A 68481-nucleotide genomic window follows, 5' to 3' on the forward strand; every position below is an offset into this window, starting at 1 on the left:
TTGACATGGTTTCAGTCTCTCCCAAAATAACATCATTTTTCCGATTCTATAAGTCAGTTCATTGAGCTCATTGACTGGTAACCAGCACTATTGAAAGTTTTGCATCTTGGAGCGAAGGGAGTGGACGCGACAAGAGGTGTAGCAAAGCAGTAACCTTTATTCAAAGCATAGTAACTACGATTCAACATGGCGTGGTTCGCGCCAAACATTTATACCCCCTAGTTTGAACAATGAGCCAATAGGGCGTCGAGTAGCTCAACCAATCGAAGAGAGGATTAAACCGGCTCCGCCCAAGAACCAATCAGAAAGGGAGACCTTACTTCCCGCGCTAGTATTCAACACCCCTCCCCCCCTAGTCAAGGTACCCTTAAGAAGGGCAAACATAGTCTTGTAGATAGGTGGGGCGGTGGCGCTCTCGTCCCGACCTTCGTAATTCCCCAGTGATTTTCGTCGGGGGGGAAACCGCCGGCGGAGGCATGTCCGTAGCGGGGCGGTGCGTCTGCGGTGCGGCCCCAAGAGATGGTGCTGGCCCGGGGCCCCGTGCCCAGTGTCCATTTGTCCTAGGTGGCGTCTCCATGGCAACAAAAGTGTCCGACAGTGGCCCCCTGCAATCTGGTTGGAATGTAGATTCAGAGTCTCGATGAGGGCTTCGCGGGAAGGAATAACCGGATGAGGCACGTCTGTCCGAGAAGTCGGCTTGTCCCCCGTTCCCCGAATGGAGACTGTCCGTTGGGGAAAAGGTCATCAAGGGTAGCTCACGCTGAGAACGAGTGTCCGAGGAGCTCGGGCCGTCTGCTTCCGCGGGGAGGCGTCGCCTTAACTGGTCCAGGTGGCGCCTCCATTGTGTTCCGTCGGCCAGACCGGCCCTAAAGGAGCAGGGGCCAGTCAGAGCTGTGATGGTCGCGGGAACCCACCGTGGATCCCCAGAAAAGGAACGGGCCCATACGGGATCCCCTAACTTAAACGTATGGGAAGGGAGGGCCCCTAGGTTGCTCGGCAGATCCCCTGCGTAAAGTGGATGTAGCCTATCTAGGGGGGTTCGCAATCTCCTTCCCATCAAGAGCTCCGCAGGAGTTTTATTAGTCGTTGGGCAGGGCGTAGAGTGCTGACTCAGGAGATACGCCGCCACTCTTTCCTGCCAGTCGCCCTGGTCCATGCGGCCCAAGGCTTCTTTGGCTGAGCGAACTGCACGCTCCGCCCGGCCGTTACTAGCTGGATGATAAGGGGCTGTGGCTGCGTGTCTGATTCCTTGTTCGGCCAGGAATTCTTGGAACGTGGTGGAGGTAAACTGGGGCCCATTATCTGAGACTATCACATCCGGTAGCCCATGTGTGGCGAACATCTTACGAAGGGCCCTCACTGTACTCTCTGCTGTAGTGGAGGTCATGGTTACCAGCTCCACCCACTTTGAGTAAGCATCAACGACTATCATAAAAGTTCGGCCATGGAAAGGGCCAGCGAAGTCAATGTGTAAACGGGACCATGGGCCTCTAGGAATTTCCCACTCCCGGGGGGCGGCTGTGGGAGGATTCGGCCTAGAGTTTTGACATATCCTGCATCGACCTACATAATCTGCAATTTCCGAATCTAGCAAGGGCCACCACACATAGCTGCGGGCTAAAGCTTTCATTCGCGCTATGCCGGGATGGTTTTTATGAAGTGCAGGCAGGATTCGTGCCCGCAGGGCTGTGGGGATCACTACCCTATCCCCCCAGACAAGACAACCCCCATGAAGGGCAAGTTCGGCTTGTCGTGCTTTAAACGGTCGAAATCCTTCCGCTACCTTTTCCGCGGGCCAACCCCTCAAAACCCATGAAGCTACTTGGGATAAGACCGGGTCAGCCTTTGTACAAGCTGCGACATCCGCAGCAGAGACGGGGAGGTCAGATTCAGCAATGGACAAAATAGAGAGAGAAGGCACGTGGGCTGTGTCCGTCTGTGGCAAGGGGCAACGGCTCAGGGCGTCTGCGTGCCCTAGCTGCTTACCCGGACGGTATAACAGCGTATACGAATATGCCGTTAAAAACTCAGTCCAGCGTGTCATACGGGGAGACAAAATGGGGGGAGTTGGCTTGTCGCCTGCTAGTAGCCCCAGGAGCGGCTTGTGATCCGTGACAAGGGTGAAATTCCTACCATAAAGGTAGTCATGGAATCGCTTAATGCCGGACACTGCAGCCAAGGCTTCTTTATCGATTTGGCTGTAGTTCCGCTCCGTTGAAGAAAGTGTCCGGGAGTAGAACGCTATGGGGGCCTCTGAGCCATTCGGGAGAGCATGGCTCAGAACCGCCCCTATACCATAGGGAGAGGCGTCGCATGTCAAGACTAGGGGCATCTTATCGCTGTATTGAATCAGGACTGCCGACGAAGTTAAAATGTCTTTTATAGCCGCGAATGCGTGCGCTTCACGGCTACCCCATTTCCAGGCCGCTGACCGGTCAAGCAGTCGATGTAACGGTTCAGCTAACGAGGCCTTGTGGGGAATAAAAGGGGCATAAAAATTTAACAGCCCCAGGAACGCCTGCAATTCCGACCTAGAGGTGGGTGCAGGTGCGTTTTTAATGGCAGCAACTTTGGAGGGAGTGGGGTGAATGCCTTGTGCATCGATGAGAAATCCCAAAAATTCTACTTGGGGAACAGCAATTTCGCATTTGCTGCGCTTTAGTTTCAGTCCTGCCTCCCTAAAACGTGTAAGAACCTCCCGCAGTATTTTCAGGAGTTCCGAGTGGCTGGGGGCTGCGACCAGGACGTCGTCAAAGTAGGGAACGACGCCGGGGAGCCCGTGGAGCAGCCGCTCCATAAGGCTCTGAAAAATCCCTGGGGCAACCGAAACGCCGAATTGGAGACGGCGGCAACGGAAGGCCCCGCGGTGGGTGACGATGGTCTGGGCTGTAGCCGCGTCATCGTCTACGGGGAGCTGCTGGTAGGCCTGTGCCATATCTAGCTTGGCGAAAATACGGCCTTGCCCTAAGGAGTGGAGTAGATGTTGCACTACGGGAACGGGATATGGATTTGCCTGCAGGGCCAAATTGATGGTCGACTTATAGTCGGCACATATCCTCACCGATCCATCAGGTTTGACCGGAAGTACTATGGGAGTTTCCCAACGGGCATGATCTACGGGCTCGATTACCCCCTGCTCTATAAGCTTATCAAGTTCAGCATCTACCTTTGCTCTCAATGCGAGGGGGACCCTGCGTGCCTTCAGCCTAATGGGCGCGACCTGGGGATCGAGGCAAAGGGAAATGGGGGTGCCCTTATAACAGCCCAATCTCCCATCGAACACATCTGCAAACTCGTCTAACACACTATCTACGGTGCGGGGAACTACCCTGTGCACCCCTTCTATAGTGAGACCCAAAGCGGGGAACCAATCCAACCCAAGGAGAGCGGGCAGGTCATTCCTAACAATTAAAACTGGAAGTTTTCCTTTAAAATCTCCGTATTCCACCCGGATGTGGAATATTCCTGCCGTGGGAATCCCATTTCCCTGGTAATCTAGAAGGGAAACCCCAGCGGGGTGCAATTTACTCTGGGGAACCCTGGGGCAAAGGCGGGAAAACAAAGCCCAAGATAGAAGGGAACGGGAAGACCCAGAGTCCACCTCCATTCGGCAAGGCTGACCTTCGAGACGGACGACGGTACTAATTTTACAATGGCCGGCGGGAACGTTAGAAGCCTGATAGACCACGCAGTCGGCGCTAGAGGGCTGATAGGTTGAATGGCAGTCCTCAGCTCGCCTCGCAGAACGTGGTTGTTGGCGGCCTTTCGGTGGCTGGCGCTGGTCGCTGGGCTGCATAAACGAGGGAGCTGGCACAAGAGCCCGGCAGACCCTGGCGAGGTGTCCTTCTCCTCGGCAATGGCGGCAGACGGCAGAACGAAACGGGCAGGATGCGCGGCTATGGCGACCGCCGCATCCGCGGCAAGGAGCGTTTGATGCTGGCTGAGCGGGCGTCGGTGGTTGCTGGTGTGGCCTCCGCTTTAGTTGAGTCCTCATTTGTCCGACGGTTTCCTCCTCCTCATCTTCCGAAGGAGAGGGGTCGTCGACGAGGTTCGTCTGGGTGGAAGGCGCTGCAGCAGTTTGCGCGGGGGTTTTCAGCTGGAGACGTTCGATGTCGGCCGTGGATTGTTCGGAGAGCTCTGCTGCTCGTGCGGTCTCCACGGCTTGCAGCAAGGTAATTTTGTGGTTCCGGAGCATACGGCTGCGCAATTGCACGTCGCGGACCCCGCACACAAACTGCTCCACGAGGTTCTCCTCCAGGTCTGCAAAATCGCACTGAGCGGCCACTGTGCGCAAAGCCTCTAGAAACTGGCTGATGGATTCGTTGGGCTTCTGCACTCGGCGGCGAAAGGTAAAACGACGTGCGATCAGAGAAGGTGAGGGGGCGTAATGATCCCTCAGCCTGGACATCAGCTCGTCCCACCCAAGTTTGTAGGCTGGCCTCGGGGCGGCCAGAGCTCTCGCAGAGGCAAACATGGAAGGCTCACAGCAGGACAAGAAAAAGCTGCATTTCTCCTCGTCAGTCTGTGCCTGGTTCTTCGATGCAATTAGATAACATTCAAACCGCTCCATGAAACCGTCCCATGATTCTCCGGCAGATCCAAAAGGCGCAAAAGGAGGAAGCGATGATGCCATTGTGGTATGAAGCCAGAGAGGGAAAAAGACGGCAAGAAAAAAAAAAACCCTTACGTTCGCTGCCGGAGTTCTCCACCTAAGGAGCGAATTCGTGTTGCTTCAAACGCGGTGGCAAGCTGGCTTGTTCTCCTCCATGGTCGTGGGGATCTCATCCCATCCTCGTCGCCAGTTTTGCATCTTGGAGCGAAGGGAGTGGACGCGACAAGAGGTGTAGCAAAGCAGTAACCTTTATTCAAAGCATAGTAACTACGATTCAACATGGCGTGGTTCGCGCCAAACATTTATACCCCCTAGTTTGAACAATGAGCCAATAGGGCGTCGAGTAGCTCAACCAATCGAAGAGAGGATTAAACCGGCTCCGCCCAAGAACCAATCAGAAAGGGAGACCTTACTTCCCGCGCTAGTATTCAACAGAAAGGATGCTAGATTGCGGAAAAAGTGCATCTTACTCACTGAATACTATGCAAACCAACTCTTGGCATTTAAGACCCCATGCCCAAGAGGCCCCAACTTTTGTTGTATTAACATGTGAGCCAAGGACAGCATTCATATGAGCATTCAATCCTCTCCTTTTGGCTTTTGCTTTGAGTGATGCCATCAAAGAAGCTTTCCAGATGTCATTGTTGGAGTGACAAGCACTAAGCCAGTTGGAAAACTGTCCTCCTGTCATATTCTTACAAGTCTGAATTTGGGCAAATCCTTTAGCAAACACCTTCACATATAAGGGCACGAATGAAGCTGAAGAACATGCTTCTCACAGTCAACAGGAGAAGAGCTCAGGTTGGCTTGGAAGCAGAAGGAGATTTCCTCTCTGCCAGCCCATCCAGACTTAAAAATGATCCAATCTCTCTTGGTAACTATATGCTTAGCAGTTTTTCCATATCAAGGTAAGATGTTTTCTTTGGTTTCCTTCTTCAAATTCTTACTGCTAAAAGTCTGTGGCACCCAACAAGTTTCTATGGTTTTACTTTTGATACTTAACCAAAATTTGCTCCACTTCAGTTTCAACAGACTGAACAAAAGAGTTCTTGCTCTCAAAGATCACATTTGTTGTAAAGTTATATCGATGGTTTTTTGATATTTGTTAAATTTTGTCAAGATAATAGATCCTAAGAAAGAAAAGACCTAATATCCTCAGGAGAAAATAATATTCAATGTGAAGAAAAAGTTTTCCAATAATGTGAGTAAAAGAATTAGAAGATGAAGACGAGAGACAGAGTTTGTGACAAGAAAAATTATTGAAGCAAAATGTTAATAATGTAGTATGATTTACACTATTGTAATTATCATACAGTGCACAAACTTGCACATTCAGTGAGATTTGTTTATTTATTTTTCTGATTATTCACGCTCCAAATTCTTTCTTTTGTACATGCCCAAATAATGCTTCTAGATAGTCTCCCAGCTGTCAAACACATTCAGCAAATTGCATACCCAAAGAAAACCTGGATTTGTGTGGTCTCTTCCACTAGAAAAAGATTCCATTCTTCACTGATAATTGAAGAAAAAACTGAGTTGTGAATGTGAGAATGGTAGAATAGCATCCCAAAGTAATACAAAGCTTTCTTCTTCTTCTCTCCTCCCCCCTTACAAAGGGACCTCTATAATCCTGGAATCTGGGAATGTTAATGATTATGAAGTAGTGTATCCACAAAAAGTCCATGCATTGCCCAAAGGAGAAGTTCAGAACGCTGAGCCAGAGGTAAGAAAAGGATCACGGCAAATTACTTCTTGCCAGCCAACAGAGTTTTTTGTATTCCTTTGTTGCCATGGAATGATTACCTGGATTTTTGCATTACAACCTATGTGCCTGATTAATTAATTCATTCATTTTCAACCTATTTATATGGCTGCCCAATTCACATAAATTTGAGGAGGCTCCTGGTAATTTAGCACAGAATTTTCCTTATATTAATAGGCTACTATAACTAATAAAGTATTGGGAAACACACAGACATATAGGGAAGTGGGATCTAGCAGGGAATTAGCCTGAGAATGAAATCTTGAACTTATACTTAAGTTTAATTTAACGTAAGATTTTATAGTGCTCTTCAATCACCTTTTTTTTACAAGATTAAATACTCTAAATTTAATAAATAATTTGGCTACAGCTCTCCATTTGACACAGATGTGGAGTTGTTAAGAAGGTACACATTTTATTTGTCTATTTTTAAAAATAAACTCTGAACTCTTTGCATTTCAGACAAAGTATGAAGATACAATGCAATATGAATTTAAAGTGAATGGAGAGCCAGTGGTCCTTCACCTAGAAAGAAATAAGTAAGTTAACTCAGAAGTTCTCTTAACTTTACTTCAACTATATGGATAATGTATATTCTCAGACATAATCCAAGAGAAATAATAACTGTATTGCTTTGTTTGGGAAACTAAAACTAAATTACATTTTATAATTTAATTTATATAGGACAGTGGTGCCTGCGAACCCCCAGCAGCCCACTCCTGGTTGAAAGGGACCTTAAATGCCTTCTAGTCCAACCCCATGCTTAAGTAGGAGACTATACCATTCCATAGCTTTTGAATCATTCCTGGAAAGTCTCCAGTAATAGAACACTCACAATTTCTCAAGGCAAGCCATTACACCAATTAATTGTTCTCATTGTCAGGAAATTTCTCTTAATTCTAGTTTGGATTTCTCATATGTAAATAAACTATTAACATTGCTAAAAGAAAGTATATCATTTTCATTACCCCAAAACATCACCATTGAAAATAGTATGGCTGTCACTGTACTGTAAACATTGGAAGTCTCTGAAGTCCTAGTGCAATTTAATATTAGTATTAAGTCCGAGATACATAGCTGGTGCATTGAGAGTGACTGCCTGGCTTTGATTTTACAATGCATTTTACTTTTGAACATGCTATATCGATAAGATTTTATTTTGCCTCTGGATGACTGAGAATCTCCATAGACCATGCTATATGTGCCTCTAAATGTATAATTCCTTTATTGTTAAGTACAGGCTATTAAAAAAAATCCCCTATATATGGGCATTTCTGTGTCACTTTATATTGTACCACTGGAGAGATTTCATACTAAATTCTAACATGTGCTTTAGAAATTCTTGTGCCCCCTTTTGTTTTATTTAAATATGAAGGCTATCCAGATTTCAAGAGCAGCATCTGAATGATCACGTTTTGGCATGGAAGCCAAGCAGGGATAGAAGTGGAAGACTAGCAAGGAACATGTAGATTGGAAAAAGAGAAGGCAATGCCAGAAGGCATAATTGTGACACTAGGAATGGCAAATGACTCCATATATTGGTTTAAAACTCCAAGACAGATGCTTCTGTATGAAGCTTCAAGGCATCCATTTATTTGAGGTTGCTTCATTTTATTCTTAAGTAAATAGAGCTATGCGGCTCTCCTTTATAGACCAAGGAGTTTCATCAAATTGTTTCATAGATCAGAAGAATAAAAAGAAGAGGCAATACAAAATGTCTTCTGGTCAATCATACCACCTCTGAGTCTCAGTGAAGAGAATTGTACAGCTTTCTTGGTGCAAATCTATTTCTTTTGGCAAATCTAGTATGTTCAGCACTCCTCTTAAATAGGTATCCTCTTGAGATTGAAATTCCTGCTCCTTTCCTTTGATACCAAACAATATAAGGTTAAAATACCATACTTGTAGACTTACTATAAAATTATGTCTGTCCTACTTAATTCCTGACATAGATATTCTCTTTTTTCATTCTTTCCAGAGGACTTTTTTCCAAAGATTACACCGAGACTCATTATTCCCCTGATGGCAGAGAAATTACAACAAGCCCTCCAGTTGAGGTAATATCCAGAGTGTCTTAGTTTTAGGAAATAAATTGAGAGGAATATTTAAGCACTAATATTCCAAATATGTAAGTTCCAGACCAGGCTACTCAATCAAAGACAGTACATTTATAAAATATCTTATACTGAAATATTCATATACAGATGTATGGATTGTTAAACAAAGTTTGTTTTATTCATTGAATTAGTAGGGCAAGATTTCAATCAACCAGTTCTTTCCTACTGGTTAAAAGCAAACATTCTGGGGAGTGAGTTTCACAAATAAATTGATTATGAGAACATCAGGTTCATAAGATCTACATTTTGATTTTTAAAGCAGATTACTGTGATAAATTCAGAATCATTTGTTTGTAATACTAAAAATGAGAGAAATTCACTTTGATCCTTATTACAGGTGTAGTAAGTTATAATACTCTCTATGGTGCAGTGGCAGAAGGTCACCAGCAGTTTTTCATTCAGTTGTTGTTTCCTGAGAAGTATCAAGTACTATAATCTCTGCTAGGCCCCTTTGACCAGTGCTTCATTACGTCCTTGGCTTCTTTCCCCCAGATTGATATAAAAGTGCATCCTCTGTCTTCAAAAATAATCTACTTCTGGTTTAGCATCTTCTGAGTTCATACAAATTATTCCTACTGAGCGTGTAACAGAAATCTCCTGACTTTAATGACTACATGGATCCTGCTTCCCAGATGATGCTAGGAATTACATACCTGTAAATTTCTGAAAGCTTTCATTATGCAGGCTCAAGGGAATGACAATTAATTGGTATCATTAGTAAATGTGGAATTTTTAATGCATTATGTTGTGATTTCAGAATGTAGGACAATCATCAAGTCTGAAAATTTGTTCAGCAAATCCTTGGTTCATCAATAGAGTTGATCTCCAAGAAGGCAAGGTTGATCGAGAAAAGGGATTGTAATTTCAACAACACACTTTCTATTTGTGTGTTGGTTGTCTGCCCAAAAGTTCTTAGCATTTTACCATCAATGGGGCTCCCCCTGCAGAGTGACTTGCTTTTATGGAGAGTTGTGTTTAGCCTATGTTCATTTTGGAACAATCAATATTAAGCAGGTCTTCTGTCCCCCTGAATCAAAATTAAGAACCGAGGTGACACAGTGGTTAAATGCAGCACTGCAGGCTACTTCAGCTGACTGCTAGTTCAGCAGTTCGGCTGTTCAAATCCCACTGGCTCAAGGTTGACTCAGCCTTCCATCCTTCCGAGGTGGGTAAAATGAGGACCTAGATTGTTAGGGGTGATATGCTGACTCTGTAAACCGCTTAGAGAGGGCTGAAAGCCCTATGAAGCGGTATATAAGTCTAACTGCTATTGCTATTGCTATTGCTATAAAATGTTCTGAATAATTGCTTTCTTAATATTTCATTCATGTGGTGAAATACATTGGAAATGCATTTCTGTTCATCAAATCACACTACAAACAAGCTTTAACCAATGCAGTCCTCTTGCCTCCATACAGGATCACTGCTATTATCATGGACACCTCCATAATGAAGCTGACTCAACTGCAGTCGTCAGTGCATGCAATGGCTTGAAGTAAGATAGTCTCTTATCTTTTATTTATTTTATTAAGTGTAAAACACTGCTTTTGGAGTTGCCATAGTTAAAATGAAGTTCTAAAATGAACATCAGTTATTCATGCAAACTAGTTGGGTGTGATCCAAGACCTCTGCAGAATTTAGAAAGACTTTGGTTGGGTACCAAGAGCAGCTGCTGCCAGCCAATAGACACTAGGGAGCTAAATCAGCTCTGTCTGAAGAAGCTTCCAAGCCCATTTATCCTTTGTATATAGGAGCTGATGTTACAGGTAGAGAAGATAAATAAGCTTCAGATTGCAAACCTTGCTAGAATGTGTACTGGGAGAGGCAAGCAGTTCCCCTTTGTACAGAGACTGTGTCCATGTTGTGGAGGGATAAATGAAGTGATGGAAGATAACAGAATAACAACAGAATAATAACGGAAGAACAGAATGATACTATAACAGACCTGGAAGGGGCCTTGTTGGTCTTCTAGTCCAACGTCCTCCTCAAGTAGGAAAACTATATCATTTTGGACAAATGGCTGTCAATCTCCTTTTAAAAATCAGTAGTGATGAAACATCCACAATGTCTGAAGGTCAACCTTTCCACTGGTTAATTGTTCCAACTGTCAAGAAATTTCTGCTTAGTTCTAGGTTGCTTCTTTCCATGACTAGTTTCCATCCATTTTTTCTTGTCCTGTATTCAGGTACTTTGGAGAATAGATTGTCCCTCTTAGCCCCTTAACGATTGGGAAATGTTATCATGTCCCTTTTAGTCCTTCTCTTAGGCTAGATGTACCCGGTTCCTGCAACCATTCATCATGTTTTAGCCTCCAGCTCCTTGTTATTCTGCATTGTTATTCATATTATTCTACATTGCCTTCTCTCCTATTACCTATCTCCTTTTCTATTTATGACTTTAACTTTGTTCCTTGTATCTTTATGATCTATATTGTTTTATTTAGTTTATTACTACAATTTGCCTTGATTGCTTATTTAGCATCTTACTGTCACTAAGTGTTGCATTTTATGATTTATGATGAATTTATTTTTATGGTGACTATCAGAGGTGGGATTCAGCTGGTTCAGGTGAACCAGTTGTTAAGATTTTGCAGTTTGGAGAACCACTGGCTAGCCCCGTCCATCATGCCCCTCTCAGTCACCCCTTATCTCACCTCACCCGCATTAGCTACAGTATAGTAGCTCCTTCTCTCTGTCTCCTCACTTGCTAGCTCACTAGTCAACCACATGGTCCCCACAGCTCAGCCCACTTGCCTTCCTTTGCCCTTGCCTTCCACATGGCCCAGTTGCTTGCCGAGCCTTTCTTCGCCATTCTCCACTGCCTCCCACCCAGCCCATCTACCTGCCTGTCTGGTGAGCCTTCCTTCACCTCTTTGCTGATGCAAGCATGAGTGGCCCTCGCTGGCATGAGTGGCCTGTAATAGCTGCTGCCTCTTGGCCAGTGTGAGCAGCCTCCAGCTGCTGCCTCTTTGCTGGCAGGAGGGTGGCTGCAGGCTTCTTGCACTGACCAAGAGTGGTGACTGCAGGGTTCTCATACCAAAAAAAAGACTGGGGCTGGAGGCTTCTTCCGCCAGCAGTAGCTGTAGGCCAGCTTGTTAAAGAGGACCACTCCTCTGCCCTACCCATGCATTTTCCAGCCCAGGCTGCTTGGAATGAAAAGCCTGTAATATGCAGCCGCTAAGCTCCCTGGGTTCCTTGAACTAGTGCTGGAAGAAAGAGAGTCCGATTAAGAGGGTGGGCTTTTCCAAGGCCAGTCATAGAGGGAAAAAGTGGGTGCGCCTTGCCTCCATGTGGCTCCAATTATTTTTTAAAAAATGGCGGGGGGGGGGTTGCGCACATGGGGCACTGTCAGAATCAGTGACTGGAGCAAGAGGTGTGCATGGGCTGACTGGGCAGGGAAGGACTTCCAGAGCTCATGCAGGGAACCCAGGCTTGGAGCAGCAGCAATTGTTGGAGCTTGTTAAGTAGAACCACTCTTCCGCCCCAGCCTGGATTGCTTGGAGTGAACAGCATGCAATATGTTGTTGCTAAGCTCCCTGGGTTCCTCGCATTAGTACTGGAAGAAAATTGGCTGATGGTCGGCTGTAGCCAGAGCCGGGCTTGGAGCAGCAGCAGATGGACTTCTTGGCTTATAATCTGCTCCTCAAGCTCCAAATACCCGAACCGGTGAGCTGGAAGAAATATTCTGTGCCATGCTGGTGAGTATGTATGGATCAAGTGCTCCCCCCCACCTCCCCATCCCAAACTGGGTTGGGCCAAAGAGCTCAATGGGGTGGAAAATGGGGCATTTCTATCAGCCCTTCTCTTTTTTTCCCCTAGCCTCCTTTTTCCATCATGCACCAGTAAGGCTTGGCAGACATCCGTGATCTTTAAATGGGCTTTTATTTTGTCAGCCCAAGAGCGGGTGGGAATGGTATGTAGGAAATTACCATCCCACCTTGCCGTGAGTAACATTGAGTTGGCTATGCCCACACAGTCACATGACGCTCCTAAGCCACGCCTACCCAACCAGTCACTAGGAGAAACAGTTGTTAAATTACTTAAATCCCATCACTGACTATGATCATGATTTATCACTCATAGCTTTTTATGTACAATGAGAGCTTATGAACCAAAGATAAATTCCTTGTGCACCCAATCACACTTCGGCAATAAAGATTTCTGCTCTGCTCTGCTCTACTCCACTGTTATTTTCTGTGCTGTTCTGTTCTATTGTATTCTATTTCTATTCATATATATCTATATGTGTATGTGTGTGTATGTTTTGCATTTGTGTAGCTAGAAACTTTATTTTTTTAAAAAAAAAAAAACCCTAGGAAATATACAATATCGGATTCCATGCCAAACTTTCTCCATACAAATACTGTACAGATATTTCCTAGCTGTATTGAGTATGTGCAATGTCTTGTATTTTTCTGATGATAGTTGTATCATTGGGAAGCATGAGAAAGTGACATGAGTTCTGAGGATAGAAAATAAAAAAAATCAGTTAGTTTTAAAAAGGGATTGAAAAACACAGGGAATGTTGACTTGGTCAGTTAAAAATGGCTCTCAGAGGTTAGTTGTTTCCTTGCAGACATTTCATCACCCAATTAGGTAACATCATCAGTGCAGGTCATCCCTGAACTAACAATATTCTCTTCTATTAGTTATGCATCTGTGACCACTCTTTCATATATTGTTTTACAGAGGACATTTCAAGCATCAAGGGGAGACATACCTTATTGAACCCTTGAAGCTTTCTGACAGTGAAGCCCATGCAGTCTACAAATATGAAAATATAGAAAAGGAAGATGAGAGCCCCAAAATCTGTGGGGTAACCCAGACTACTTGGGAATCAGATGAGCCCATCAAAATGGCTTCCCAGTTAAGTGTTACTCCTGAAGTAAGTCTTATATTAAACTTTCATGTATATAATATGGTTAGAGAACAGGGATTCATTCACTTGTTTCCAAAATATAAAGCATATATTTATATGCTTTGTAGCACACATGGGTGTGTTTGTGATTAGATAGAATTCATAAGGGAGAACCCTCAATTTCTAAATTCTTTATGCTCAGCAAGTTGTGGTTATATACATTATGTTTAAATGGTCCTTAATTGGTCCTTTACCTTGAATGTTCTAGTCTCAATATCTGCTCATAATCACTTCATTCAAACTGGATCTTCTGCAGCAGAGTTAAGAAAGTGACTGTCAGACAGCAAGGAGAGAAAGTGCATTATAGAATTGGCAAATTGGCCTTGCAGTTCTGTATGCTGAAAAACATGAATACTTTTTCCTAGGGAAAGAAGCGAGTAATATGCCTTCACACATGCAGATCTTAGCAAAAGTGTACTTCCTGTGTAATTTGGGAATTCTAGTGATGAGCTCTAACAGTAGAATGCTGGAGGGAAGGACTCTTTCCCAGGAAAATAAGCGGCAGTTTAGCAATGAGTCCTTGGATTGCAGAAAGAAGCTTAGAAGGGATTCTTTCCCTAAAACTTTCACAGGATGTATCCAATGGTTACACAGAGTGTACTTTAGTCTGGCAAGATTCCTGTCTACAGGAGAGCAGCAATAAAGAAACTACTCTGAGCTATTAACCGTGTTGTTCTTGTTCCTTGTGTCCAAGAAGTCTGAAACAATACTTCAGTAATCATTTTTAAATTACATCAAAAAAAGATGTAAATCTTTAAACATTTAGAGTGAATCCAGTGGGTCAGAATGTCAGATTTTCTCCCCTTATCTTGTCATTGATGCATAGTGTGATATCATTGCAGGCACGGTCTAATTAGTTCCATAGCAGGACCACATCACCATATTTCTCATATGATTGGTTGAGATCCTTTGTTTGAGAAAGGGGAGGAAAAGTGAGAAAGTCATTGGAGCATCAGGCTGAAAAATAGGTCAAAGAAAGCAATTCCTTCACATGCTTGTTTTCGTTCCTATTAAATTCTGTTCAGAACTAGGTATTCATGTATAAATTTATCTTTAAATGTTGGCATCATAAATCCCAAAAAGAAATTAATTGGAATCAAGTGCCACACCATATTAATACAAAGAAAGGGATTCGTGTCGTGACAATTTTTTTTAAGGTGACAACTTTTGTTTCTGTTTCACAATCCATGGCATAATTTTTCCTCAAAAATTTATCAACACATTCACTAAGTCAGAGTTGCCCAATCTTTCCAGCTTTGCCGACTGGTAGGGGGAGAAAGGGGATGGTTCTATGTGAGCAATGGGGGTCATGTACATGCAACTCACTTGGGCAAATGGAGCATGTCCATCCATGCTTTTTTGCTGGCCATGCAAGTGGAGATGCACATGCTCGTGCCAATGCTCGCCCACCACTTCCAAGGCCTGGCAGTGGGCTGTGGCCCAAGGGTTGGGGACCCTCACTCTAAGTGCTAAAATTTAAACAATCTGTCTCCCTATAAATGTCTTCTTCAAAGAGCCAATATTTCTGAAAGGCCCAGTACTTTGACCAGGAAGTATAACAAGCAGTTTTCTGATTATCTGATGATGACCAAGATTCTTGTTGGCTGCTGGGAGCAACATGTCTGAACAGACTTTTGTTTATTGTTCTGTTTAGCAACGAAGATACTTGCTGGCCCCAAAATACATTGAGGTTTTCATAGTTGTGGACAACGTAATGGTAAGTATCCTGGATATCATTCCATTTACTTTCTGCATTGAGTACAGCATTTTGTTTCTGCTTTTTTTTAATGTGGGCATTTTTGAAGACATTAACAAACATCCAAACTGGGTTTCTCTTGACATGTGATTTATCATAAACTTTGATATTTCTTTGTTATTGGACCCAACCAATATTTACAAAGTTAGAAGATATTTGTAAATATACTCTAATTTGCACACTTGTTCTTCCTGGATTCTATCTAAATTTATTTTTTATCACAAGCTAGTTAAACAGTTCAACAGGTTTCTTTGAAACATTCCTGCACAATTTATATATCCGTGTTGGCAACACATTAAGAATAAGATGTCTAGTGGATAATGCTTAGTATGTTACACTTCTCTAAATGTGGAAATATGGCATCCAATTTAAGAAAGAATCTCAGTAAGCTGACCAAAATTTTCTCCAACCAGGAGGAGAGCACATGTATGCTGTTGAAAAATTAATAATGTTAATATATTAATAGCACAGATGTAGATTAAAAATCAGCACAAAAGAATTCTTTGGACTGCTTGGGAAAAAGTAATATTGTGTCTAAATCAACAAATTCAATGATCCTTTCACTGAAATGTTCTTTGTCTTCGTCCTTCTCTCCCTTCTTCCGATAATTATGATCTCATCTTAACTTTTTGTCTTTTCTGTAGTTCAGGAAAAACAAGAGCAATGTAACTGCTATAAACACAAGAGTATATGAACTTGTCAACACTTTAAATATGGTAAGAGGACATGGCAAAAATGATTTCACTTGTTGGATTTAAACTTCTCTCAGGCCCATCCCAGATTTTCACATAACACGTTTAACCAGATAAAGTTAAGTGTGTTATGTATTTACCTTATGTAAGGTAAAGAGAGCTAGGAGTTGGACTTCTATAAGAATGCTAGCCTTTGTGGCTTTGAGTGAGGCAAAAAGAGATCATTTGGGCAGCATGGTGATTTCAGCATATAAGGCCATCCCATAAAATGGGTTAATTCAGTAACTAGGTTAATAAGCCTCTTATGTGAATACAGCCACTGTGTTGAGAGGTTGCAAATCCAAAAGTGTTGCAAGAATTCAGTCAGAACAACGCCTATAGCTAGATTCTTTGAGGGCTGTGGTTAATGGTTCTGAACTTGGACAGTAGAAAGAGATGGACAGACTCAGCCAATTGTTTGTGAAAGTGATCCCTGAGAAGCAACCTGCAGAGAGGAACTTAATTTGAGTTGGATTGTGGTACCTAGAGGAGATACATTCATATTGTAGTGTCCTATTAGCCTTTTTTACATTTTCACTGTTGATGATCTGTTGGAATCAGGGAGACAGCAGAAAAATCAATAAGCCAAATATCCCTTTAGTCCCCCTCCTCTTCTATGCCTGATTACAGAGAATAATTACCTGCTTCTTTTTGTCATTTTATTTATTTATTCTACTTAATGTACATTATTCTTATTCCCCAATATATAGAGTCCATAATGCTGTCAGAGCTTGCAGATTTCATTATCTCACTAAAGAACTTACTTCTGTAACCAAAATAGCAAACTCAGAGAGCACCAAGGACTCTACAATTCAATCTTGAGCTACAGAGATTTCTCTTCTTTTCATTCCTAGATCTATTTTGTTCACCTGTCCATAGAAGCCAATGTTAGTTGCTTTTTAATCTTGAAAGGTTTCTTAAAGTTTAATTGTACTTCAGTTTCTGATTGCTTTCATGCCCACCTGACAGATTTTCAGAATTCTGAATATTCATCTAGCACTGATTGGCATAGAAATTTGGTCCAACGAAGATCAGATTGATGTGCAGCCAGCGGCAAGTGTCACTTTGGACTTATTTGCAAGATGGAGAGAAACAGATTTGCTGCCACGCAGAAGGAATGATAATGCTCAGTTACTCACGTACGTCTCATTGTGGGGGAGGTTGGGAGTGGAGGATTATGGGAAGGTTAGTGCTTGCACAGAGTTTCCGCTCTATGATGTATTCTTAAACCATATGTGAACCATATCTCTGGATCAAAGTCAGCCACTTTTTTTTTTTTTTTTTGTAGATGAGAGCTGGTTTTGAGAAGTCCTTGAATGGATTGTAGGTCAAAAACTCAGCTTGATTTCATTTCACCTGGATTTAAAATTGAAACTCAAATGATTATCCTGCTATGCTTTGGCTGTACTTACACATGATTTTTTTAAATTTAATTAAGTAATGTTTTAGTTCACATTCTGCATCAATTAAAAGAATACTTGTATTACACAACAGATAAACCAAGAATAAACTAAAATAATAAAATACCCAATCTATTTATAGTGCTTAGGAATAGCACAGCTGAAGAACCAACTTTGTCCAAAGAAAATTCCATAGTCACATGGCCAGCATTATTAAATGCCAAAAGCAACAGAATGCTATACCTTCCCACCGAAATGGTGCCTATTTATCTATTTATGTTTGTGTGCTTTTGAACTGCTAGGTTGGCAGGAACTGGAGCAAGTAACATGAGCTCACTGCATCAAGAAGTACTAAGGTCACAAACTATCCACCTACCACTCTTAACCGCTCAGTTCTGCACCCCATCAGCCTATATATTGTCACACAATTTCATGAGTGGGAAATTGACACATTTGTTGTCTTATATCTATAAGACATTGGACAAATAATAATTGTTTCCTGAGAAATCCTATAGGATATGTGCATAATAAGTTGGTCTTATGAAATATGTTAGTGGCTAAGTGGAGGGAAGATCTAGGTGCAAGGGAGAATATTAAAATAAAAAATTTTTTCCACAGATGTTGATTTGACTTATCATCCAATCTCCTTTTCCAATCCTATCTAGTCTTTAATAACCACACAGCTAAATTGATAGACAAAATATGTATAAATACGTATTTGGGGTTTTCATAGATAATGAAATTTAAATTAAGCTAATGGGCTGGATTCAGACAACCTCTTTCCTAATTAATTAATGCTAACACCAGCCAAATCACCATATAGTGAAAATGCATCATGAATATGTTTAAAAGATCTGCTTAGTTAAATGGCATCTGAGACTAGAGCCTAAAATGAATTCTAACATTCTGAAAACTGATAGTAACTGAGGATGAGATGAGAGGTTTGCAAAAAGCCATGGAGAGTTATGTATGTCCTAAGACTACATAATGTGCTTTTATTTTCTATAAATTTTATCCCCCTCCTCTTCTTTTTTATAGGGGCATTAACTTCGATGGACAAACTATAGGATTGGCTTATATGGGCGCCATCTGCCAGCCATATAATTCTGTAGCAATTGTTCAGGTTAGTAGAAAGTATACCCATTACCTATTTGTATTCAAGTGAAAACTTATATACAGGCATAACATCTTTACAAATAAAGGGTCTTCTGATTTTTGATCCATGTCATTTTCATCCATATTTGTTTGTGCATTTCACATCTCCAAATCCTGCCTCAATTGATAACATTTTGGCACAATGCATTTTAGACATGTTGTAGATTGAACTTTTTGTATGTAATGCACTATATATCAGAAGGTGACAATATATTATAATGTTTCTGGATCAGGAGGAGTCAAATTGTGCTCTGAATGGTAAATGAGCAGGTCAAATCAAGTTACAATACTCCCAAATAATGCTTCTGAACAATATTCTTAGCAATCATAATGACAAATATGAATCACTCTTCTTTTCTTCCAAGAAATTTAGAATCTAGATCGCATATGATTGAATTAAGGTACATTGACGATTGAGAGAATACTAAATCTACTTTTTAAAAAAGTGCAGTATTTTAAGATCCTGCAAGAAAACCATATTAGTTAAGGTGATGCTATGCATTTATTGAAAAGCAGTAAACTTAGTTTATTATTCACATAGAAATAATGTAGAAGTTTTGTTTTTTAATAAGCAGAGTTATGATATGGATAGTATGAGGTAATCCTAAACCTGTTTGCTCAAGAAAGACATTTTTTTTTATTCAGAAACAGCAACTCATCCTTAAATCTGTTTAGGGCTTCAGCCTTTAATATTCTGAAAACGCTAACTTGTACAAAAAATGCTGAATATTTTTGGACTGAAGTTGCTTGTAACTAAATAAATGCAGACAGCAAATGGATGCATAGGTTTGGATCTTCTTCTGTGCTGTAGCTTCTGGGCTTTAAAGTTTTTTTCTGGATGTATTAATGTTCTGGAGTCTTGGTGGGCATATATGCATTCAGAAGAGCTAGCTAGAGAAATTCTGAGATGTCACTTAGTCACTTTTTTAGCCACTCAGTGCTAATAATAATTTGATTCACTTTCAGTTTCTTGATAGACTAACAATAAATAAAATATTCTCTTTTCTTCAGGATTACAACAAATTCACAGGTAGTGTTGCATCTGCAATGGGCCATGAGATGGGTCATAATCTAGGCATTGATCATGACACAGCCTCCTGTATTTGCCAACCTAACGCATGCATTATGTCTCCAGTGCTACAGTAAGGATTGAGGAAAACTTTTGATGCCTTTCCAATCAAGCCACTTTTAAATAATTGCAATTAATTGTTAACTTAAATATACTAAGGACTTGAACAAATGAAATAGTCAGGGAGTTAAAAACAATTAGTGTCCTTCCTGCCTCGCCCCTTGTAACATAGAAGATATGTTACATTTCTGCCATATATTGCAGTCTTCTGACATCAACAGATAGCAACGTATAGGTCATTATTTAGCAACCATGCAAAGTAACAATCGCACTGAAATCAGTGACTTATGTCTGGTCCTCACAGTTACAGCCTTCACAGCCTCCCTTCAGTCACAGATTCAAAATTTGAGCAGTTGGTGACACCAGTACGCATTTATGGAGGGTTGTAGCATCCTGCATTCATGTAATTGTCATTTGTGATTTTCCAATCTGTCTTCCCATATGCAAAGCCAATGGAGCAAGCTGGAGCCCTTAATGACTTTGTGATTCACTTAACGAAGTGGCAAAACTGGCTGTAATACTGAGCATGACTCATTTAACAACTGGCTTGCTTGACAATGGAAATTCTGTGGTACTAAGTCAAGGACTAGAAATATTTTGTCCCAGGTGCATGTTTAGTCTTTGCTTCATCAAGAGGGAAAAGGAAAAGGGGAAAGGAAGCAAAACAAATTGAAGGAATCTTCTCAGCAATTGTCTATTGCAAAACTCCCCATAACTTTTGTGTAAGAGTTTTGTATAGCCTTGGTGAGCATGCCCCCTATTGATCAATTTCTGGTTTTTTCTGCTAAAACACGTCAGTTTCATTGTCTCATATTTCACGCAATGGCAATGAGGTCAGGAAGTATGGAGAATGCTATGTAGCCTTTCCTCTATCTACTGAAAGATTTCTGGGCATCATGATTACTTTTTAAAATTTCTAGACACTTCATGGTGTTTTGTATAGAAGACCTTGCTTAGAACAATGTTGCTTCAATGAATGCCACAAAATGTGTCTAGTGCAACTTTGAACTTGAAAGAAGACCATCTTGTCTATTTAATTACCACCTGCAGATTGTCTTGCTTGGGTGGACTTATGATACTATGTTTGCATCTATTTAAGTGTGCAGTTTCAGAGGTCACTGTGACATCACATATTATTACATTTTCAACAAAAGGAATCAACAATGAATACGGTAGTTCAAGGCAAATAGAGTGTTAGTATAGTTAGCTCTCCATTTGCCTCAAAGATTTTATTGTAATAAAAACTACTATCCCTCCAAAGAAGAAAAGAAAAACAAAACTCCACCTGTTTTCCCCTCAATTATATAACTGTCCTTCCACAGAGAGGCTGACTAACAATGAAAATGAAAGGCAGCCCATTCACACACAAGTAACTCAATCAACTACATAATATCTCATTGAAAATTTATTTGGTTAAAAAAGAAAAGAAAATTGGTGGAATTAAAACTGAGGTAGCATAATGTGGGAGTAAGATCAAGTGGTACAAAGAGTTCTCTTTGTACCCCTTAGCAATATTTCTTCATTAGCCATTCCTTTTCCAACTTATATGTTTTTGCAATGAATTTGTTCCTAGTCCAAATATGGATATGTCCTGATCTTACTTCATTTCATCTCTACAGATTTGTACCTTCCTATCAGTTCAGCTCCTGTAGTCGGACCGAACATTTTAGTTATCTTATTAATAACAGACCACAATGCATTCTCAACCAACCCTTGAGCACAGATATTGTTGCACCTGCAGTTTGTGGAAATTACTTTGTGGAGACCGGAGAAGAATGTGATTGTGGCTCTCCTCAGGTAAGTTTTTTTTTTTAATCAACAAGAGTGATGTGAAAAAAAAAATCAAAAATGGGAATCCTTGAAAAATCATCTGGCTTTCTAAGTGGTTTGAGCCATCCAAGAGGTTGGTTAGTAAATGGCATATGTTTGTGCCCTTTATATACATGCATATATGCTGTGTTTTTTGGATTTGGGGAACCAGTTGTGGAGGAATAAAGAATTGGTATCTCACTACCAGTTGGGGAAGACATTATATTTTTAAACATGGGTGATTTACCTCTCCAACAAAATCCTTCCCTACTGAAAACCCCTATTTTGTTGACATGGCCACATTATCTGTCTCACTATTTTCTTGAGCTGCTTCCTCCTAAAACATATGACCTTTAATATACGCTCTGATCCCTAATAATATTTTTATAAGAACAGTTAATTTAGTGAAGTGTTCTCTTTGTATTGTTAAATACAAATGTAAAAATGTCCTTGAGAGACAAGGAGGAAAAATCTACTCAATGGTCATATAAGTATATAAGATTAGCCTACAGGGCATGGCAAACATCTGAAGAGGAACACTTCCCACCTACTTTCTTGGTCAATAAGATTTGGGGGGGGGGGGAGGTTTTAGAAATATACTTTCAGTATTTAAAGATTCTGCTACTGTAATCTTACAGTAAAGGTAGTGTTAATATTCATGGTTGGTGCTTCTTCTCTGGACTACCTGAAGGCTGGCATGAAGATTACAAAATCCCTCATGAATAGGAAATAGGAAATATCAGATAAGTCTTTTTCATGTAGATATGCCATCATCGGTTTGCAATAATAGACCATTTGTGCATTTGCTAGCTTGAACCTATAAGAAGAAGCCGATCGCAGAAATATCTTTTTCCTTGGCAGTTTCCCTCTTCAAAATAGACCAATTAAAAAAGACCAGGCCAAACAGTCTATGACATCATTTGATATGGTTTGGTTTTCAGAATTGTCGAAGTACCTGCTGCGATGCTGCAACTTGTAAGCTGAAACCTGGGGCACAGTGTGAAGTTGGAGAGTGTTGTGAACAATGCAGAGTAAGATTTCTTTATTTTTAACACCAGAGAGATTCTCTTGGCTATTTACTATGATCAAAACGTTTTACCTATTCCTTTCTCCTCTTCCAGCTTATTTCATCCTTATGAACATATCCATAAGGAGGATAATTTAACAAAATTTCATCCATGTCTCAAAAATGCACTCTTTGTGCATGTTAAACCATGTCTTTGAAAATAATACATTTGTTCTTTGATTGAGTTTGCATGCAAATCCAATTTAAATAAGGGTAGGCAGATGCCCTAGATGCCCTAACTTAGTTCCTGACTATCTGGAAGGTTCTAAGGGGTCTCTGGTAATGCTGTGACATTTTCTCTTTGAGACTTTGTGGATGGGAATTGTTCCCCACCCCCGAGTTCTCTACCTGTTCTCTAAAGCTCTAAATTCAGTTATTTTGGTGGCATGTTCTGGAGGTGCTGCAGGACCATGAAGAGAGAGGTGCACGTTCCTTCTATATGGGATCCAAGTTGACTCTGCAATGAAGCTTCTGAGCAGAAGAGCCCAAACCATTTTGTTCTTTCCATATTTTCATCACAAGCCTAGATTCACAGCAAAAGAAAGCAGCCACATTTTTTTCCCAGCACATGTCAGAAGATTCTATGGATGTTTTTTTTTTTTTTACAATACAGTACAATAGCAGAGTTGGAAGGGACCTTGGAGGTCTTTTAGTCCAACCCCCTGCCTAGGCAGAAAACCCTACAACATCTCAGACAAATAGCTATCCAACATCTTCTTAAAGACTTCCAGTGTTGGGGCATTCACAACTTCTGGAGGCAAGCTGTTGCTCTGATTAATTGTTCTAACTGTCAGGAAATTTCTCCTCAGTTCTAAGTTGCTTCTCTCCTTGATTAGTTTCCACCCATTGCTTCTTGTTCTACCCTCAGCTCCCTTGGAAAATACTTTGACTCCCTCTTCTTTGTGGCAATCCCTGAGATATTGGAACACTGCTATCATTTTTTTCCATCTAAGGAAATAAAAATATATCATGAGAAGTTCAGCAATTAGCATTTGGCTGCTTTTTCATGGCATTCCTATTGATTTTCACTTTATGGACAGCCAATGTAGAATTTTTGTTTCAGGAATTGAGCTTTTCATGGCAACCATTTTCTCATAACAAATAAGACAGAGTAGTACGTCTAGGCACTACCCAAAATTGTAACAGAGCAAGGATGCCTTGCTTGGTAATCCTCAAGACAGCTGAAGAGGAGGTTATGAAATGTGTTGTTAATCATGGTTTGGCTCTTTGATCCCTAAAGACTCAAAGCTGGGAGTATTTTTCATTCTCAACCACAGTTTAAGCGAGCAAGAACAGTGTGCCGGGCAGCAAGGGATGACTGTGACTTTCCTGAACTCTGCACTGGCCGATCTGCTGAGTGTCCTACAGATCGCTTCCAAAGGAATGGACAACCATGCCAAAACAACTTGGGTTACTGCTACAATGGGAAATGTCCCATCATGACAAATCAATGTATTGATGTTGTGGGGCCAGGTAAGTCAACCTGAGGATTTCAGAATGGTGGTATTATAAAAGACTGAGAGTCACTGCATTATTGAAAGATTTTCTCCTTTGTATCCATAGTAAATTGTCATTATCTTTCTGTTCTATAACAGCATTAGAAGAAGCCTTGTTGGTCTTCTAGTTCAATTCTCTGCTCAAGCAGGAAACTGTATACCATTTCCCATCTTTAAAAATTTCCAGTATTGGAGCACCTACAACTTCTGAGGGTTTTGTACAGATGGAATAATTTTTCAAGACAAAAGTTCTTTCTTTGGAGGCTTTAGAGCCCAGCTCTCCAAATCTTTTGGTTTAAAGCTCCAGTCATCCCTAGAGGACATGACCAATGGTCCAAGATGATGGCAGTTGTAGTCAAGAAATCTGGAAAGACTGACTTTGGGGAAAGGATCTTTTGTGGGTTATGGAAACATTCCCAAATTGGACAAAGATATGAGCCAATCTCAATGAGAGATAAAGTAAATTGATTATGGGACTGTGTGCTAAGAATATTCAAACCCCAGGATCAAAATTTTCTTTACATTTGGTACAATCATTTAAGAAACAGATCTTGGGGGATGTGATTCTTGTCACTCATCACTCCTGACTTTCAGACTATTCACAATTTTTTCAGCATGGTTTTATGTTGAAAAAGGAAACTGGAAATAAGTTTCCTTTTTCATATAAGGTAGATAGTTTTCAGTAAGCATGGAGATTTATCTTGGCCATAGATCAGTAGTGCAGTGAGGCTTTGCATATAGAAAGCCCAAATACAAGTTTTGGGGACATTAATATAGTCAGAATTAACAGAATAACTGAGTTACCACTATACCACCAACGCATTGGTGGTTCAGTGGTAGAATTCTCGCCTGCCACGCGGGAGGCCCGGGTTCGTTTCCCGGCCAATGCACCAAGAAATGTAATGGCAAAATCAGGGTCTGCCTTTCTACTTACGTAAGAATAGGAGACGACACCTTTTCCAGAGAAGAAAGGTTTATTATTATTGAATGCATTCAAGAGACAAGTAGATTTCCACCTAACTGATCTGACTTAGGTACATTTTGACAGAGGTTTTATACCTTTGAAATGGTTATTACAAATCATATAGACGTCATATAGGCGTGCACTAGTCCAGGTCATAACTTCTCACCTAAGTCAGCACAAGGTTATTTTGGGTAAATTACAAATATTTAAGGAAAATTACAATACATGATTCCCAAACCACAATAGGGAAGTAAAGTGAAACTAAAAGAGAAGTGAATCTTGGTTACTCATGCAGAAAAAGGAAAAGTCAGAACGCCACTCAGATATATTGCTAAAAATATGGTTAACCTATAGCTTGTTTACAAGTTGAACTTTGATTATCCTAAACTGCGCTCTATGACTAAGATAATGTGGTTAAACTGCCCACCCAGTTGTCCTACTTGCGAAAAAACTAGCTTCCTGTGTTTCAAGCAGAAAGAAATATGTTCCTTATGTCTGTTCTTTAGGTGAAAGAGCATAAGCAGAGTTTTTAATTTTGAAGTTTTGAGTTAGAAGAAGACAATTAGCCTGATTAAGTATTGAGGGGTTCAATGGTGGACCCCATGCTGTTTCATTCCCCCCTGTTGAAACTTCACCCAATCCTAAGATTATTGTGGAGTTTCATAAGTATCAGGCTCCCTATTGCCTATGAGCCCCACATACTCATGTTCCTCTCCTGTGTGTCCCATAAGTGTCAGGACCTTGGCAGTGGCCCGTTTTTCCACCAGGAGAGATAAAGAACTGCTGATAGCACGGACAAAAAGTGGCATAATGCAGGGAATGATTATACATCCTGCTGCAATCAGGCCAATAAAAGTAATGATAGCCTGCCATCCGGGCAATTTTGACAACCAAGAGCTAAAATATGAGGCGAGATTCAATCCTTTCCATTCTTGTCCTGGGAAATGAGTGAGTTGTCTCATTTCCGTGGTAAGCTGTTTAATGACACTCCCAGTTTCATCAATTTGAAGGCAACAATTTGATAAGTTGAACTTCCCACATACTCCTCCTTCTCTTGCGAGGAGGTAATCGAGAGCCAATCGATTTTGGTATACTGCAGTACGAAGTTTGTCCGTGGCAGTGGAGAGAATATTCAAGGATTTGTCAATTCTCTCCCCAGCCAGGTCCAACACTGCCTGTAATCGCATGATTCTGTTTATCATGTAAATCGGGGTGCGGTAACCCCACGACCCATCTTCAGCCCATGTGGCCCTTCCATACGTGCATACAATTCTCTCTGAACTCCATGTATCTGATTTCTCATATTCAGTAAGTTCCTTGCAAGGAAAGTTAGAGAAGGCTGTGTTCACTTCTCTTTTCTGACAAATGGGACCGACTGAGTCATACACTGGAATTCCCAGCACCTGTCGTGATTGGATGGGTAATAAAAAGAAAGAAGGTTTTATCCACCCAAGAACACAGGAGCCCGCCCAGTCTGCAGGAAGAATTTCATAGGCAAGTGTGCCACAAATCCAATACATGTTCTCAGGGGCTTCCCATGGGCCAGATGAATACTGTGGCTCTTTTAGGTATGGTAAGAGTGAGAGATCAAACTTGGGGGGTTGAGAGAGATTAGATGGTGATGACCACTTGGTATAAGTATCATCCCATTCCCCTAAACAAATTAGATGACCCACAGGATATGATCCATTTCGAGAGAAACAGCTGTGGCCCACCAAATTTGTAGTTAGGGTCCAAACAATACCCGTATGCTGTGTTCGTTGAGTGAGGTTGCCTTTGAGGGTCATATTGTTATATACCTCTGGGGTTGCTTCGAGGGCTTCCCATGGCCATTTTTCTCCCATGTTAGTTCCTCCACAAACAAAGCAATTTTTAACAGTTAAGGCTTTTGCTACTTCTTCAGCCATTTCTACAAACAAATTCACAGCCTTAGGGCTAAGAGGAAGGGGTTCCTCTAACTTTCGAAGGTTATCATATACAGACCATCCTAATGACTTTTCCTCCCCTTCCTTCAAAGTTTCCACCCTTATTGTAATGTATGCCAGTGGGTCAGCCCCATTTCCATCAATGCCTATCCCATAACTTTCTTCCTCTGGGTGATCGCGGGACACTTCAAAAGCGACTGAGTTTGAATTTTGGAGGCGGCGAAAATTGGAAATATAGGGACATCCTAGATGAGGAGAAGTAGGATAACCTCCTCCAGTATGTTGACAGACACAATCCCATCCTCTGCACGGGTTTCTTTTGTCCATGCGATCTGCACAAGGAGAATACAAATCCCGACTTGGATTCTGACATCCTTGGCAGTAGACATGGGATCGGGGACAGAGATACTTATGATTGTGGTAATAAGTTTGTCTCCATCCATGACTTCCACAGCTTCTGTAAGCCACCCTATCCATTGCAGCACATACACCAAATGCTACGGTGATGGGCTTCTGTCCTTGTTTTAAAGCAGTAACTGTGGTGAGGTGGTAAAGCTGAGATTCCTTGGGGTTGTCAAGTAGGGCCAGGCCGGCCCATACACTGACTTTTATGCGAACTGGAGTGGTTGGTTGATAACAAACAAGCTGGTTTTTCTGAATGCAATAGTTATACATGGTACCGTTAGATACACATGTCTTTTTCTGAGGGGTGCAGCCCACTGGGGCCTGAGTGTGGTAGATCATTGTAACAATGGTACGAGGCCCCACCTTAGCTTTGGTAAGACATGGGCCACACTCATCCAGCCCTGGTGTTGCAGGCAGATAACATACCACCCCTTCAGATCCCTCACATTGGCTATAGAGACGGGGTTGCTTCCTTCCAAAAGTACAATTCGGAAGATTGAAGTTCTGACAGGATTTAGGTTTGCCCATTTTGAACTTTAAAGTATTTCCTCTTGTTCCCATTAGGCATGCAGTGCATTCCAATGAGGCAGGGGTTATAGGCCCCTTCCCATCTAATCCATCCTTCCCACCTTTGGGAAGAATGGGTGTGGGATGGAGGTTCCTACCTGGTTGCAAGAGCGGCTCCAGAACCACCATCCCTTTTCCTTCTGCATTCAATGTGACTGTTGCCGTTCTGCTTATGATCTTACCAAGTGTCACAGCTCGGCACTGGTATGATTCCGAGTAATTAGAATGAGTGATCCAGACCTTCAAGTAACTAGATTTCTCATCATAATTACGTATTACGCCTAGGTGCCGAGTCTCGCTCAGTACCTGAGGTTTCATACTTGACAGATTCTCTTCATCTGACCACCATTGCAGCAACCACACATTTCTCACATTACCCATGATTTGACAATATATCCTCACCATGATCAGAAGCTGATCATTTGTTATGTCATATTTCATGTCCAAACTAAAATCAAGGGGTGTCCGCTTACCCCGAGTCCTTGTCCTTTCCGGATAGGGTTCTGGGTATGGTCTCTGAATGGGCCTCAAAGTATGGCACATTATGGTTGAATTATAATATTCACTTGGTGCCCAAGTAACATTGGGGTCCAATCTACATTGCCAATAGTTCCTGGATCCCTCGGAACAGGGGGATAACCCTTCCTCTGGATGGCAATCTACTACCCAGCGTTTTACATAGGCAAAACCGAGTCCCTGTGTGCTCGGGACCTTATAGAAGCAATGCCTACAAGGAGGAAAAGGCCCTGGTCCCATTTCTTCTAGCAGTGGTTCAGAAGTTACCTTTACAGGGGAGTCATTCGTCACTATGAGGGCCCTGACATCTGGTGTTTGTTGGGTGCCCTTTTTCCCATCCCTCACATGTGGTGGCTGCGAGGTACTCCCACTAATCACATTCCCCCCTTCAGGAAATGGGTCCTCATAATCAGGGGGAACCTCCCATATCTGCACTGGCGGCGCCCCTCGGGCGATCTTATTTGTCATGGTGGCATAGAAATAGAGAAAGTTAAGGAGAACAGAAACAGATAAGAGAAAAATCACGACTAAGATCGCTGGGATCAGACCATTCCTAATGCACGCAGTCTGGCGCAGACGGTGGTTGGAATCCATTGCCGGTCTTCCGCGTTGGACGGGGACGAAGGTTCCACGGGAGACGCGATGCGTTGCCTGTGCGATGGGTGTCGGCGGCACCTGGAGCGACACCTGCAGAGGGGTCTTCACCACCTGGCCGTAGAGCGATTGCTTCCCGTGAATCAGCAGGCGAGGTGGCGTCCTTCCTTCGTCTTCTCCTTTTGGCAGGGTGTAGAGGCTGGACAGAGTCCTTGGAAACAGTCTCACACGGGGTTGCAGCCAATTTCAGGCATGTCCAATGGATCCAAGGCTTAATTTCAGCTACCTTAACAGCAAGGGGAGAACAAATAACAACAGTATATGGCCCACACCATTTGGGTTCCAAAGGCACCTTTTTCCAGTCCTTTACCCAGACCTCCTGTCCTGGGTGGAAATTATGTACTGGAGTTACAATCACATGAGGACGACATGACAGCACATATTTTTGTAATTGATGGACAACAGTATTCAAGGCTTGCAACTGTTTGATTTTTACTGTGTCTGCCACTTGAGGAGTGGGCAACACCTGTGGACCAACCAAATTAGGAACCCTTCCATACATTAACTCATATGGTGAGACACCCAGCCCCCCTGTGGGTGCGCACCTCACGGCCAGCAACGCCATGCTGAGGGCATCTGGCCATTTCAGATGAGTTTCCTGACAAATTTTAGCCAATTTATTCTTTATAGTTCTATTAACTCTCTCAACGACGCCCGCCGATTGAGCGTGGAAAGAACAGTGTAACTTCCAGGTAATCCCCAATACCTGGGCAACCTTCTGAGTGGCTGCATGAATGAACTCAGGCCCATTATCTGAAGAGATACGTGAGGGCAACCCATATCGTGGAATAACTACATTTAACAGAGTTCGGGTTACCTCCAAAGCTTTTTTCGTTCTAGTGGGAACACATTCAGGCCACCCTGTGTATGTGCAAACAACAACTAACATAGCAGTGTATGATCCCACTTTCGGCATGTCCGTAAAGTCGATCATTAAATAATCAAAAGGATAAGCCCCCCTAGGTTGGTGCCCAGGGGGAAGACTTGGGCCCTGACGTGGGTTATTAGCAGCACACACCTGACATCGAGAACAAACAGCAGCTGCTAGACTAGACAAATTGTTAATATAGACTTCCCTTGTTAAAGCCTTTCTCAAAGCTGTCTTTCCTAAATGTAAATGCCTATGTAGGGAAGAAACAACTTCCCATGCTAACTGCTGAGGTACAAACACCCGGTTGTCCGGCAGAGTCCACCACCCATTTACTAGTTCTGCTACTATAGCTTCAGCTTGCTGGACTTCCGAGTGGCTATATGAGGGGGGTTCATCCTCTTGGTTCGGGATCCACAAAGTAAGGCAGTTAGCTTGCAGGGAGAATGGATCCAAAGCTGCTGCCCTTGCCACCTGATCAGCTTTGTGGTTTCCTCTTTCAGCTGTTGAAATCCCCTTCTGATGACCTCGTACATGCATAATGGCAACTTGTTTGGGGGCCCACACACTGTCCAATAGACGCAAAATTTGGGGTCCATATTTAATGTCCTTTCCTCCTGCTGTAATAAGACCTCTTTCTTTGTACAAAGCTCCATGCACTTGAACTGTAAGAAAGGCATATTTGGAGTCTGTATAAGTGTTGACACGTAGACCTTTTGCTAATTCCAATACCCTAGTGAGTGCATGTAATTCTGCCAACTGGGCACTAGTTCCTGCAGGTAAGGGCTTGGCTTCCCATACATCATCAAGAGTAACTATGGCATAAGCTGCTTTCCTTACACCTTCATGGATAAAACTGGTTCCATCGGTAAAAAGAGTTGCATCCGGGTCGGAAAAGGGTTCATCTTTCAAATCTGGGCGACTTGCATAGGTTTCCTCAATAGTTTGCAAACAATCATGAGAGATCTCAGAGTCTGGTTCAGGCAACAGAGTGGCAGGATTCAAAGCATATGACTGAACAAGCTTGATGAGGGGGTTATGTGTAATAAGCCCCTGATACTTCAACATACGTGGATTGGTAAGCCACAAATGGCCCTTCTGATCCAGAACGGCCCGAAGAGCATGGGGGGTGTAGATATTCAACTGCTGTCCAAAAGTAAGTTTATTTGCTTCCTGAGTAAGTAAAGCCGTGCCTGCTACAGCCTTAAGACAAGAGGGCCACCCTTTTGCTACCTGATCCAATTGTTTTGACAAATATGCAACTGGTCGATACCACGTTCCCATCTTCTGAGTTAACACCCCCACAGCCATATTCTGTTTAGTGTCCACAAATAAATGAAAAGGTTTGTCTAAATTAGGCAGTCCCAGACTCGGGGCTTGAGTCAAAGCATGTTTTAAGTTCAAAAAACTTTTCTGTTCCTCTTTTTCCCACCGCAAAGGTTCCTTTTCATTCCCTTTTGTAGCTTCATAAAGTGGCTTTGCTAACAACGCGAAGTTAGGAATCCAAATGCGGCAAAATCCTGCTGCTCCTAAAAAGCCTCTCAATTCCTTCCTATTTCTTGGGGCTGGTAATTGACAAATGGCTTCCTTCCTTTCATGTCCCAAAGTTCTTTGCCCCTGCTGGATATCATATCCCAAATACCTAACATTCAATTGGACCAATTGTGCTTTGGCCCTAGAAGCTTTATAGCCTTTTTCTTGTAACAGAAGTAACAGGGCTGCTGTATTGGCATGACAATCCTCTTCTGTTTGCCCTGTCACCAAAAGATCATCCACATATTGCAACACAACATCAGGAGGGGGTAAATCTAGAATTTCCAAGTCCGTAGCTAACGCCGCGCTAAAATGCGTTGGGGAATTTTTATATCCCTGTGGAAGGCGTGTCCAAGTATACTGTTGTTTCCTTCCTGTTGTCGGATTTTCCCATTCAAAGGCAAACAAGTGCTGGCTTTTTTTATGAATGGGTATAGAGAAGAAGGCATCTTTTAAATCAATAACTGAAAACCATTTAGCTTCTGGTGGAATTAACCCAAGTAACACATAAGGATTTGGCAACGTGGGATAAATTGTGACTGTTGAACTGTTGACCCGACGAAGATCCTGAGCCATTCGATATTTCCCTTCCCCTTTTGGTATAGGCAGAATCGGTGAATTCCATGGGGAGTCAGTGGGCACTAGAATCTTATAAGTCAGATACAGTTGTATGACTTCCTGAATAGCCTGCACAATTTCTCTTGGGTACCCCCTCTGGCGGATGCATACAGGACGGCTCATTGGTAGTTCCTCAACAATGATAGGGGTGTGGTGAGCAGCAAAACCAGGGGGGTTATCTTCCGCCCACAGCCCAGGAACCCGGAACTCCCTCCATTTGTCTCCTGAGACTTCCTGCACTACCATGATTCTCCAAGCCTCTTCCTTAGGCATCTCTAAATTCACATTGCCATATTTCACTCCTACGGATCCCTTTTCATCAAAAAATATCTGTGCTCTAAGTTTGCAAAGTAAATCTCTACCCATGAGTGGAAGCGGACAGCTGGGCAGATAAACAAACTGGTGAGTCAACGTTTTTCCTCCCGTTGTGCATAATAGAGGCTCTAAAAGTGGCTGGGTTTGTGGTTTTCCTGTTGCCCCTTGAATGTTGATAGATTGAGAAGAAATATGTCCCAAGGGTTGGGTTAATACAGAGCGAGTCGCTCCTGTATCTACAAGGAAAGAAACTTCTTTGCCCCCCACATTCAGACAGACCATAGGTTCGGGGAGGCTAATCGAACCTACACTGCCCCGTCAATCCCACTCCTCAGTTTCTGCCAATCCAATCAAAGGAGTGTCGGGGGAAAATCCCTTGGCTTCTCTCTTTCGCAGGCCATCAAAGGGCTTCCTGAATGTTCCACGTCCCCTGAAGGTGTTGGGTCGGCTGAGGGAGAGATTTCTTGGCAAAGGGGAAGGATTTCTAGTTACCCTTGGCTGTTCAATCTCCCTTTTCCCAATTCCTTCTCTTCTGGGACAATCTCTTTTCCAGTGCCCATACCTGTGACATATGGCACACTGATTTTGACCCAAGGAGGGGATCATAGTCCTCTCCCTACTTCCTCTATTTCCCCCTGGCACAGTCATTAAAGCGGTGGCTAGCAATTCTGCTTTTTTCTTCATCTGCTTATCCTTTTTTCTCTCCTCCAATAAATCCCTGTTGACAAATGTCTTCCTGGCAACTTCCATGAGTTCACTAAGAGGTTTTCCCAATGCTCCTTCCAACTTTTGAAGCTTATGTCTTATGTCTGGAGCTGATTGTGAAATAAAAGCCATTGCTAGCATACGAGCATTTTCAGGAAGGGTGGGGTCAATAGGAGTATACATCTGATATGCCTCAACCAATCTAGAATAAAATGCCTCCGGACTTTCAGTAGCTTCTTGGGTTATCAAACTTGGTTTTGACATGTTTGTTGCGGGCTTTCCTGCTATGCGCACAGCTTTTACTACTAACTGTTGATAATTGAGCAACAAGTTTAATTGATGAGAATCGTAAGGACTCCAATTAGGATCCTTTGAGGGGAAACGCTGTTCAATAAAGTCTGCTAAAGTTGTACGTGCAGGGACATCTGGTTTTAAAATATTAGACACTGCATTCCTGATCTTTTCCCTTTCTTCAGCATTGAAAAGTGTTGCCATAAGTTGTTGTAAATCTAGCCAAGTTGGGTGATGAGCATCCACAATAGTTTTTACCAATTCTGCCACTTCGTTTGGTTTAGCACTATAAGGCCCATAGTGCATTTTCCAATTTAGCAAATCAGAGGTGGTAAAAGGAACATGCTGAAACAATGTCCCTGTTGAAACTTGGGAGGGGTCATCTGGGTTTACTAAGAATTGGTCGACTCGTCTGAGTGGTGCTGTAAAAACAGTCTCTGTCTTTGCTCTAGTTCTGGCTGACACTGGTTCCGCTTCTCCACCCACAGCTCCCAACAATTGGTCCATCTCTTCCTCCTTCTTTTCCCAAAACTCTGGTCCCATTGTGTCGGGTGAGCTTAGAGGGGCCTTTTCTTCTTTCTCTTTATATCTTATTTGTTCCATACTAGTAATTACAGCATCCAATCCCTGCTCGATTCCCTCAATAGGTAACAGACCTGTAGAATCCCCTGTGCTGGGGGCAGTTCTTCTGGAATATGTCAGTGACAAGGATTGCGGTGTGGCTGGCAAGCTGACCCCCCTAGGTGCCATGTAAGGAGGGGGCTGTGGCAATTCTTCTGGGGCACTAGCCAAGACTGGTGGTCTCTGCCTAGGACTTTTGGGGTCTGTAACTCTGACAGCCATAAGAATACATTGTTGTTTACATTTCTTTAACCAAGCTGGGGGTTGATTAACCAATTTTTTCCAAACATCTATATATGGAGCCTGAGTTAAACTCCCTAGCTTAGGATCAAACACCAACCTATGGACTTTTAAAACTATGTGGGGGTCAAAAGTACCTGTTTCAGGCCACCCAATGCCATATCTGGGCCATTCTAATTCACAAAACTTCCTAAGCTCATGTTTACTCCATTCAATTCCATAATCCTGACTCATAAATCCTTCTTTAAAATGATTTAACATAGAATTCAGCGGAGTCTGACTACTACTTCCTCCACCCATAATTTTCCCAAATACTGGATAACACAATCTTAACACTTTACCCTTTTAAACACATACATATATTCTGGACAGTCCAATTCCCAAAACCTTTATACCTAGCAAGGTGGATCAGACCTCACTCTCCGGTTTAAAAGAAAAACCGGGCCTTAAATAGAAAACCCACAATTACTTGCCTTTTATCTGTGGTTTTCCTCCTCCGGTGCTGGCCAGACTTTTTCTCCTTTCTCCTCTGGTTTTCTGAGGTTCTTGAGACCGCTAACCGCCGAGGCCAAGTGCTCCTCGCTGCCGGGAAATTCCCTCGGAACAAAAGGTCCGTTTGGCGCCAGAGAGGTTCCTGACCCGATGAGCCCCCAGCCCCCCGGGTTAGGTGTCCCAGAGGGTTCCCAAAAACCCTATCGTCTCCTGGCTGGCTCGCCAAGAAATGTAATGGCAAAATCAGGGTCTGCCTTTCTACTTACGTAAGAATAGGAGACGACACCTTTTCCAGAGAAGAAAGGTTTATTATTATTGAATGCATTCAAGAGACCAGTAGATTTCCACCTAACTGATCTGACTTAGGTATATTTTGACAGAGGTTTTATACCTTTGAAATGGTTATTACAAATCATATAGATGTCATATAGGCGTGCACTAGTCCAGGTCATAACTTCTCACCTAAGTCAGCACAAGGTTATTTCGGGTAAATTACAAATATTTAAGGAAAATTACAATACATGATTCCCAAACCACAATAGGGAAGTAAAGTGAAACTAAAAGAGAAGTGAATCTTGGTTACTCATGCAGAAAAAGGAAAAGTCAGAACGCCACTCAGATATATTGCTAAAAATATGGTTAACCTATAGCTTGTTTACAAGTTGAACTTTGATTATCCTAAACTGCGCTCTATGACTAAGATAATGTGGTTAAACTGCCCACCCAGTTGTCCTACTTGCGAAAAAACTAGCTTCCTGTGTTTCAAGCAGAAAGAAATATGTTCCTTATTTCTGTTCTTTAGGTGAAAGAGCATAAGCAGAGTTTTTAATTTTGAAGTTTTGAGTTAGAAGAAGATAAGTAGCCTGATTAATTATTGAGGGGTTCAATGGTGGACCCCATGCTGTTTCAGAAGGAGCCTTGGAGGTCTTCTAGCCCAACCCCTTGATCAAAAGGGAAACCATATAGTATTTCTCTTCTGCATAAGTTCCAGTGTTGAAGCCAGTGTCTGATCAGTTCTGGAGAACCAGTAGCAGAGATTTTGAGTAGTTCAGAGAACCAGTAAATATCACCACTGACTAGCCATGTATACTCTGCCTCCTGAGTCCCAGATGATCAGGAGGAAATGGAGATTTTGCAGTACCTTCCCCTGGAGTGGGGAGGGAATGGATATTTTACAGTATTCTTCCCCTGCCATGCCCGCCAAGCCATGCCCATGGGACCAGTAGTAAAAAATTCTGAATCCCACCACTGGTTGAAGCACCCACAACTACTGAAGGCAAGCCTTTCCACTGATTTATTTTATTTATTTTATTTATTTATTAATTTCTGCCAGGAAATTTCTCCTTATTTCTAGGATGGTTTGCTCCTTGATTAGTTTCCATTCATTGGTCTTGTTCTCCCTTTAGGTGTTTGGAAAATAGCTTGACTCCCTCATCTTTACAATAATATAATAGCAGAGTTGGAAGGGACCTTGGAGGTCTCCTAGTCCAACCCCCTGCTCAGGCAGGAAACCCTATACCATTTCAGACAAATAGCTATCCAACATCTTCTTAAAGACTTCCAGCGTTGGGGCATTCACAACTTCTGGAGGCAACTTCTGTTCCACTGATTAATTGTTCTAACTGTTAGGAAAATTCTCCTCAGTTCTATGTTGCCTCTGTCCTTGATTAGTTTCCATCATTGTTCTTGTTCTACTGTCCGGTGCCTTGGAAAATAGTTTGACTCCCTCTTCTTTGTGGCAACCCCTGAGATATTGGAACACTGCTATCATGTCTCCCCTAGTCCTTCTTTCTATTAAACTAGACATACCCAGTTCCTGCAACCGTTCTTCATATGTTTTAGTCTCCAGTCCCCTAATCATCTTTGTTGATCTTCTCTGCACTCTTTCTAGAGTCTCCACATCTTTTCTACATCGTGGAGGCCAAAACTGAATGCAGTATTCTAAGTGTGGCCTTTCCAAGGCCTTATAAAGTGGTATTAACACTTCACGTGATCTTGATTCTATCCCTCTCTTTATGCAGCCTAGAACTGTGTTGGCTTTTTTGTCAGCTGCTGCACACTGCTGGCTCCTATTTAAATCGTTGTCCATTAGGACTCCAAGATCCCTTTCACAATTACTACTGTTTAGCAAGGTACCACCTATGCTGTACCTGTTCATTTCATTTTTCTTGCCTAAATGTAGAACCTTACTCTTTTTACCATTGAATTTCATTTTATTAGATAAAATAAAATAAATAAATGCCAATGTTCAAGTTTGTCAAGATCCTTCTGTATCTTTAGCCTCTCTTCTGGATTGTTGGCTATTCCTGCCAGCTTGGTGTTATCTGCAAATTTGGTGAGTTCCCCATTTATTCCCTCATCCAAATCATTGATGAAGATGTTGAAGAGTACTGGGCCCAAAACAGAGCCTTGGGGTACTCCACTGCATACTTCCCTCTATTCCCTCAGTTTTTTGTGGCAGTCCCTCAAATATTAAATATACTAAATATACTTCCCTAAATATAGAACTTTTTTAAAAACTTTTTTCACCATTGATTTTATTTTGTTAGATATAGTGAAGTGTTGAGGTCTCTCGAGATCCTTCTGCATCTTAAGCCTATCAATGGCTATTTCTACCAGCTTGATGGTGTCTGTAAATTTGATGAGTTCCCTTCTATCCTCTTGTCTAAATTGTTTATGAAGGGTCTGATGGCATGTGATGGTGATTGAGAATCCAAATTGCAAATCAGCATATTGTTCCACTTTCATAATCAATCCATCCATTGGATTTATGGAAGATGTGATTTAAAAAATACATGGACACTTTTATTTCAATTGCTTTGAAAATGGAAATCTCAGTTCAAAAAAAGAAATTGCTATTTTGGTCAGTTAAATAGCATAAAATGATGTAACATTCCAGAGAGCGATAATAGTGCAATCTTTTGCAAGTAATCCAGCTATATTTAAAAATGCTTATATCCAGGAATTGACTGGCCTCAACCAAGAATGACACGTGATTATTCTTGCAAGCTGTGTTCTTTCTTCTTTCACTCCTATAGGCAAAATTTTGCTGTACTAAGGACTCTACTGTCTGCAGCTACAATACTGTTAGGAAGGAGCTATCTTCATCCTCTTTCTCTCACATGTAATATCTGGGGTGTCTGAATTGCCTCTTACTCATCTGGACTTCACCCCCTCCCACCCAGGAATCCCCCATCTAACTGCATTACTGCACAGGGATATTTCTACAACAGTGTTAAAGTTGGAAAATGGAGAATGAGCACACAGAGGAATGAAGCTGCATTCAGATTCCCCTCCAGCCATTGATTTTCTGCATGATGTTCTGCAAGTGGCATAAAAGTGGCTTCAGCTTTTGTGCCCATAAAATTCAATAAGGAAGTTTAATGTAGCACTGTATCAGCTAGAGAATGATTCAGGCATAATGAGGTTTAGATAAACAATGGGTTACAAAACAATAGATTACAAATAACCAAATATTAACTATAGTTTTTTAAACTCCTCTGAGATCTCCTAAGCCTTTGTTTATCCTGCTGGCATGTTACACTCTCAGGTATTTGTCTTGCTTTCTCCCTCCCTCTTGCAGATACAACAGTATCTCCAGATAAATGTTTTGAGAGTAACATGGATGCGAAAGATTATAGATCCTGCAGAATGGAAAATGGTATACACATTCCATGTGAACCACAGTAAGCAATATAAATTATTTCCTTCTATGACGATGATATAATATAAGGAAATAAAAACACATAAAGGTTAACCCGAGATCAAGATTGTTAGCACAGTCACTCATGCCCTGGTCCCAGCTGGACTACTGCATAGGGCTACCCTTGAAGAGCATTTAGAAGCTACAACTGGTATACAAGGACATGATGTTGACAGTTCTGGATGCCTCTGGAATATGGGATGTGTGACACCATTGTTATACAAGTTGCACAGGTTGTCAGTTTGCTTCTGGGCCCAATTCAAGCAGTTGGCCATTACCTTAAAACCCCTTTATGACAAAGGAACAAGATATCAGTAGAACTGCCTTACCTTGTTGGGACTGACCTGACCCAGTCCTTTGGTGGAAAGGGCCTGCTTCAGATTCTGTCAGCCAAAGACTTTTGGCTGTCCAGGTGCAGGAGAATAGCCTTTTCCACTTGGCAATACTTTTTTTTCAGAGGTGAGATCTGCCCCCAGAATTCTGGCCTTCTGGAACGGCCTATGAACCTGGCTCTGCCCCTTGGCCTGGGTCCCCTACATGGGCCTGCTATATTGGGGATGGCTGACTGGGAAGAGGCAATTCTCACCCCCAGGCTGCCCATCATCTTGGATTTTAACTTTTATTCTAATCATAATTGTTTTTAGTAAATTGTAACTTTTTATGATATTGTAAGTCACCCAAGAGAGTAAGTCACCCAAATGAACACCCTCTCATTACTCCATTCTGCTTAATTAGAATGAATTCAATGTTTCCTTTTCAGGGATGTAAAGTGTGGCAGGTTATACTGCAAACAGATATCAAGTGGAGACGTGACTGAATGTCGTTACAGATTTTCAACAGATGATCTGAATTATGGATTTGTTGATCCTGGAACAAAATGTGGAGATGGAAAGGTTAGTAAGAGAGTACCTCTAATCTATGTGCTCTGATTCCAAGGGTTGATCACTACAAATATCATAATAGATCTTACTGAAATCTAGTTTAGATTTTTCAAACTACAATGAAAAAAAAAGTATCTCTTTAGAATTCTTTTGGTTTTCTTATTATTTTGTTATTCCTTCAAACAGCAGCCACAACAAATGAGGTGAATGTCCAGGGCTGTTTCTTTCTTCTAAGAACAAAATGCCTGGCCTTCTCAGAGCCTTGTGCTTCTCCCTTGCAGCACTTTTTGGACAGAGACAGTCCTTTCTCTTCACTTGTAGGTATCTCCATAGGGAAGGAGGAAGAGAGAAATGAGAAAATCAGGGCAGAGCTGGTTGTGACTTAAAGGTCACCAGTTCAATGAAGCCACTTACAAGTGCTGAAGTGATCCCAAAGCTTATGTGAAAGAACCAAGAATCACTTCACCCTTTTATACAATGTAGAACCTAAAAGAGGTTTGGTTTAGTTCTAAGGAACAACAGAGTTTAATTGTGTAGAAAAGTGCTGACTTACCCTATTGACAATCTCTTACTTTGACTTTCAGGTCTGCAGCAACAGGCATTGTGTTGATGTGAAGACAGCCTACTGATCAACCACTGGATTCTCTATCATTTGATTTTGGAGATGTTCCTTCTAGAAGGCTTCCTTCAAGTCCAAAGAGACACATCTGTCTTTATCCTACTAGTAAATCATTCTTAGCTTCTAGATGGCATCTAAAATTTGCAATATTTCTTCTCCATATTTAATCTGATCATATTTTGTTATAATCAAACCTTTTCCCTGCCACAAAGCTCCATGATCACATACAACACCAAAGGCTTATTTGCTGTCAAAAAAATGGTCATTTTACTGTTTGCCAATTGCAATGCATATTTAATGCAACAAGTTCTGCCTTTTGAGCTGACATATTCAAAGACAATGCTTCCCAAAATTTTACACTCTCATAATTTTACGCTGGCTTTCCAAGGTGTAGCTGCTTCCATCAATAAACTATTCTCATTCTGCATTTTGTAAAGGCTCATCTTTCAAATCTGATTTGCTGAAGCAAATCACATAAGAACTTGCATGCCATCATGAGTTAAACCATCCAGGTGAATTATCTACTGGTATTAAAAAAGTTGAATTTAGCTTATTCACAGTCACCTGTCTCGTTTTAGCACAGAAAGAGGCCCCAAATATAAATCTTTCACATATTGCAATGTAGACACGGTGAACAGGAAGAATACATCTTGCTGATCACAGGGACATGCAAAGTCTCTGATTGATCTAAGAGAAGCTCTTCAAGCCAGTGACAAAAAATCCAGTCAAATGGCTGGATAAGAAGAAAAAGAAAAGCACACAGAATTTCCTTTGAAGTAGATTTTTAACCAGAGAAAGGTGAAATGTTATTGTGATACTTAATTCTGTTAAAAACTTCTAAGCTAGAGTAGCAGTGTTTGTCAGCTGGAAATCATGGCGCAATTTCAACACCAGAAAGAAGTTTTAAATCTGCAAAAGATATTCTCAGAAATACAGAAATTATCAAATGCAAGTGAGAGGATAGAGAAGAAGTTGGATTGTTTAGTGCATCTAACAGTAAAATATGATGGAGAAGTTGAAGATATTCATCAAATGGAAAAAGTAGCGGTTAAAATCCAAAAAATTGTAGAGGAAAATGAATATAAAGAAATTAAAATTGCTGATATTTATGGTGATTGGTTTGTTTCTGAAAATGGAGGGAGTGGAATACTGAAAGAGGAATTAAATGGAGGGGAAACCTACCCCAGATGGGAAGATACAGAAGAGGAAAAAATAAAAGAATTTATGGATTTAAAGAGATAAATCTTATTAGCAATAGTTTTGATAACACCACAGACAATCAAAGATAAGCTGATTAAGGAAACAGGATAAGCTCATCGAAATTACATGAGAGATCTTATAAGCAAAGAGTTGCTAAGAGGAGTTCATACAAAGCTGATTAAGGAGATGATTAGAGGTCTGATGCCACAAATGGCAGAAGATATAACACTGTTTTGTTACTGGAAAGATACAGGTTGATAGATGGAAGAGTATAATTTAAAACTAGCTAAACTTAGCGAAATTTAATGATAATAGATATAGTTAAATAAATAATTGATAATGATAATAATATATACAATGTGTAGTGTTATGATAAGTAATAACTGGATTTGAATATTGAATGGTACCCATGAAATTAGATTAGAAACCCTTTTGGATTATATATAAAGGTTAATAATAATAATAATAAAAAAGAATTGTTAGATTCAATTAAGTCTTGATTACTAGGGGGAAAATGATATGATGCAGGATATAGTCAAATAAAGGAGGGATAATGATAATAACGTGTATATATATATATATATATATATATATATATATATATATATATATGTATGTATGTATGTATGTATGTATGTATGTATGTATGTATGTATGTATACAATATAAGGAAATGAGATGTAAATTGTAAACAGTGATTTGGACAGAAGGATAGAAAACTTTGTTATTAAATATTATGGATGTTTAGCTAGAATAGGACATAAGGATTTAGTGCCGTGCTTTTTTCTTGATTATATTAACTGGAAGGAATTCAAACAAAGTAAAAGTAAACTTTTCGGGATATTGATTTCTATTTCAAATTCAAAACCAAATTTAAAGTTTATGATTGAGCAGGTTTGTCACTTCTCTGCTTTCTATTCTTCTGTCTGAAAGCATTTCAAACAAAGAACTTTGGGGGGGGCTGGTGTTACAACCCTCCACCTTCCTTTCTTCCTTTTCTTTTGGAAAACGAAAGTCCCGATCTGACCATCAATATTATTTATATTCTCAAAATTTCTTTGCCTTTTCCAGGTTTAATTTATAGTTGTGCGTTAGATAAATTTTCTTACACAGTCTTTTATCTCTTCCACCCCCCTCCTGTTCCATTCAATTTGACAAAAAGTCAGCATCTTGTCAGCCTTGTTGAAGGCTGCTGCCCTGACTCTGATTTATAGGCAAATTTCTGATCTGCGAGGACTGTTGCTTCTCTCTGGGTCTGATGAGACGCTGCCCTTCTTCTCCCCCCTCCCACTCCAGAGGCGTTCTGATCCAAAAAAGAATCCCCGGAGTTGGTTTGTCATGTGAAGCTCTTCAGCGCTCACATCCCCCATGTCTGTCCAGCTGGAGAACTTCCTATCGACTCCTCAATGTATGGTTTAATAATAACCTGGGAGGGAATGATTGTGGCTACTGCAGAAAGGAAAATGGTATAAAGATTCCATGTGAACCAAAGCAAGCACTCTAAATTATTTCTTTCTATGGTGATGATATAATATAGGGATAAAAAGAAATATATTAGGATCCACATCTGCGGGAATATGATTTTGTCACCTGGCAAAAACAATAGAAATATGAGCCAATTTCTGAATGGTTAATTTTCTTTTGTTTTCCACTTTGAGTTACAAGACAGAACAAAGTAGAGTGTAAAAAGTGTGCCATGAAGATAGAAGTGCCTTTTACGAGCCGAGGTGGCGCAGTGGTTAAATGCAGCACTGCAGGCTACTGCTAGATCAGCAGTTCAGCGGTTCAAATCTCACCGGCTCAGGGTTGACTCAGCCTTCCATCCTTCCGAGGTGGGTAAAATGAGGACCCAGATTGTTGGGGGCAATATGCTGACTCTCTGTAAACCGCTTAGAGAGGGCTGAAAGCCCTATGAAGCGGTATATAAGTCTACTGCTATTTTAAAAGATTGTGTGAAACAGAACAGATAGTCCTTGATTTACAACCATTCCTTTAACAACTTCAAAGAAGTGACTTACAACTAGTCCTTACACTGACAACTGTCACAGCATCTTTTTTGGTATGGAATCAAAATTTGGGTTCATGTATTTATGAGGGCTTCAGTGTCCCGAGATCACATGGTTACCATTTGTGACCATCCCAGCCAGGTTCCAGCAAACAAAATCAATGGGGGAAGTTGCTTAAAAACTTTGTGATTCATTTAACAATTGTAGTGATTCATGTAACAACCAAGGCAAAAAGGTTGTAAAATTGGCAATGGAAATTCTGGACCCAGTTGTGGTTATAAGTTAAGGACCAGCACTGTTATCAGCCTTTATCTTTGGGCTGACATCACCCATATTGTTCACCCAGCATATTACTGAATAAACGTTGGTTGGCTAAGCTTATGAATTTCATTAGGCATAAATCATGATTTAAAAAACACAATGGCTAAATTTGTACCACATGTTGAACCCAAACCAAATAATAAACCACATTATCTTTTAGTGATGCATGTAAATGCAGACTCTTCTATTAGCAGAAATTCCTTGCCATTGTTTCCTGTTAAAACAAGGGGAGTTCTTATTGAACACGTCCTTAGTTAAACCTTTATTCCTCCTGGTTATTTTTAAATATTGAAATGGAATAATAGCAATTTTTCAAGTCAATTTCCCTCTCCAATGTTAAGTGCAGTTGCCCAACCTTGAGATTTAAACTCCCATCATCCCCTGTCATCCACTAATCACAGATTATTTTAGGTTTAGAGATCTGGAAAAGCCAAGTCTCCTAAATCTACTTTGGGAGTTGTTAGGTTGGTAACAAATGCATTACTTTTTCTTAAGATAAGAATCCTGACAAACTATCTGCTATATCCAATACTTCTCCCTCCAGTCCATTTGCCTAGGGGATGTTGTGTTTGCTCCTGATTGGTTGCCTGTTTGCCAACCGGTATATATAAAGATCTATCAAACAGAATCTCAGTGTTGCAATTAGTTGAGACACACACATTGTGAATTAAACCTGGCTTGCCTCAGTTTGTCCACCCAGTGTTCTCCCTAGCTAGAACACTATCTTCATACTCAAAAACAAGGGGGGGAAACCTACTGTCAAAAACAGCAAGCACAGTGACATGCTCTGATCATCTCCCAGTTGGATTATTGCACAGGGTTACCCTTGAAGAGTATTTGAAAGGTACAACTGGTATATTTTGGTAAAGAACGCAGTGGTCATGCAGTTCTAGAGGCCCTTCATGTGACACCTTTGTTATATCAGCTGCACAGGTTCCCAGTTTGCTTCTGGGTCCAATTCAAGGTATTGGTTGTTACCTTTAAAGCCCTTAATGACCTTGGTCCAGGATATCGGTGGAACTGCCTTTCCCCCTTGGGATTAACCTGCCCCTGTCCTTGGGTGGAAAGGGCCGACTTAAGATCCTGCCAGCCAAAGAACTTCAACTGGAGGGGTCATGGAGAAAAGCCTTTCCTGCTTTGGTCTCCCCTCTGCAACATTCTCCTGTCACAGGTGAGATCTCTCCGCACAATTCTTCACTTCTGGAACAGACTACACACTTGACTCAGCTACTTGCCTCCCCCCCCCCCCCCAATCCCATCAACACAGTACTGCAATATTGGGGATGGAAGACCGGGTAGAAAAGATTGTTACATCAGGCTGCTCATGATCTTGGTTTTTAACTTTTAACCTTTTATTCTAATTTCAATTTATTTCTAACTATTATATTGTAAGCCACCTAAGAGTCACTGTATTAGTGATATGAGTGGCATGAGAAACAAACAGATAGACAAACAAACAAACAAAATGTCTCCAAATAAACAAAAGAACAGGCCTGTCATTATTCATTACTCCATTCTTGTTAATTAGCATTGATGATTTCCTATTTCAGGGATATAAAATGAGGCAGATTATATTGCAGAAAGAAGTCCACTGAAGATGGTTTTTCATGTATTTTTCCCAACAGTGAAAATGCTGGAATGGTTGATCCTGGAACAAAATGTGGAGAAGGAATGATTAGTAAAAAATTACATCTAATCTATGTGCTGGAAGATCTGATTACAAGAATCATTAAAATAATTTTGCAATGGGTTAGCTGGTTTAAATTCTGGCTGGTTCGTGAGAACTAGGGAGGACTGGCAGCAACCCACCCCTGCCCCTGCTGCAGTAGGAAACCTTACATTGTGTGGATTGTTTTGATGCCTCTAACAGAGGGGAATATTGCCAGAAAGGAGAAGGAGTTTACTAGGACAAGGCTGCCATGCAGAGGAAGGCAGAAATAGTCCTTGACTTATGACTACAATTGAGGCCAAAATTTTGGTTGCTAAGCAAGAGTGTTGTTAAGTGAGCTTCACCACATTTTACCCAATCCATGACATCTTCTGGTGAATGACATCAAGTTGGCCACACCCATCCAGTCACATGACTGCCAAGCCATGCCCACCAAATAGGCCATACCCACAGAATAGGTAGTAAAAAAAAATTGAAATCCACCCCTGTGCTAAACATAATATTTCAAAAGCAGAAAAAACATGAATGGACATAACACATTTTTCTTATAACAATTAGCTGAATTATTTTAGGTAGTAAAACGCCAGTGTTCAGGTTAAATTGCCTTGTTGGCACTTTGCGATAAATAAGTGGGTTTGGGTTGTAATTTGGACACTCTGTCTTTAAAAGGTTCTCCATCACTGGTATAAATTCTCCTGTCTTGGCCAACAGGTTGGACTAGAAGACCTCCAAGGTCTCTTCCAGATCTATGTTTCTATGACAATTCTAAAAGATGTTGCTAATAAAGATTCTCTGGATTCAAAAAGGTAGAAATTCTCTGATTGCAGAGTCCTACCTTTCTATGCTCTTTAAAGAGGCTAGTTGTTGTGCTAATGTTTACATTCTACAGAAAAACTCAGAGGATATTAAAAGGCATCAGTTTTAAACGTTTGGATTTTTAAAACAGATTTTTTTTAAAAAAAGAGATATTTATATGTGTAGCAACCCTGACATCTACTGTGCATGAGTCTCAACTGCATCCTTAAACACATGCTATTTATTTGTCTTCTATTTGCATATAGTTATGCTGGCCACATGACCACAGAAGCTCTTCAGCTGTGAATCAGAGGTGAGAACACTGCCCCCTAGAGCCAGAAACATTCTAATGCATTGGTAACAATGTTTGATAGTTTTTCACATCATATTTGGCCAGAAGATTTTAGAGCAATAACAGCAGTGATGGGTTCCGAATCCCATTGCAACCAATATGGTGCAATGGGGCCCAGCGTCCCCTACATGCATGTGCACAGCATGCGAATGCATCCTTACTTCTGTGATGCCACTGCGACATTCCAACTGCTCCCGGAGCATCACGCAGGTGCTGTACGCTCCATGCGAGGAAGTGCCAAAAAGCTTAAATCCAGGTAAGGAGCTTGGGCGGGTGGGTGGGCCCACTGGAGCACCATGTCGGCATGATACCCGGTGCTCCCAGCAGGCACCAGTATGCCCATACTGGGGCGTACCGCCTGCAACCCACCACTGAATAACAGCTACAGTAAATGAAGCTTACTAGACAGTAGCTAAAGACAGTAACTTTGTGGTTTTGGTGCCAGATCTTCTTTCACACACTTTGTTCTGCTGACACCCAGGATAAGATCCAAGAGAATAGGAAGGGACGATGGCATCTCTAGTTTTTATTACATAGTACTTACTTTAGTTTTGAAAAATCTAAATGGAACAAGCTGATATTAATTGTAGATATGTTTCCAGACAAAGCAAATGAATTTGATATTGTCCTTTGGATCACAAACAGTCATGGTGTGTTGCTAAATGCCAGGTCTGTTGTGAATAAGGCTCCCCTCGGACTTGATATTAGACGAGGGGGCAGACCTGGCATGTATAACTGAGACCTGGTTGGGCCAAGAGGGAGGAGTCCCCCTCTCAGAAATGTGCCCAGATGGTTTTCAGGTGCTCCACCAACCACGACACCAGAGAAAGGGGTGGAGGAGTGGCAATGGTTGTCCGGGAGTCGTTAGTTCCTTGCAGGATCCCTGCCCCGGAGATTGTGGGGTGTGAGTCTCTTCTCTTGAAGTTGGACCTAGGGGTTCAAGTGGGCTTGTTCTTGACATACCTACCTCCCAGCTGCATCACAACAGCCCTGCCTGTGCTGCTGGAGTCAGTAGCTGGGTTGGCGGTGGAGTTCCCCAGACTAATGGTGCTGGGGGACCTTAATCTACCATCTCTTGGCAAACACTCTGAAGGAGCGCAAGAGTTCATGATCTCCATGACAACCATGGACTTGAACCAAATAGTTCAGGGCCCAACTCATAGAGCGGGGCACACACTTGACCTTATATTTCTCTTGGGGCAGCGGAGACGTGATCTGGAATAAAGGGGAATAGAGATCTCACCCTTGTCATGGTCAGATCACTCCTTGCTGAGGCTTGATATCAGGACACTACTCCCCCACTGCAGGGAGGTGGAGCCGATTAAGTGGTTCCGCCCCAGGCCCCTGATGGACCCGATGGGATTTCAGAGGGAGCTTGGAGAGATACCTGACTCCCTTGCCCGCAACCCAACCGAATCCTTAGTCGCTGCTTGGAATTCTGCGGCGACTGAGGCACTAGATCGGATTGCGCCTTTGAGGCCTCTCCGCAGCAGTGGATCCAGAAGGCACCTTGGTTCAACGAGGAACTCCGGGAGATGAAGCGCCAAAAGAGACGCCTAGAGCGACGTTGGAGGACTAGTAACTCTGAATCTGATCGAACACAACTAAGAGCCTTTATTAGGACTTATTTAGTGGCTATACGGGCAGCAAAATGCACTCATGTTTCCGCTCTTATTGCGTCTGCGGAATCTCACCCAGCCGCCCTGTTCAGAGTGACCCGCTCCCTCCTGAAAGGTGAGGGGGTGGGGGAACCCCTGAAGGGAAGAGCTGAGGAATTTGTTCAGTTTCTATCAGACAAAATCACTCAGTTTCAGACAGACCTAGACTCCGCTTGGGCAATACCAGCTGAGGTGCCGAGGGCAAGTCCAAGTCGATTTTCCTGGGATGAGTTCGATTTTGTCACCCCTGAGGAAGTGGACAAGGTCATGAGAGCGATGAGCGCCTCCACCTGTTTACTGGACCCGTGCTCCTCCTGGCTGGTTTTGACCAGCAGGGAGGTGACACGCGGCTGGCTCCGGGCGATCACCAATGCTTCTTTGCAGGAGGGGTCTTTCCCGCAACCATTAAAGGAAGCGGTGATGAGGCCCCTCCTCAAGAAGCCTTCCCTGGATCCAGCCGTCCTGAAAAACTACCATCCGGTCTCCAACCTCCCTTTTTTGGGGAAAGTTGTTGAGAAGGTGGTAGCGCTTCAGCTCCGACGGACCTTGAATGAAGCGGATTGTCTGGATTCCTTTCAGTTTCAGTTTCAGGCCTGGGTACAGCACAGAAACCGCTTTGGTCGCACTGACCGATGATTTCTGGCGGGCTAGGGATAGAGGGCATTCCTCTATCCTGGTGCTTCTTGACCGCTCAGCAGCTTTCGATACCATCGACCATGGTATCCTTCTGTGACGTCCTTAAGAGGTGGGAGTGAGAGGCACTGTTCTATGGTGGTTCTCCTCCTACCTCTCCGGTAGGTTGCAGTTGGTGTTGGTCGGGGGACAGAGGTCGATCCCTAGGTCCCTCAATTGTGGGGTGCCACAGGGTTCGGTCCTTTCCCCCCTCCTATTCAACATCTACATGAAACCGCTGGGTGAGATCATACGACGGCACGGGATAAAGTACCATCAATACGCAGATGATACGCAACTGTATTTATCTGCCCCGTGCCAGCTCAGTGTAGCGGTGGACGTGATGTGCCAATGCCTGGAAGCTGACAGGATCTGGATGGGGATAAACAAACTCGTACTCAATCCCAACAAGACCGAGTGGCTGTGGATGCTGCCCCCGAAGGACAGTTCAGACAGTCCATCCTTGATCCTGGGGGGTGAAAACTTACACCCCTCAGAGAGGGTCCACAATTTGGGGGTCCTCCTGGTTTCACAGCTGACACTGGAACACCACTTGTCAGCTGTGACCAGGGGGGCCTTTGCCCAGGTTCACCTGGTTCATCAATTGTGGTCCTACTTGGATCGGGGTGCACTTCAAACTGTCACTCACGCCCTTGTCACCTCAAGCCTGGATTATTGCAATGTTCTCTACATGGGGCTACCCTGAAAAGTGTTTGGAGACTACAGCTAGTCCAGAATGCAGCCACACGAGCGATATTGGGTGTACTGAGATACACCCATATTACACCTATGCTCCGTGAGCTGCACTGGCTGCCAATTGGTCTCCAAACGCAATTCAAGGTGTTGGTCATTACCTTTAAAGCCCTACATGGCTCAGGACCAGCGTATTTGCGAGACCGCCTACTGCCACATACCTCCCAACAGCCGATAAGATCCCCCAGGGTGGGCCTCCTTAGGGCGCAGTCAGCCGGACAGTGTCAGCTGGTGGGGCCTCGGAGGAGGGCCTTCTCTGTGGCTGCTCCGACCCTGTGGAATCAGCTACCCCCAGAGATCCGGACCTCACCCACCCTCATGGCCTTCAGAAAAACTGTTAAAACCTGGCTGTTCCAGCAGGCCTGGGGCTGTTGACCTTATTATGTAGGGTCCAGCCCCAATCTGAACGTATGCATGTTGGAGAATTTTTTTATTATTTTTATTTTGTTTGTTTTTCTTTTCTTGTTCTGTGTAAGCCGCCCAGAGTCCTCCAGGCTTGGGTGGCCTATAAATCTAATAAATTAAATTAAATTAAATTAAATTAAAGTCAGAGCACAGGAGAAGGCTGGTCTTTCTCATTTTATATCTCTACAATAATTAACATTAGAAGGACTTCCGCTGGCACCGTAGGCATTGAAAGACATTCCAGTTGGAACGCCAGCCCTGTGATTGCGAATAAGCTCCTAGAACACTGTAAATCAGCTGTCTAACAGCTTGAAGACTTTCCCCTTGGGAAAAGAGGGGGAGGTGAGCAGCTGGGCAAGCGTAGCGCTCCCCTAGACCCCTAGGAGCAATTCTGGGGCTCGAAGGGCGAGAGCTCCCCAGCAGCCCGACAGAGCTCCGCATCCAGGACATTTCTGCTGTAGCAGAACAAAACGCTGCGACCATCCCTGCAAACAACGCTTTAATCTACATCTGAATAAGAAGCAGGCAGAGCAAAGACAGGAGTGATTATAATTGCAAGTACAAACTTTAACTCTAATGTAGTATTACTTCCTTCTGTGAAGATTGAGGGGAATAAAAGGGAAATGAAGATGGCGCCTGAAAGTTAAAGGGTGTGGTGAATGTGAAACTTAAAAGGAAAGTACTTGTTAAGTGCTTGTTAATGTCGTTAACCTTGTTCTGATCAATGGACTCGATTTTAAAAGAACAAAGAGCTCAAGATTAAAGAAAACAGCATTGGTTTATTAACAAACTATAAGATTTAACAAATTTGGGGATTATATAAATATAAATTAAATGACAAGATACCTATGTGGGTAGTACCCAGACACGTGATAGAGAATGTAAGTATAGAACAAAAAAAGGATGCAAATACATATAAAGAGCTTCTTAATATAGAAAGAGGTGTGCTGCAGTTAAAGCCTTTGAATGTATTAAGAGAGGAAAGGGTAATTCAAACCTGGTTTCAGTATGGACAGTTACAGGCTAGATGGAAAAAAGACCAGAAATGTAAAATTTACGCAAGCTCAAAACTTGAGAGAGAATTTTTATAAGATGCTTTATAGATGGCATCTACATCCCAAAATGCTAGCTTGTATGTATCTGAATTTACAATCCAAATGTTGGAGATCTGATTGTCTTGACGTTACGTATTATCATGTATGGTGGACTTGTAAAAAAGTTAAAGCATTTTGGATAAAAATATGGTGGATTATTCAAAATATTCTTAAAAAGATGATAAAGTTTACTCCTCAGTTCTTCTTGCTAAGTATAATTACAGATTGCACAGTTATAGAGATTAATTTGATTCTGAACTTAATAACGGCAGCAAGATAGTTGGTGGCAGGTACTGGAAGTAGGAAGAATTGCCTACTATCCAAGAATGGATGTTAAAAGTAGTAAATTTAGCAGAGATGGCCAAAATCTCAGCATATTTAAAGGACCATTCAGATGAGAAATGTAAGTTGGAATGGAGAAGATGGATTGATTACATTCAAAATGAATATCGGACTAAGAAATTTCAATTAGCTTATGAATGAACAAGGAATGTTATAATTTATCTAAATTTAGTTTAATAAAAGGGGAGTTAAAGTACAAGAGGCAGGTAGGATGCTATAGTTAGTTAGCTTATGTTAGTGTATGATCCTATGAATTCCATTTAATGAATTGAATTTGCGCAGAATTAAATTAGTCTTTATCTTGTTATATCCCATTGTGTTGCCCTAATTCCACCTTGTACCAAGCCAATCAATGTTTGACTCCAAAAACTTGAGTATGGGTAGCATGATGTCACTTGTGTCAGAGGGTGTTTGTGGCAGCTTGAGCGATCTGCCAGTGAAAACAGGCTCCTGAGTTCCATTTTCACCTGTGACAGCTTCCTGCAACCTTCTGCCAGCGAAAATGGAGTTCGAGGCGGGGTACTCACAGCCCTCATGAGTAATGTGACCAGATTTTAACATTGGTAAAGAGGGACACCATTGACCGGGGGGTGGGGGTTGATTAATTTTTTTAAAAAAATCAGGACTTTTTAAAAACGCTATGGGATGTGGGACAAATTGTTCAAAATCAGGACTATCCTGCCAAAAGTGGGAGATCTGGTCACCTTAGACTAGAGGTGCTGACTGAGGAGGAGGAGGATGAAGATGTCTCCTTCAAACGGAAGCATGTGACTGTCAATTCTATATATAACTGAACAGCAGCTTGGGATGTGAGGTGGGAAGGTTCTTGGAGTGGGGCTGAAAATTAAAAAAATTGCTTTTCAAACACTTGAAATAGAATGATGCTGTAGTAAACACTGCTTGTAGGCATATAAACATCCATATGGGTGTTATATGTGCACTAAAGCAGTGCACCTGCTTTGTATAAATAGCAGTGCGCTCTATTTTCACACTATGCAATCTTGGATCAGTGTTGTGTGGAGTTTACCAGTGTGTTAGTGGATGGCTCAAAGTGGGCAAAACAGGCAAATGTAATACATGTGTCAGTCAGCTGAACATGGATTGTGTAAAACACCAAAGAAATGTTGTACTAGCATCTCATGGCAGGATCATAGCTGCTTCTCAAATTAATGTTGACCCAGGCATTTTTTCCCTCAGAATTATCACCTTTCTCACCCTCCTGCCTGTTGTATTTATTTGATCTCCACTTATGTAGTGTAAGGATTGAGTGAAAAAGAATGGCTCTGAGGTTGTCAATTGCCATAAAAGGTAGGATTGACATGTTAGAAATGCTGAAACATTGTTTTGTTTTGATTTTTGAGAAGTAGTTTTGAAAAAAACATTGGGTTGCTATTGTTTGTGAAATGGAAGACTGTGACAGGTACTCAAGCATGCTTTAAGCAACGTGCCACGACTGAATTTTTGAGCGCTGAAGTCGCTTCAACTGAAATTCACTGCTGAAAGCAGCTTCTTTATGGTGATGATTATGTTGCCGTAAGTATAATTATTGCTGGGCAAAAAATATAAATATGGTGAACCAGAAAGAGCTGATTTGTATGATCAAAAATGAAGTGAATGTTGCAATAACATCATCAAGCTGATGAATTGATTCAGGGCAATTAAATCACTCAAAAGGAGATGCTGTCAATCTTGGTATTTCACAGGAATATGTGAGACACAGTATTCTTCAATATCAGCAGTACAGTTGTGTGCACAGTGACAAAGTATTCTTACTGACAATGACAAACTGCTTTATGATGTCATTTTATGATTTTCAAACATTTTGTACATTTTTCTGTGTACAACAATAATACTTATATATTTGTTTTTTAAAAGGGTCCTCTTAGGAGGGCTATGTCATTAATTTTGTAGGATGACTTGCTTTTAAATACTTCAAAATAGTCTTGTGTCTTTCATTTGTAAAATGAATATTTAAAATTTCTATACAAGTCCCTCCACCAAAATATGTATTTTATATTCTAATGAGATACAAGTAACAAATCTGGTATTAATGTTTGCCATACCATGGGAATTAAATATGTATTGACTGATGAGATTAATTTCACATTACTTGTCACTTTAAATAAACAAAAATAAATACATATTGCAGTATTATTGTTCTTATTGGAGTTCTAATAAAAATTTTCTCTAGTATTTCAATCCTGTGTATATTTTCTTAAAGATGGCACCAATTAGCAAAATGTTTACAGTTTACCAATAGACCTGTTTGCCATGATAGTGAAGCTATGAAGAAATAAAATGTAGTCATTTAACTACCAACACACTCCAGATGCCTTTACCTCATTAGGTCTCAAGTTAATCTACTTTCAAGGGAATGTTGCTGTGAAAAGGAGTATAGTACAAGTTCCTCTGCCTTGGTTTATAAGCATAATAATTAGTAAGATTTATCTCTATGTAAATAATCATAAAATATAATTATATGAATTAAATGCAGTCTTATTCAAGGATATAAATTATTGGCTATTTTTTAAAAATTAAATGTAATATAGGCAGACCTCAATATACAACACTTCATTTAGTAACAGTTCAAAGTTACAATGGCCCAGAAAAAGGACTTCTACTGTTTTTCACACATATGACCATTGCAGCATCCCCATGGTCACGAGATTGACATTCGGATGCTTGGCAACTGACACAGATTTATGACAGTTGCAGTTTTCCGGAGTCATGTGATTCCCTTTCTCAGCCCTCTGACAAGCAAACAATGGGGAAAGCAGATTCACTCAACAACCATGTTACTAATTTAACTGCAATGATTCCCTTAACAAATGTGGCAAGAAAAATTATAAAATGGGGCAAAACTCAATAAATTTCTCACTTAACAACATAAATTTTGGGCTCAATTATGGTCGTGCATTGAGGACTACCTGCACTTGTCTTCAGTGTTACTTCATTCTGCTGTAGCATTAAATTTCATATAGAACAAGCCAAAAAACGAGGTCATTAACGAACTGGACGAAGTCTATAGAATCAATACAAGCTTTGCGAGACGCCATCGACTTCCGAGGGAGATTCATGTGAGGGTGCTGAGAAGACAACTGAGAGAGGACATTCTAAGCACAATAAGAGGGGACTCATTAATGTATAAAGGTAAAGAAATTCTCATCTTAAAGCAGATTCCCCGGAGAGTTAGAGAGAAGAGAAGGAAATATAACTTCCTCTCCTCACAATTAAACAGATATAGAATCCAGTTCCAATGGCTCCTTCCAGAAGGAATGTTAATAACATGGAGGGAAAAGAAGTACCGGATAGATACCTTGGAGAAAGCTCAAGAATTCCAGGAACTTTTACTAGCAGAGGAAGAGAGGTTTAATAAAGAAGGAACCTTAAGACAGGAGGATATTATAACTGAAACTCAACTGGAGGGACGAGAGACGGGAGAGGTCAGAGAGCGAGAGAGATATGGCAGAGAAGATTCAAGAGCAAGGTCACCAATTGAGACAAGATCTAAAGGTGCCTCCAAAGCGAACAACTTGTAAAGGAATTGAGGAATGGGAAACGAATGTACTATCAGCAAATATAAATGGTCTTAACATAACTTCCAAAAGAAAACATGTACTGTTGGATCTAGTGAAACAAAAGTTAGATGTAATCTGTCTTCAGGAAACCCACATTAAAGAGAAATATAATAACCTGTTGAAATGTCCAAAATTAGGTAAAACATTTTGCTCGTCAGCACAAACTAGAAAAAGGGGAATTGTGATGTATATAAAAGAATGGTTGAACCCCAAATTAATATATGCAGATAAAGAGGGTAGAGTATTAATGGTGGAGATAATGAATGGTGGGAAAAAAAATTTACTAGTTGGAATTTATGCTCCAAACCAAAAACAAGAAAGATTCTATGTAAATCTATACAAGAGGATAAATGAAATAAAGTGGCAAAATATATGTATTCTAGGGGACTTCAACGCAATAGTAGACGGTAAAATGGATTATAAGGGTATACACAAGAAAAGTACTAGAAGGAAACTACCAACTGCCTATGCAAATATGGCGAAGGAATTAGACCTCTATGATGTCTGGCGAACAATGAATGACAAGATACAACAGTACACATTTTATTCTCAACCACATAATTCTTGGTCCCGTATCGATATGGTCTGGTCAAACCCGGAACTACTCATGGATACTGTAAACATTGAAATAACAACAAACAAGTGGGCTGACCATCACCCAGTCTTATGGCAATGGAAAGGGAAGTCAAGGATAAAAGCTAGGTGGACATTAAACCAGAACATATTACAAGAGAAGCAATTTGTACAATTAATAGAAAAGGAACTGGGCTATTTTTTCAAAGAAAACGGTAAAGAGCAGACATCAATACAAAACGTTTGGGATACGATGAAGGCAGTCGTGAGGGGAACATCAATAGCCTATATAACAAGAAGAAACAAAATGTATAGGGGGAAACTTAATACATTGAACAAAGAATTAAGAGAGACAGAACTGCTGATTCAGAAAGAGCCAGACAATATTAGATACAGGGAAAAAGGAGAGTTAATCAAACACCAAATAAATTTGATCTCTCAAGAGGAAGTAGCACAAAACATTAAGAGAATGAAGCAGAACTATTTTGAACATGCAAATAAGACTGGGAGATGGCTGGCCCACAAAATAAGAAAAGATGAGGTTAAAAGAACTATTAAACAATTGAGCGACGAGGAGGGGAACTTGAAACAGGAAATAGGGGAAAAGAAAAAGATTGTACAGAACTACTATAAGAAACTATACGAACCGGACGAAATTAGTGAACAAGACATCAGAAATTACCTAATAAAGCAGAAACTTCCAGTCTTGCCGGAGGAAATGAGAGAGATGCTTGATAAGGAAATTACACAAGAGGAACTGAAAAAGGCCATTCAAAAACAAAAAAACCATAAAACACCTGGTCCAGATGGGCTTCCGTCGGAAATATACAAAAAACTTCAAAATACCGTAGAAGACAAATTATTAGAATTATTCAATGAGGCACTACAAAATGGTAAGGTCCCAAAATCATGGGGGGAAGCTTACATTACCCTAATACCAAAGGAAGAGGCGGATAGTAGTAAAATTCAAAATTATAGACCTATATTCCTGTTAAACTTTTGATGTCTATAACGATTTTGTTATTATGGAAATGTCTCGAAACGTAGTCAAATGTAAAGCAAAACAGTGGCGGATGTTGTATTGTCTTTTGCAATCTATTGGCTGTTGTATTTTTCTTTTACTAGTAAAAAACAATAAAAATTTAAAAAAAAATTCATATAGAACAAGCTTGTTCTTTCAGAATTGTGGAATTGTTATATAACTGTCTACCTTTAGAAAAGTTTCTCTTGAGTTAAACTCAGCTCCTATAATTTTATTGCTGTGTCGTAATTTTCTGAGCAGTAGTATGGAAATTGTCATTGTTGCTTTTGGACAATTTTTAATATTTTCCTATTAAATATACAGTACTGAGATTCCCAGGTGGGTTCCCCTCCAATTATTAGCCAGGTTCAACCCTGCTCATCTTTTTGAGAGCAGGCAAAAACAGCCAGGTTACATCCCTACAAATTGAAAGTTAAATGGGAAAAACAACAGTTTCAAAAATAACCTGGCAGTTTTTGAATATGTTTATGGTTTCTCCAGGAACTGAGCTAGACTCAAGGAAGATTATATCTTGTAAAAGGAATTATAGGGAAAACACTGAAATAGTTTAATCAGCAGAAGCATGTCTGCTTGATTCAGCAACAAGTATTATTAAATTCAGTGAGGCTCCTGTTGTCTTCTAGCCTCCTTCAAGCCGATTCGCTCAAGATCTGCACCTCTGTACTGAGACTTCAATTTCCAAAATTCTCATGCAGGCATCTAAATCTGTTGTTTAGGAATTCTGGGCTCTGTAGTCTCCATTCTGCCAGGTTGGAAAATGCATTGATACTACTGAATGTATTTACTGTAGGATCCAATTATACTCTGCAGAGTTGTGCATACTGTATATACATGTAAAATCATGTGCAATTCAGTAAGGCTTACTCCTTAATAGGACTTAAAGCTTAATGACGTCGGTTTTTCCATATTATATCTTTTCAATTTACTACTGCATAGCGACGTTGTAAGCTATACTGCAGAATCCCGATGCTATCGCAATTAGGATAAGTCTTCCATTGAAGACTTAGGCTTTCTGCTTTCTGAAAGCATCGAACTGAGAGATTAAATATTTGTCTCAACGGATTGGGATGAGTGACATTCTCGTTCCTACAGAGATGGCTATTCTTTAGGAGCAGCTACAGCGCTTTTTGTCTTCCTTCGGAAGCCTGATGTTTGCAAGCCAATCAAGAGTGTGGCTTTGAAAACCTGCGATGTGATCGTGCTGTGCGGGAGCGAGTGTCTCTCCCCGAATATGGAGGACGTAGTGGGCAACTTGTATGTATCCCAGAAAATCAGTAAGACCCGCTGGCGGCCCGTATCTGCCACGGCCTTGCAGCCTCTTAACATTGGTAAAGATAATTTTTTTAAAAAAATCGGGACTTTTTAAGAATGCCGTGGGACGTGGGACAAATTGTGCAAAATTGGGACTGTCCCGCCAAAAGTGGGACGTCTGGTCACCTTACTCATGAGCTCCATTTTTTCACAATTTTTATTAAGCTTTTTATAATATAAAACATAAATACAAAATTCAACATCAATTCTTCCCATTCCTAAGACATCAGTATATCCCTTTTGTTTAGCATCTTACATACTTTCCATTCATTTTTCATTTGTGATTTCCTCTTTACATTTATAATTCCTATAATCTAACATTTACATGTATCAATATTTTATTTTCATTCGTTAGTCCTATTCTCTAACCACTGATACCATTTGTCCCATACTGTATAGTATTCTTTTTATTCTTTATCTTGCAGTTTGAGCATGAATTTAACTATTTCTGCGCAGTCCATTATTTATTTAATTATCATGTTTTTGGAGGGTATGCTTTTTATTTTCCAATTTTGGACAAATGCTATTCTTGCTGCTGTCAGCATATGAATTATGATATAATTGATTTCCTTTATGAATGTTCTTCTAATTATCCCTATCAAAAACATCTCTGGTTTAAATTGGATTTGAAGGCCTGTTATTTCTTGAAAACAAATTCTTATTTTACTCCAATATTTATTGGCTTCTGGACAAGTCCACCACATATGAAAGTATAACCCATGTTTACATTTCCAACATCTGGGACTCAAATTTGGATAAATTTTTCCCAATCTTGCCAGTGCTAGATGCCAATGGTAGAACATTTTATATAAGTTCTCTTTGTATGAGGCCAACATTATTAATTTATAATTTTTCATCCACAACTATTCCCAATCTCCTAATTGAATGCTATAGCCAAAATTACCTCCATTTTTATTGGCAGGGGCACCATGGGCTGATTCTTCATTATTTCCATGTCAGCCCTGTGGGTCAGATCTAAGCACCCTTCAGGCTGGAACCGGGCCTCGGACTTTGAGTTTGATACCTCTGCTTTAGGCCATTGACAGTCTTATTCATTCATTCATTCATTCATTCATTTCATACCCATCTCATGGTTGAAGGTGACTCTGAGCAACTTAAAAAATAAAACAAAAAACATTTGACAATTATAAATATAAGAACATTAAACTAAAAATTAAACAAAAAAATAATTAAAAAAACCCAGGCATTTGGAAAGGACAAGCCATCATAGCCACGTTTTAAGGCTTTGCCTGAGGAACAAAAGAAAGAGAGTGGATGTTATCTCCTATAGCAAGATGTTCTAAATGGTAGGAGCAATGGCAGAAAAAGTTCTTCTTCTGGATCCCACCAGCTGAAATTCTTGGCAGAAGGATCTACAGCAGCCCCCTTCTGCCAGCGTGAGTGGGAAAAGTTTTGGGGAAAGATGATTCTGTAGATAGTCTAGATCCATGGTCTGAAGAGCTTTAAAGATAATAATTAATATTCTATTTTTTATTAAAACTTTTTTTTTTATTTTCATTTTTCAAAACAGACACAACACAAAAAATCCTTTACATACTGTAGAAAGTGTATCAGTTGGTTACAAAAAAAAATCATGTGTTTCTTCCAGTCACCCATGATTCATATTAATTCTAGTATTTTAAATCAAATATATTTGTACATATTACCATCATCCTACCCCCATTCTCGTTTGACTGTTTAATTGTTTAAACATCCTTCATCATAAAACATACCAAAACTCAAAACATAACCACATACTGGAATCTCATTTGCTATTTCTAGGATCCCAATAACACTATTCCTTATGGCCTATTCTAGCAAAACATCAATAACATTTAGTAACAAAGGTTTCTAATCTTTCTTTCCAAATCACTGTTTACAATTTACATCTAATTTCCCCATGTTGTACCCATATCTATATATACATTGTTATCATTATTTCTCCTTTATTTGACTATATCCATTATCATAATTTAACTCTTTTTATTAATCTTTATATGTAACCAAACCATTTCTCATCTTCCTTTTCATAGGTACCATTCAATATTCATATCCAATTACTACTTGTTATACCAATACATATGTATACATTATTATCATTTTCAATTGTTTATTTAACCATATCTATTGTCAATAAATTTCACTAAGTCCAACTAGTTTAGATTAAACACTTTCATCTATCAGTCCATATCTTTCCAGTAGCAAAACAGTAGCAAAACAGCCATTTGTGGCATCAGTCCTCTAATCGTCTCCTTAATCAAGTTTGTATGGACTCTTCTTTGCAACTCATTGTTTATTGATTCTCTCATGTAATTTCGATGTCCTTCTTCTGTTTCCTTAATCAGCTTGCCTTTAATTGTTAGTGTTGTTATCGATGGTGTTACTAATAAAATTTCTCCCTTTAAATCCATAAGTTCTTTTATTTTTTCTTCTTCTGTGTCTTGCCATCTAGGGTAGGGTTCCCATCCATGTAGTTCCCCTTACCATATTGCACTTTTCCCAAGAGCCGAGGTGGCGCAGTGGTTAGGGTGCAGTACTGCAGGCCACTTCAGCTGACTGCAGTTCTGCAGTACAGCGGTTCAAATCTCACCGGCTCAAGGTTGACTCAGCCTTCCATCCTTCCAAGGTGGGTGAAATGAGGACCCGGATTGTTGTTGGGGGCGATATGCTGACTCTGTAAACCGCTTAGAGAGGGCTGAAAGTCCTATGAAGCGGTATATAAGTCTAACTGCTATTGCTATTGCTATTTCCAGACAGAAACCATTCATCATAGATGTCAGCAGATTTGATTTCTTTGTCATTTCTCATTTTTCTCTTTATTGCTTGGTACTCTACCCTCTAATTTTCCATTTGATAAGCATCTCCATCCTTTTCATCATATTTTTCTGTTAGGTGCTCTAATTTTTCAAACATTTTCTCAAATGTATTTGATAATTTCTGTATTGCAAACATTATCTCTTGCAAGCTGACAGTTTCTTTCTGTTGTTGGAAATAAGCCATTGTTTCCAGCTGTTAAAACACTGCTGCTCTGACTTGGAAGATTTTTACAAGGTTACAACTAGGTTCACCATGAGATCTCTGGTTAAGGATATACTTCAAAGGAACATTTGTATAAACAAATGGTGCTTTACTTCTTATCATTTTCTATAAACAAACTGTGAGACTTTAAATTTCCAGGATAATCAATAGTGAACGTAAAAGTATTTTGTTTTCAGTACTCAAGTTTCCAGTCATCGAGTAGCAGTGTTATCCCTCCCTTTGTTGTTACAATTGTTGCAATTCTCTTTGTTCTTTTTGTATCTTTTAATATTCCAAGTTTTAAAAAGTCAAATTCTTACATGAAATAGAGAAGAAAAAGACACATGTCGTGATGAATAAGGAAATGTTTAGTCCATAGGTTATGAAAATAATAGTAAAAATTATAGAAGAAGAAAACGTGATCCATTCATTTCAAATGGTTTGCATAAATTCATCCATGAAAATAAAGTTTAAAAATTAAGATAACACACTGACCAAAACCATCCAAAGCTTAATTCTGCTGCTTATTTCTTTTACTTTTAGATTTAAATTAGCTTTAAGTTTTTTATAGGCAGGCTCTTTTAAAACGGATAAAAATTCCTCACCAGCTGTAAACACTCTCTCTTCCATTTCCTTCCATTTTGGAGCTGTCCCTACTTCATCAGCCTGAGGGCTGAGCTTTTAATGCCAGCTGAGAGACCTTCTCCTGCATCAATGTGATGTCCCTGTGATCAGCAGAACATAGGCTTCCTGTTCACAGTCTCTACGGGACGGTTTAGGTCCGATTGGACCACCCAGTAATAAAAGTATTGGCAGCGATCTCGGAGCATCGAGATTGGGTGACCATTTTGTAGTGACGTAGGCTCCTCCTCCCCCAATAATTAACATTCTTAATTCCACCCAGAAACAGATTGGTGCAGTTCTTGTAACATGGTGTTATATATGATATCCAAGGAGCCTCCAAAACGGTCCACAACAAAACTGGACAAATTGTCGTTTCCAAATACTCTTCAAAGGTACCTTCCGAATACTCTTCAAGGGAAGCCCCTGTAGAACACACTACAATAAGTAGTGGGAGATGGACCATAGTTGGCAGCAGGATTTTTGCTGCTTTTAACGGTGAGAAGGTGGCCATGGAGTCACAATTCGAATCAAAGTGCAGTCTTCCATTTCTTTTTTAAGTTGAAATCGGAAGAGTTATCTGAAGAACACTAATTTGTGAAATCATAATTATAAATGCTAAAATCTTAAGAAAAGCTTTGGTGATTCAGGATATTTAGGATTCTTATTTTTTTGATCAAGAAGTAGGCCATTAGATAAGACTATAAGATGCCATCAAATGCCAGGGAAAAAAGACATAACCTTGGGCAGAGGACAGCAATAAAATATAAATAAGGGCATTAGTTCTTCATTCTGTTCAAATGTTTCCTTTGCAGAAGTGATTAGGGTAAATATGTCCTCCTATTATTTTCTAATTCCTGCCATAAGAAAGCTAAATGTCAGAGTTTGTATTTATTATTACAGGTTCTTGGTATGGATAAGATTTACTCTGCTAAATGTTTTATATTTGTTTTTCAAGGATTGGGACCATATCCAAAAAGGCAATGAAATGCCATCACAAGTCATATGAAAGTTTTGTAAATGTGGACTGTGCCAGGTAAGGTTACATGATTATTTCCATCACTTCTATGAATTGATCTAACCTTTTTCTGAAGGGGAAAAATGGTTATGGGAGCTACGTATGTCTAACATATTAAAGAGAAAGATTAAGGGGGACAGGATAAATGTCTTAAAAGTAATTCTGGGGCTATCATAGTGAAGAGGGCATTGATTTATTAAAGAGACAAAGGATAAGGATAAATTTTCTGACAGTAGGAACAATTAATCAATGGAATGAACGTTCACTGGAGATTTGACTGGGATGGTATAAGATTTGTGACTTCAGCAGGTAATTGGACTACAAGACCTCTGAAATCCCTTCCATCATGATGATTCTACATTCTGTGGAACCAACCAACAATAACATTGACCCACAGTATTCATAAGCAATAGCTGCTTTAAAGTAACAGTACCATCAGCACTGTAATATAATAGCTTGACAGTAGGAAAGCCTGTATCAATAATAATAATAATAGTAATAATAATAATAACAACAACAACAACAACAACAACTCCGCCGTTGCTGGTCCCAAACCCAGATGAGAAAGGAGGAGGGTTGGGGTCAGGTTGGCAACCTGGCCCCATAAAAAAAACCCGCCAACCCATACAATATGGTGAAAGAAACGAATAAAAATTTTATACCGCATAGGTCGTCGTGCGGGTGAACAAGGGCCGCGACGGATGTTGGGGTCCCTGGACATCTGTCGACAAGTGGGCTACAAGTGGACCAGCCAACAAAATGACAAAAATATAGTGCAGATGAAAACCGTGCCATAATGGCCTGTTACTACAACTCAGAGCCAGAAAAAAGAGGTTATTTAAAGCGAATGTATGAATTATAGAAACAACAATATCCAGATTCAAATGTTAGTGAACAACGACTAGTAGATCAAAGGCGATTTATTATACGGAATAAAGTGTTTAGTGAAGTTGAACTTGAGGAAATTCAGGCAAATTGCAAAACCCAAAAAACAATATCACAAGCGGAAATAACTGATACTCAAGACACAACTAAAGACATTATAGTAGAACTCCCAGAAGAAGCTCTCGGGGAGGAAATAACACCACCACCACTAGAACCAGTTATCACTGAACCAAGTGATGAACTAACTCAAAAACAAAAAGAATTGAAGGATAAGATCATGGAGCATTTTCTGCTTAATGAGGAAAGGCAACGTTTACCATCACTAAAAACTATGCCTAAGAAAATTTTGGCCCCTATCATGAAAATGGTTAATGCAGTGTTTTCAACAATTGAATCGGGATCCATCTTGGAAATGAACCAGTTAATGTACAGCGCAGCTGTAATAGTCATTAATGAACTAGGCATTAAAATCAAAGTACCTAGTCATACAACAGAAAAAGCATCAAAGCCAAAGTGGAAATCCGATTAGAACAAAAAGTCAAAAATTAACGGCAGATGCTAGTAACTTAAAGAACTTGGATGAGCAATGGCTTAAAAACAACAAATCATAGATTGGCTAATCAGAAGATATAGATTGGATACAAGAAACATCAATGAAGCTGTAGAGATTGTAAAACAGCAGATAACAGCAACAGCTAGAAAAATTGAAAGATATGAGGCACAAATCATCCAATATAAACAAAATCAGCAATTTCAATCAGACCAACGGCTTTTTAATCAAAGTCTTAATGTGAATGGTGACACCAAAGTGAAAAACCAGAAAAGCAGGCCACAGTTGAATTCTGGAAAGAATTGTGGGAAAATGCAAAGGACTACAACAAGGAAGCAAAGTGGATACATGACTTTGAGAAAAGCATTGGCAACAAGCAAATGCAAGTATTAGAAATAACAACTGAGATGGTCAAAAATCGAGTTAAAAAGGTAAAGAATTGGACATCACCTGGAAAGGACCAATTACATGGTTTCTGGCTCAAATATCTGACCAGTTTACATGCAATATTGGCCAGGCAACTGAATGAAATTTTACAAAAGGGCCAAATTGATGAATGGTTGACAACTGGAAAAACATACTTGATTCAGAAAGATGCAACTAAAGGAACAACACCTGAAAACTACAGACCAATAACATGCTTGCCAACAACCTTCAAATTACTCACAGGCATTATTGCAGATAATATGATGGATTATTTGGAAACAAACAACATCTTGCCAGTAGAGCAAAAAGGCAACAAAAGAAGGAGCAGGGGCACAAAAGATCAGCTCCTAATTGATAAAATGATATTAGAAAATTGTAAGAACAGAAAAAACGAACTTGAATATGGTCTGGATTGATTACAAAAAGGCATTTGACTCACTGCCACATAGTTGGATCATAAAATGCTTACAAACAACTGGCATTAGCAAAAATATTACATCCTTTACTGAAAAGGCGATGAAACAATGGAGAACTGAGTTGGCAGTAGGGAATGAGATCTACGGAATGGTTAATATCAAGCGAGGAATTTTCCAGGGTGACTCACTTTCACCTCTTCTCTTCATCATCACAATGATCCCACTATCAGTAATCTTTTAAAAAATGAAATTAGGCTTCCAATCAGCCAAGGAAGCTGAAAAAATTTCTCATTTACTATATATGGATGATTTGAAACTCTATGGAAAGTCAGAAATAGAAATCCAATCATTGACAAACACAGTCCGAGTATTAAGCACCGATATTTCAATGCAGTTTGGCATGGAAAAATGATGAGATGAGATGACAGCAACAAAGAATGTAAGGAGTCTCGAGACTAAATCAAATGATGAAAGAAGAAGGAACTTGATATGTCCCATCTAATAAAGAGGGAGACTATGGGTGATATGATAGCAGTTTTTCAGTCCTTGAGGGGCTGTCACAGAGAAGAGGGAGTCAATTTAGTCTTCCAAGCAGCTGAAGGCTGGACAAGAAGTAACAAGTTGAAGGTCATTAAAAGAGATTCAAAGTATAACTAAGGAGAAATTTCTGACAGTGAAAACGATTAATCAAATGAACAGTTTGCATCTGGAAGTTGTGGGTACTCCATCACTGGAGGTTTCAAGAAGAGATTGGACAGCCATTTATCTCTAATGGTATAGGGGCACCTGACATAGGAGGAACTTGGGCTAGAAAACCTCCAAGGTCTCTTCCAACTTTATCATTCTGTGTTGTAGGATTGTTCTTTGTTATTTGCACCTGACAATGGGTCTACAATTATATTATGGGAAATGCACATTGTGGATAGTGCTGCTTTTCATGGGCTTGTTGTGGTTCCAAAAATTTTAATCTTGCCCTTCTTTCTTCAATGCTTACTTTCCAAGAAAATTAAGACTTTAATCCTAGGGCAATAATGCTATAAGTGTGTTTGAAATGGCTGCTGCCAGTTATGGAATATTATGGTTTGGGAAAGAACCATTTCTTCACAAATAAATATCATCCTCTTGTCACAAATGACAAGGTAAACCTTGTTGTCCTTTTTTCTATTGATATTGTGACTCAGAAGGGCTTTCAGCCTACAAAGTCTGTGCCCACACAAATATTTTCAGTTTTCCTTGCCTTGTAAAGAAGTTTCCCTCAACTGATGAGTGGGGTGAAAAGGATACTAACTTCCTGGAGAAAATACTTCTCTAAGATTCCCTGTCTAACCTTTAAAAAAAGATTCCCTGTCTAACCTTTAAAAAAGATCTTTAAAAGATTAGATTCCAAAAAGGAATAATAATAATAATAATCAAAGCATGCTTTGATTCATTTGCAAATCTACGGATGTCTATTCTAGATTTTCTAATTGAATTTTATCATTCCTTTTACTTTAGTGTTATATAAATTGAGATGATGGATGGGATTCAGGATAGCCATGTTTAAGTCTCTGCTTACCATGCATCTCACTGGATGACTTTGGATATTACTTTTCTTAGTGCAAACTAATTCCCAAGACTGGTGTTGTGAGGGTAAAATGAGAAGTGATCTCATGTATATTTTGAGCTCCATGGAGGAATATGGGAGATTAAAATAAGAGAATAAAATAGATTCTTGAAGATAGCTCTTATGCAACAATTTTCTTAGATTGCAATGATGTGTTTTCTGTTAATGTTTCTTCTTTTTGACCAGGATCATATAATTTGATTGAGTTTGTAATGGCTCCTAGATTATGGTAATATATAATAATAGACCAGCAAATATAACACAAAATCACAGGTATAGAGGCGGGACTCAGATATAGCGCTGGAGCAGCCAAAAGCCTCTTTCTTGACAGTGGCCAAAAGCTGCTTTCTTTCTTTTTGCCTCACCAGCCATAAACCTCACTACACGTCACTGTTCTGCACAAATTATAGGTCAGTACTTGGCTATTTCAAGGAAATAAAATCAGATTGATCCAACAATAACATCTTGAAATAAACCAAATCAGAATGATCAGATTATTTAATAAAGAATATAAATAATAATTATTGGCAAACATCTGCATAGAGGGGACAATATAGACTAATATGTTCCATCAATTTAATCAATTCTCTATCACATGGATACTGTGTTTGAAGGGATTTTTGGTATCCTCCTTCAGTAATTGCTGTAAAGGGGACATTGAATTGTGCTAAAGATAACAATCTTCTGAATTTTGGGATACTTGTCTGACTAAGATATCTGACTGGTTGGAGAAGATGTGCAGAGTAGTTCAAGAAGGGATTTCTGAGAATTTATTATTTATCAAACACAAATAACCAAGAACATTTGTTGTGTTCAAAGCACAGAAGAATTTATGATTGCTACCTGTAATAAAAGAATCACAAGAGGTTCACTTCCTAATATAATTGAAAAGAACAAACAGATCATTAAGATGTACTATAGATTCTTATTCTAAAGAATGGCATGCATGATACTGTGTAGAAATCCAAGAGATAACTTTGACCTACTGAAGTACTGTTACATCACCAAAAAGAGGTGAAGGATTCTTGAAGCTGCAAGTTTGGCAATAAATCCCTATGGAGTTTGTAGAAACGATGGTACTATCCCTAAGACTTCCAGATTCTGATAATTAAAGTCTAGATATGTTGGCTACACTGCTTAGGGCTGCTGGGAAATACTCAGTTGATTAGAATTATCTAAGGGACTATTAGTAAAGAAAAGACAAACGATTCTGGAAGAAAAATCAGTATGCATAGAATATATATACCTATACGTATATTCACCTACTTAAATAAAATGCAGGTAGAATTTTTTTTTGACTAAGCTAGTGAATTCCTAAACAAAAGTTGCTACATAAAATTTATTTTCATAATGGAGGTAAAAGAAAAAAATGGTGATTTAGAAGATGAAGGAGCATATCTTTTTCATATGAATTAAGATGTTGGATTGGATTCAGGACAGCCATGTTTAAGTTTCTAGTTACCATAAATCTCATTGGATGAGTTTAACATTAATTTTCTTAGCCAAGACTAACTCCCAAGATTGGTGCTGTGAGGATAGAGTCAGAAGTGATTTCATGCATATCTTGAGCTCCATGTAGGAAATGTGGGAAATTAATGAAAGAGAATAAAAGAGAATAAAAGAGATGTAGCTCTTAGGCAACAATTTTCTTAAATTACATTGATGATTTTCTGTTTATGTCTTTTTTCTTTGACCAAGATAATATAATTTGATTTAATTCCTAATAATTCCTAGATTATGACAGTAGATTATAACAGACCAGTAAATTCAACACAAATATTGCAGGTAAATAGGATAGAAAGGGAAAATAATTGTTCTAAAATATCTAAAATTATAACATTCTGTACAAATTACAGGACAGTACTTGGCTATAGTGAAGGAAATAAAAACAGACAGTTCCAATAATAAATCTTGAAATAAACCCATGATACTATATAGAAATCCAAGAGATAACTTTGACCTAGACAAGAACTGTTACATCAGCAAAGAGGGCTGAAGGGTTCTTGAAGCTGCAAATTTGGCAATAAATCCTTATGGAGTTTGTAGAAGAAATGATAACACTAAAACTTCCAAATTCTGCTAAATTAAAATCTAAATATGTCGTTGACACTGCTTAGGGCTACTGAGAAATAACCAGTTGATTAGAATTATGTGGAAGTCTAAGGGACTATTATAAAGCAAAGACAAGATTCTGAAAGAAAAAGCCATGTGTATAATATATATATATATACCGGTAAATATATTCATCTACTTGAATAAAATTCAGCTAGATTTTATTTTGACTAAGCTAGTGAATTCCTGAGCAA

The 68481-nt window shown here is 40.4% G+C and overlaps 1 protein-coding gene and 1 non-coding gene across 2 annotated transcripts; both read left to right on the forward strand.

Annotated features, from left to right (window-relative positions):
- Nucleotides 1-5388: 5388 nt before the first annotated feature.
- LOC116516362 (zinc metalloproteinase-disintegrin-like MTP9) lies at nucleotides 5389-39877 on the forward strand. Its single transcript, XM_032228790.1, has 18 exons — nucleotides 5389-5520; nucleotides 6229-6335; nucleotides 6837-6913; nucleotides 8353-8431; nucleotides 9910-9986; nucleotides 13180-13375; nucleotides 14959-14961; nucleotides 15063-15125; nucleotides 15809-15880; nucleotides 16865-17034; nucleotides 18334-18418; nucleotides 19462-19592; nucleotides 21199-21376; nucleotides 22330-22419; nucleotides 23732-23927; nucleotides 38248-38350; nucleotides 39128-39260; nucleotides 39833-39877. The coding sequence occupies exons 1-18, from the start codon at nucleotides 5469-5471 to the stop codon at nucleotides 39875-39877; spliced, it is 1857 nt and encodes a 618-aa protein (XP_032084681.1). The 5' UTR covers nucleotides 5389-5468.
- On the forward strand, nucleotides 24770-24840 carry TRNAG-GCC. Its single transcript has one exon. It is a non-coding gene; the product is annotated as a tRNA-Gly (tRNA).
- Nucleotides 39878-68481: the final 28604 nt, after the last annotated feature.

This window comes from Thamnophis elegans, chromosome 13, assembly GCF_009769535.1.
Source record: "Thamnophis elegans isolate rThaEle1 chromosome 13, rThaEle1.pri, whole genome shotgun sequence".
NCBI lineage: Eukaryota > Metazoa > Chordata > Lepidosauria > Squamata > Colubridae > Thamnophis > Thamnophis elegans.

Coding starts and splice junctions, on each gene's coding strand:
- LOC116516362 (XM_032228790.1), top strand. CDS start 5,469: ATGATCCAATCTCTCTTGGTAACTATATGCTTAGCAGTTTTTCCATAT. Junction 8,432..9,909: donor CAACAAGCCCTCCAGTTGAG/GTAATATCCAGA, acceptor GCCTCCATACAG/GATCACTGCTATTATCATGG. Junction 15,881..16,864: donor TTGTCAACACTTTAAATATG/GTAAGAGGACAT, acceptor CCCACCTGACAG/ATTTTCAGAATTCTGAATAT.